A 72,089-nucleotide genomic window follows, 5' to 3' on the forward strand; every position below is an offset into this window, starting at 1 on the left:
GCACAGGTGATTATTCCATTTGTTTTTTAATTGTAAATCTACACACAAGATAATGCCATTTATATTTTTGAGTAGACGTATTGATAATTTTTGGGGTCTATCATAGTAGGGGGTTTGAGATGGTTTTGCTGAATGAGATGTGTTGCATTTTCGTGTGATCTTTATTAAATTTTCATGTGAATTGTCACTTTTGTAATGATGATTCTATGGAGCATGGTTTAAAATGCAGGCACAACTGCTCCCCACCCCCTCCTATGTACACAAGAGGAAATTGGCCCAGATTACTCTTGATAAGTATAACTGGGACAGGAGCAGTTGTAATCAATGCACTTTAAAGGTGGTACTGGGTCAGAATAATTGGGCAAGGTAGACTGTTACATGTATGTCCAAATGCCCTGAAGATGTGCTTGGTACCAGCACTCAATAACGAGAGTGTGAGACAAAGTTCCACCCCCTATTCTATTCTAGGTGGTAGAGGATGCAGGTTTATCATTAACTCCGCAAGGGAGGATGGCAGGGCTAGGTCTACACTCCAGGAAGTGATGGAGTCTGGTGATGGGACGGTGGTCATGTAGATGCCTTATTGATAGGGGAACCTTGAATAGATCAGGTTGTCCCTGGCATACCTTGAATGTCTATCTATGGCCCTGGTATCCATTAGAAGGCCATCCACGTTTATGGCCTCCTTCTCATGTTCTGACAAATCTTCATCAAATGATGAGGGCTGATGATCCTCGCACTCTTCCTGTTGTAACGTGTGTCCACATTGCAGAGCCAGGTTGTGCAGTGCACAGCAGATAACTATTCGTGACACCTTCTGGGATGCATATTGCAGAGCCCCTCCAGACCAGTCAAGGCAGTGGAAGCGCATTTTAAGCAAGCCAATGGTGTGCTCTATGATGGCTCTGGTGGAGGCATGAGCTTGATTGTAGCCCTCTGTTGCATTGCTCTGGGGAAGCCTCACTGCAGCCATCAGCCATGTACACAGCAGATAGCCCTTGTCAGCAAAGATCTATCTGCCAGCCTGGGCTGAGTCTTCAAAAAGCTCTGGAAGCTGTGAATTGTGAACTGCAAGATGTAGGTGTCATGATGGCTCCCTGGGAAAAGAGCACAGACCTGCATTATTTTTCTCCTGTGGTTGCACACCAATTGGATATTCAAAGACTGGAAAGCTTTCACAATCCACAAAAGCAGCTGACTGATCTCAAGAGTGCAGCTGATGACTCCTTGCACTTGAGAAAACTGAGCCATGACACTGAATGTAACTAACCTTGCCACCAGGCTGCCTTCATTGGTGGAGAAGTGGTTAAAGTCATTTGCACAATGGAATAGGGCATTGGTCACCTTCTGCATGCTACTATGTGTGGCAGCCTGTGAGATGCCACATATGTCACCCATCGTGCCCCGGAAGCCAGCGCTGGTATCGAAGTTGAGCGCCACTGTAACCTGAAGATCACGGGCATGGGGTTGCCACCAATCCGCATGACTGCAGGTCTTGATGCACAATCCAACGTATCTTAATTACCATTTCCGGGGACATGTTTAGATGTCTCTGGCAACGCCTCTCTGAAATCTGGAGGCAGTTTGTCCTTGTTCTTTGGATGCATTGATGCGCTAGTGCCCTTCCTCGACAATGCCTTCCCTGGATGTCTGCATCAAGACTAGCCTTCCCCTCTGGTGCTGCCCACTGTTGGCATTGTGGCCTCTATTGTTGGACAGCAAGAGTTCTCTTTCATCACATCCTTTCCTCCTGTTCTCAAGGGTGAATGAGACCTATGCTTATTGCATTAATACACTGTATTAAGAGGGTGGACATGGAAATAAGAATATGCTCATCCATGGATCTTATCCATAAAATTGATGGTCAGGGAGTCCCTTTAATTGACCAACTTTGGGCACCCATAAATTCACCCACCCAAGACAGTCTTCTTTCCACTTCAATTGAAATTCCATTCAGAGAAGCTGCGTTTTGAACAACACCTTAACCATGGTTCATGTTACATTTCAGACCTGCTCCTGCAGCTTCCACCCTCCTCCCATCACCCTCACGATTGCCCCCATCACCCTTGACCCATCAACATAGCCGTTCACCTTTCCTCAGTGATCCTTGAACCTCCCTCCATTAGCATGGACCCTATACCCTGTGACTATTCCCTCTGCCACCCAACACCCACAATTCGACCAACAGGACCCCAACATTAACAGCAGCAGCTCCACCATTTAGGCCCATCTCTGTCTGGAACTGCAGCCCTCTCCCCCATCCTTACAGGATCACCAAATCCAGGATGCTATAAGTTGTTCCCTCCTCTGCACCTCTCTGCACCTGAATGTCACTCTCTCTCCTCCTTTCCTTCCCTCCTCTGCACCTCCCTGCACACAAATATCACTCTCAGTCCTCGCTTCCTTCTCTCCTCTGTATTTCCCTGCAACCACATGCCTACCTTTTCACATCCCCACCCCCACACCGAGCCATAGAGTTCAACAAGGACAACCGCAAACCTAGACATAATTGCCCAAAGCCGAGTGGTGCACATCACCTTCATACGACAGTGAACCGGCTGCCATGCAATTCTTGTGAGCCATTGACTTTATCTTTAATTAGGTTGTGATGTTCTACTATGGGGTCACTTTGCTCGTGAACCAGTTGCAGGCTAACCTGTCGGCAGGTGAGTGGATTACATTATACTGCAGACGTAGAGACCAATATGAAATGAAGCACATGCTATTTATTTACACAAATAACAGAGCACTAACATGATGTGTGCTTCCCCAACCAGACCCCACTCTAGACTAACATTAACATAGTAGCCCACACTACACAGCTATTGGGTCTTACAATCACGTGGTCAATCTGTTCACATCCTCTTAAAGGTGTATTACACTTCAGATTACCACATAGGTCTTAATTTAAAATAGTCTCACACTAATTGTATTCATTGCACGCAAATGTATTACAACTTGGAAACCACCATAAATCCTAATCAGGAAACCAGGACAGCTTGAGGCCTGACATGCCGCAAACACATTGCTGACTTAATCTATACCTCTTAACCCGCCATTGGAAAACTAAAATTTCACTTCTTGCCTAATTTAGTCATCCCATACGCCGCATTTCCTGCTCTTATGGGCCCCATAAACCCTCCCTTCCCATCCCCAAAGTGTTCTGTAAATAGGTGCCAATTCATCTCTGGGGTTTATGCATCCTTATTATATCCTCCAAGAACTTTATCAAGAATCTTTACAAAGTCTCTGGAGAAAACAAATAATGGCTAATAAGCCCCTTACAAAGAAACAAATTATTTAAATCTTTATACTCTCTTCACTTCAATACCAGAAAGTTTTTCAGCACAACATCAAATAGATCAAATTAAGCTCACGTTTGTAAATGAAAATAAAACATAGCAAAAATAGGGAATATCAACAGCTGGATTCTCCTCCACACTCACTCTTAGTAATTTATTCTAAGTTCCATGATTAATGCTATCAAGAATTTAGACAAGATACTTTTTAATGAACTGCTCGATTTACTGAGATTCCAAAGCTCACTTCATTTCCTGTGTGTCTACCAATGTCTGACTGTTGCAAGGTTATTTGCTGATGCTGCATCCATTAAAACTCCTTGTATTGAATTACTTTCACTCAGAAACATTCTTCATAATCAGAGCATTAAATATTGCGATCACATCACTTACACATAGATACAAGTACCAAAAGAACATGAAATATCAGTTATACCCTTGAGGTATTCAGTAGCATTTCCACATCATGTCCTGCAAGTCTCATAAAATCGTACACTTTCAACAAACTGTTGATTTAAAAACTTATAATTTTATGGAGCTTGCAGAATGTGAATTAAGGTTCTTTCTTTTAAGCTGCACAGCCATCCAGAAAACATTATAGTCAGAAGTATCAACTGGGACAGGGAATGTAAATGGAGTGATACCAGATTAGTCACTGTTTATACACCGCCTCTGATTTTCCTTGTCGTTGAGTAAGAGAAAGAAAAATGTACAACATGCGGCCGGTCACATGATGACAGAAGTTGAAAGTTCCACCCTATAGACCATCCAAACTCACTTCACCTGGTAAGCTAACTACCAGAATAGCACAGTATCAGAAAAATGAACATTTTATTTGTTCTCAATTAAAAGGCACTGGGCCTGCACCTATATGCAGATCTCTGTCTTTTCATCTGCTCCACTGTGCTTAGGAATGGAGTGTTTCCGATGCACTACAATGAGGAAAATCGGCCCTTGGAAATCCTAATCAAGCAAACTTCAGCAATGAATTTGGAACGTTTGTGTAAACAGCAGTAGACACAACAGCTGATGGAATTATCTTATTGCATAATCAATTGTGCCACTCCATGCTTGGGTTATAAACCTTGTAAAATAATTTATTAGGAAATTAATGCCTTTGTTTTGTTTTTTCTCCTATTTGGGCCCTTCACCTCCTTCCCTGACAGTGCTTGCTAATATATACCACAACAACTTGTATTTATATAGTGCCTTTAATATAATAAAATGTCCCAAAGCGCTCCACAGGAGCATTATAAAACAAAAGATGACTCCGAGCTAAATAAGGAGATATTAGGTCCGATGACCAAAAGCTTGATCATAGAAGTAGTTTTAAGAAGTATAATGAAGCAGGAAAGTGAGATAAAGAGGTGAAGGGGTGTAGGGAGGGTATTCCAGGGCTTAAGGCCTAGACAACACAAGGTACAACCACCAATGGTGGAACAATTAAAATTGGGATGTGCAAGCAGCCAAAATTAAAGGTGTGCACATATCTCAGAGGGCTGTGAGGTTGGAAGAGAATGTGGAGACATGAAAGGCAAGGCCATGCAGGGATTTGAAAGCAAGGATGAGAATTTTAAAATCAAGACGTTTCTTGATCAGGAACCAATTTAAGTCAGCAAACACAGGGTGATAGGTGAATGGGACTTGGTGTTAGTTAAGACACGGGGAGTAGAGTTTTCGATGACCTCAAGTTTACAGAGAGTAGAATGTGGGAGACCAGCTAGGAGAGCACTGGAATAGTCAAGTCTAGATGTAATAAAGGCATGAATGAGCGTTTTAGCAGCAGATGAGCAATAGAGGTAAAGTCAAGCAATGTTATGGAGGTGGAAATAAACTATCTTAGTGATAATGTGAATATGAGGTCAGAAGCTCATATCAGGGTCAAAAATTACACCAAGTTTGCAAACAGATTGGCTTAAACTGACTGTTGTCAGGGAGAGGGATGGAGTCCGTAGCTAGGAAACGGAGATTGGAGCAAGGACTGAAAACAATGGCTTCTGTGTTCCCATTATTGAATTTGAGGACATTTATGCTTATCCAGGCCTGGATTTCAGATAAACAGTCTGATAATTTAACAACAGAGGAGGGGTTGAGAAAGATGGTGATCAGGCAGAGCTGGGTGTCATCAGTGTACGTGTGAAAACTAACACTATGCTTTTGATGATGTCACCAAAGGGCAGAATGTAGATGAGAAATACAACGGAGCTAAAAACAGATCCTTGGGAGATACCAGAGGTAACAGTGTGGTACAGGAAGAGAAACAGTTGCAAGTGATATACTGGCTCTGATTATATAGATGAGAATGGCACTGGATGAGGGCAGTCCCACCCACCTGGGGAGAGGTATTGGATGAGGATGATGTTGTTATCCATGTCAAAGGTTGCCGACAGCTCACGAAGGACAAGGAGAGAAAATTTACCTCTGTACAATCCCAAAGATGAACACCAGCCTCCAGCATCATTACCAAGTAGCCTTTCTTCATATTTGAACCTAAACAGCAATTGCCAAAAGGCTACTCATATGGAATGTGCATCCTGCAGCATGTAGGAAGTCAAGCAGGCACAAAGTACCCTCGAAGACTACGTCTGCAGGAAATGTCATCAGCTGTAGAAATTTGAGCTCCAGGTTTCAGAACTTGAGTGGCAGCTGGAGTCACTGTGGCACAACTATAAGACTGAGGATTACGTGAATAGCACATTTAGCGAGGTGGTCACACCGGATCTAAGAAGTACACAGGCTGAGAGCGAATGGGTAACTACCAGATTATCTAAGAGAAATAGGCAGGGAGTGCAGGAATCCCCTGAGGCTATCTCACTCTCTAATTGCTTTTCCATTATGGTGATCGAGATGGTACCTCAGATGAATGTAGCAAGAGCCAAGTTCGTGCCACCATGGGTGACTCAGCTGCACAGGAGGGGAGATGGAAGAGTGGAAGTGCTATAGTGGTAGACAATTCCATAGAAAGAGCAGCAGGCATTTCTGTGGCCGTAAATGTGACTCCATGGTGGCATGTTGCCGTCCTGGTGCCATGGTCAAGGATGTGTCAGAGTGGCTGCAAGACATTCTTTTGGAGGAGGGTGAACAGCCAGAGGTCGTGGCCCACATTGAGATCAATGACATAGGCAGGAAAGGGGATGAGATCCTGCAAGCAGATTTTAGTGAGTTAGGAATGAAATTGAAAAGCAGGACCTCAAGAGTAGTAATCTCCAGGTTACTCCCTGTGCCGCGTGCTAGTGAGCATAAGAATAGGAAGATTGAACAGTTTAATGTGCAGCTGGAGAAATGGAATAAGAGGGAGGGCTTTAGATTTCTGAGGCATAGTGGTCAGTTCTGGGGCAGGTGGGACCTGTACAAGAAGAACTGGGACAAATGTTCTTGTGGAGAGGTTTGCTAGTGCTGCTGGGAAGGGATTAAACTAGATTGGCAGGGAGATGGAAGCCTGAGGAGAAATTCAGAGAGGAGAGGAGAAAAATTTGCAGTGGGAAGTACAAAAGTATTAACCGATAAGGATGGATGGTATGGTTGACAAATTTGCTGATGACACAAAGATAGGTAGGAAAGTAACTTGTGAAGAGAACATAAGGTGGCCACATAAAGATATAGATAGATTAAGTAAGTGGGCACAAATTTGGCAAATAAAGTACAGTGCAGGAAAATGTGAGAACATCCATTTTGGCAGGAAGAATAAAATAGAGGCATATTACCTAAGTGGTGAAAGATGGCAGAGCTCTGAGATGCAGAGGGATCTAGGTGTCTTGGTGTATGAACCACAAAAGGTTAGCATACAGTTACAGCAAGTAATTAGGAAAGCTAATAGAAAGTTATCATTTATAGTGAGGGAACTGAATACAAAAGTATGGAGGTTATGCTTCAGTTATACAGAGCACTAGTGAGAACACATCTGGAGTACTGTGTACAGTATTGATCACCTTATTTAAGGAAGGTTTAAATGTGTTGGAAGCAGTTCAGAGAAGGTTTTCCAGACTAATACCTAGAATGGGCAGGTTGTCTTATGAGGAAAGGTTGGACAGACTAGGCTTGTATCTGCTGGAGTCTAGAAGAGTAAGAGGCAACGATTGAAACATATAAGATCCTGAGGGAACATGACAGGGTGAATGTGGAGAGGATGTTTCCTCTTGTGGGAGAATCTAGAAATAGAGTTCACTATTTAAAAATAAGGGATTGCCCACTTAAAACAGGGGTGAGGCAAATTTTTTTCTCTCGAAGGTTCGTGAGTCTTTGGAGCTCTCTTCCTGAAAAAGCGATGGAAGCAGAGTATTTGAATATTTTTAAGGCAGAGATGGATAGATCCTTGGTAAGCAAGGAGATGATAGGTTATCAGGGGTAGGCAGAATGCAGATTTGAGGTTACTATCAGATCAGCCATGATCTTATTATATGGCAGAGCAGGCTCAAAGGGCTGAATGGCCTACTCCTGCTCCTTGTTCGTATATTTGTATGTTTGTATATCAGCGAGTAACATCAAGGTAAATAGAATACTCGAAAAGTTTGATAGAACTAGAGTAGGCTAAGTAAGTCATTAGATGGGGTCAGAACAAGGGGGAAAAGTTAAAAAGCCTAAATCAGGATTGATGTGCATGTATGTGAATGCACAGAGTGTGGTTAATAAGATTTATGAACTACAGGTGCAGGTTGACAAATGGAACTTTGATATTATTGTTATAACAGAGATCTGGCTCAAAGAGAGGCAGGACTGGGCATTAAATATTCCTGTATACAAGGTATTTAGGACAGGAAAGAAAGAAAAGGTTATGGGGGCAGTGGGTGGGGTGGGGTGGGGGGGGGCGGGAGGGGGTGGGGGTTGGTGGTGGTGGTGGTGGCATGTGCATGGGGAGTGGCAGTATTGATTAAGGATGGTATTACATTTTTGGAAAGAGAAGATATTCCAGAGGAGTCAAGGGCGGAATCTCTCTGGCTAGAGGAAGGAATGAAAAAGGCCACGAACTAGCAGAAGGGATGTAGAGACACAAATTTGCAAAGAAATTACAGAGGGGTGCAAGAACTATAGAACAATTATTACAGAATCACAGAATTGTTACAGCGCAGGAGGAGGCCATTCAGCCCATCGTGTCTGCACCAGCTGTCCAAATGAGCATAATGACTTAGCAGCATTCTCCTGCTTTATCCCCATTCCTTTGCACATTGTTTCTATTCAGATAATTATCTATTACCCTCTTGACTACCTCAATTGAACCTGCCTCCACCACACTTCCAGGCTGTGCAATCCAGTCTCAAACCACTCGTTGTGTGAAAAATGTTTTCACACCTCGCATTTGCTCCTTTTGCAAATCAATTTAAATCTGTGCCCTCTCCTCGATCCTTTTATGAGTGGGAACAGCTTCTCCCACAATATAGATGGACCAGTGGGGGAAGCAAAAAAAACAATCAGAAAAGCAAGGAGAGCGAATGAAAAGAGACTAGCAGCTAACAAAAAAAGGGAATCCCAAGGTCTTCTATAAGCATGTAAATAATAAAAGGGTGGTAAAAGAAAGGATAGAGTCATTTCGGGATAAAAGAGGAGACTTGCATGTGGAGTCAGGAGAAGTAGCTAAGCATCTGTCTTTACAAAGGAAGAGGATTCTACCCAGGCCGAGGTGGGAGAGAAGGTAACTGGTACACTTGAGGACTTTACAATTGAGAAGGAGGAGGTATTAGAAAGTCTATCTTTACTTAAAAGTGATAAGGTACCAGGACCAGATGAGATGTATCCGATGGTACTGAGGGAGGTGACAGTGGAAATTTCAGAGGCACTGGTGATAACCTTTCACTCTTCCTTAGAGAATTGTAAATGTTACACCTTGTTCAAAAATAGGTGCAAGGATAATGTCAACAACTGCAGACCAGTCAAGTTTGACTTCAATGGTATGAAAACTTCTGGAAACTATAGTTTGGGACAAAATGAATAGTCACTTAGACAAGTGCAAGATAATTAAGGAAAGCCAGCATGGTTTCATTAAGGGAAAATCATGTTTAACTAACTTGCTAGAGTTTTTTGAGGAGGTAACAGAAAACATTGATAAGGACAATGTTGTTGATGTGGTGTATATGGATTTTCAAAAGGCATTTGATACAGTTCCACATAATAGACTTGTGAGAAAAATTCTAGCTCATGGAAAAAAAGGGAAAGTAGGCACTTGGATAGGAAATTTGCTAAGTGACAGGAAATAGAGTAGTGATAAATGGTTGTTTTTCAGATTGGAGGTCTGTAGTAGAGTTCCCCAGAGGTCATTGTTGCTCTTCTTGATATATATTAATGACCTAGACTGTGGAGTGCAAGGCATGGTTTCAAAATTTGCGGATGATACGAAGACTGGAAGCATTTTCAACTGTGATGAGGATAGTCTTGAACTTCATATTGGTGGATTGGGCAGATGAAGTTCAATGCAGAGAAGTGTGAGGTGATTTACTTTGGCAGGAAGAATGTGAAAAGACAATATAAAATAAAGGCAGAAACTCTTAAGGAGGTGCAGGAAGAAAGGGATCTTGGTGTATATATACATAAGGCATTGAAGGCAGCAGGGCATGTTGAGAGGGCCGTTAATAAAGCATATGGTATCCTAGGTTTTATTAATAGGGTCATTGAGTGCAAGAGTAAGGATGTCATGTTAAACTTATAAAATGTCTTAGTTAGGCCTCATCTGGAGTACTGCATACAGTTCTGGGTGCCATACTTGAGGAAGGATGTGAGGACATTAGAAAGGGTACAGAGGAGATTCACAAGAATGATTCCAGGCATAAACAACGGTAGCTATCAGGATAGATTGGAGAGGTTGGGACTGTTTTCCTTGGAGAAAAGAAAGCTGAGAGGCAACTCGATAGAGGTATTCAAGATCCTAAGGGGTATGGGCAGGGTAAATAGTGAGAAACTTTACTCATCCAAGAGTACATCAGGAACTAAAGGGCACAGATTGAAAATATTGGGCAAAAGGAGTAGAAGTAATGTGAGGAAAAGTTTTTTCGCCCAGAGGGTGGTTGGAATCTGGAACAAACTTCCTGGGAGGGTGGTGGAGGCAGGTTCGATTGAGGTACTCAAAAGGAAATTGGATTGTTATCTGAAAAGCAAGAATGTGCAAGGTTATGGGAATAAGACAGGTGTTGTAGAGTGACCGATTGGTACTTTTAGTGATAGAGTTGATCTGCAGACACTTCTTGGGTAGAAACATTAAGTTGATTTACAACATGCTCAGCAACAACCACACATGTGTTTTTAACTCCAACTCTAACTTTACACTGACTGCTGAGGTAGCCCATGCTACTCTCCTTTTAGTTACTACAGATCATTTGATCTTTCCAAACAAATATTCTTAAAGGTACATTACACACTAAATAAAACCATAATTGCCACATCCCTCTCCCTTTAACTCGGCTCTGCACATTATATTTGCAATTACCTATTTTTCAAGACAACATAATATTTATACTGGGTAAGGAGTTTACAAGTTCAGCCTTTCAGGTGGTTTCCTGCTACTTGTGGAATGTCGCAGCTCCACAACTTCAGATTCTTTGTCAGGAACCTCCTTTTCCAGAGTTGCCGGAGTTGAACATCAGGTGTTTCAGTGAGCACTTGCAGTTCTGTATCCTCAACTCTTATAGGATCATCAGACATGTCAGTCCTGGGTTGAGTATCCTCAACAGGAAAAGCAGACCCAATCATGATCACTGGTGGAACCAAATCTTGGTGATTTGTCTCTCTCTTCCTTAAATAGTCCACATGTTTGTGGATGATCCGGTCTTCCACCTCCACGTGGTAAAATAGAGGTCCAGTCACCTCACTTATTTCACCAAGTAACCACTTTGGTGCTTCCCCAAAGTTCTTTACGTATACCGTCTGTCCCCTGGTAAAGTTCCTTTCGCTACAATGCCAGTCATGTCTAGCTTTCTGACATCCCTGACTCCTTTCCACCTTCCCTCCTAAATCTGGCATTATTAAACTCAATCTCATTCTGAGACGGCGTGTCAATAATAACTCCACAGGTGTGACACCTGTTGTTGTTTGAGGAGCAGTCCTGTAATGAAAAAGAAAGCCTGCTAGCTTGGTTGCCAAGGAATTGCCAATTAGCTTTTTCATGCCTGCCTTGAACGTTTGAACCACCCAGTCCATGATCCATGGAGCACTCTGTTTGAGGAAGGGTGTTATGGTGCAGTTTTCAAGAATGATACCATTGAGGCTGATAAACCGTTGAAACTCAGCACTCATAAATGCCATGCCATTATCGGGAACGACTACTTCTGGTAGTACATGAATGGCAAAACTCTGATGTAGTTTCTCAATTGTAGCGGCCGATGTTAGTGACTTCACCTCATATTTTGAATCTGTCATGAAGCTTTTGATGTATATAATATTATGGGAAAATATTTTTCTTTTTCCTTTTAAAATAGAGGTTTAGTCCGTGGGTGGGTCTTAATTGGATTAAAGCCAGCTAGTGTGGGTGCTTTGATGTGTACTAATTTTGAGATAAAAGAGAGGCAGAATGCATTTGCATTTTTTTAATAGAGCATTCAAGAAGACGAGTGAAATTGGCACCCAGATTGCAGAAACCAAGCAATATGTTTATATTACTAATAAAATTGGTACTATGAAAGGGGTTTTGTTATTAGAAGAGGTAGGTGATACCATGAGTATTTACATTCAATGAGCTGTGCTAGGTATAACTTCAGCAGTTTTCTTATGTGCGGAGCAGAGGCAATGTAAGATCAAAGTAGCTGTAAACATATAGCTGTCTCCACAGGAACCAAAGTGAAATGGACCTCATTTTGAATTCATAGGGTGAAAATGCTTTGCCTGGCATCTGGTTAATTCTATGGGTTGCTGTTGGCCTAATAGAGATTAGTTTGGGAATTTGTTAAAAGTTATGATAGTAGTAATTTGTAGCCATGTGTATATATTTAACTTGTGTAAGTTAATAAAATATTTCATTTACTTTAATATAAAACCTCTCGAGAACTGGTGGTCTGATTCCTGAATTTAGAGTTGCATCTCAAACATATCACTTAAAAAATATAGGTTATGACAGTTGTTTAAAGTTTCCCTCTGGGATTTTTAAATAACTCAGCTTTACTGAAAGGCTGTCTCATAACAAATGGGCATCGGCAACGAGCAGAAACATTGTTCCCAGGAAAGGTCCAAAGTAGTCAATGTGTAACCACACCCAGGGTCTACCTAGCCACTCCAATAGATGTAATAGAGCTGTCACTGGCAACGTTTGCAGTTGCTGACATTGCACACAGTGCTTTACTAAACTCTCTATTTCGTTATTGATCCCAGGCCACCATAGATAGCTGCATGCTATAGTCTTCATTCGGGAAATTTCTGGATGGGCACTGTGTAGTTCAATCAAAAGTGGCTCCTTTCCCTTTGCTCCCCACAATAAAATGCCATCCTGGCTGGCATTTCTGTCTTCTTCATGTCTTCTGTATTTCATGTCTTCTGTTGAAGTACGGTTTAATTTCATCAGATACGGGCTCCTGTGACCAACCATGTAGCACTTGATCTCATACTTGAGGTAGGACTGGGTCCCAACTTGTCCAGTCTCTGATTTGCCGAGCACATATCGGTGAGGAATCTAAGAAATTTAACAGTAAAACAAGTTCTTGTGGAACTGCGACAAGCTCATCATTTTCTTGTAAAGGCAAACGACTTAGTGCATCAGCATTTGTGATTTGATTGTCAGGTCTATGTACAACAGTGTATTCGGATGCTGCCAGAATTAAAGCCCCATTAATATTTCTGTATCTTCTTTCATATCTTCCACATCTGTGCAAATATGAAAAACATTAAGGCCAAATACAGCAGCAAGATTCCTTGAAGCCCACTTTTCTTCTTTTTGTATTGTTGCCTTAACCAGGAATCTACAGAGGAACTTCAGGAGATTGTAGTTAACAGCTGGAAGCTCATCTAAGAAGCATTTCAACTTCCTTCCAAGTTCGCCCTCAATATTGTCATATACCTCTGGATGCTCCAAAATATGCTTTATTATAAATCGAACTCCATTCCCTGGATGATGTTCTTGATGCTGTAGCTCATTAAGAGTAACTCCAAAAATGTTGTTAGTAGTGAAAGAGTTGCTGTTACTCAGTGAAGGAGGAAAGCTCTTCCTCATATCTTCCATCAGCCAAAAAGCAATGCTGTTTTTGTCTTGCTGACAAAACAATGTCAGATTCAGTTATATTCTTTGTTATCGTCAAGTGCTCAGCATTCATCAACATCCTCTCAGATTCTTCAGGAACTTCACTTGGTTCTATTTTATCACCTTCTTCACATGATTCAGTAACCTTAACACAAAATGAATTTGAAATATCTCTGGGCAGGAACTCTTCAGTAGCAAATAAATCACTATAATTCTCCCAAAGTTCAGACATTATGTTGCTAGTTGTTTCTTCTACTTTCTAGCACAGACTTTAACCTTGGCCTTCTTTTTGACTTCACTATTGGCCAGGCTTTTCTCAGATACAAGCTCAACTTGTCTGAGCTCAGTGGCTAAGTCTCCCAAAATTTCATTATCTGTCTGCTTCTTGAAAAATTCTGCAACTTTTGCTTCCAACGCCTCCTTGGCTTCATTTAGCTGATTCTTCAGCTCTGCCACCTCTTCTTTGTATTTGTTTGCTGCCTCCTGGAAAATTGAACATTGTTGTGTCTTCTCTACCAACTCATTCTTCGGTTTGTTCAGAGAGGTGCTGAATTTTTTCTGTTTCTCTTGACACTTTTCAAGAGATACAAACTTTGACCTGAGAGAATCTTATAGTGTGTGAAGGTCTTTCAACAGCTTTTCTTTTTCCCTGCGAAGGTTGCTCACCTCTTCTTGAACTCTGTTATCAAGCAGGGTCTCTTTGAGTTCCTTCTACTATTCTTCCAGGTTTTGGCTTAAGACAGCCTGCATTTCTTCAGGTTGTTGAGTCCTTGCACACTCCTTCTTCAAAACAGGAATGTTTCCAGCTTCCTTTTGGAATCTCAGTGGCCAATCAAGGTTGATTTCCCTTAGCCAACTTTGCCCTCTCAATACCAACACTCGTAGCTTTGCTGATTGGCTTCCATAATGGACAGTTACTCTGCTTATGCTTTATACTTGAATGTCTTCACCTGTATGCGTCTTTAACTTGGCAGCTGTTCATTCCAAACTTAAGTGATGTTCACCATTATTCAAGTATCTGAAGGCATATTCCTCAATTACTGTAGTGGGAGTTCCCTTGTCCACTTCCATTCTAACAAGTTTGCCATTTACTTTCAATGTGACAAATATTGGTTTTGTCTTTACAACTTTCAGATTAAACAAGTAAATGTTTGAATTTGTTGTTTCAGGCTCTTCTACATTGTAGATTTCATTGGGCTTCTTCTTTTGTTTACAAGCCTGCTTGGATCTTTCCTTGCACTGCCTCATTATATATCCATTTCTATGACAATAGTAGCATTCGATTTTTTTAAACTGCCAATCGTTAAAAGACTGATTGCTTCCACCTCAATTAAAATTATTCTTTGATTTTGCTTCTAAGTTATTTTTCTTTATTCTTAGGCTAGTGGGGGCTGTTTCCCGCTTCTTGGCAGAGTCTCACCCAATTTAGAGGATAGCGCCATTTTGGGCACCCTGTATTGCTTTTGAATCTCTTACTGCACTTTTCATGTCCAGCTCTTTCTCTTGAGCCTTCTTGAAATCCAGATGCACTCTGGACAATAATCTGACTTGATGGGCCGACTGGCTGCCGTTTGCACTGTAAACATTCCGTGATTCTATGAATTATCAAAACTTCTGTACATACATACTTATAGAAATCACTGGATGAGTATCAGGAGAGGAAGCCCTGGCTGATTTTTCCCTTTCCTAGTCCAAAACAATCAGGCTGTCAACAACACACAACAATAATCAAACCTGAAACCATGATAAAATTCTTATTAATGAAACAAACATATCCTGTTCTCAAGCCAAATATCTCAGTAAATAGCACATAACATTCAGAATATACACATTACCTACCACACAATTTAATATAACATAAAAATAAGAATACTATAGAATCAGATCAAAGACCAAATGAATCTGTATAAGTTGACTATGCATTAAATATCGTCAACTGTTTTGGCAAAGGAAGACTTTCGAAGTCTATCATTTCACTGAACTTAACAGTTGCAACCTTTGTAAGCAGAACTAGTAGTTATCTAATGGGATGTAGAATTTTATAGCATTACATAAAATTAACAGCACAAAAACCAACCAATCAACCCAGGTGCTTCACAGCATCCTCCTCCTACCCTATTTCATCTCAGCCTATCAGCGTAACCTTTTTTTCCATTCTAACCCTTTAGCTTCTTCCTAAATGCATCTACAATGTTCACCTCAAGTGCTCTTTGTAGTACCCTGTAATGAGTTCCATATTTTAACCACTCCCTAAATAAAGAATTTCCTCCTGAATTCCCTATTGGATTTATTTATGAGAGTCTTATACTTATGGCACATGGTTCTAGTCTCTTCCACAACTGGAAACATTTTCTCTACATCTACCTTCCCAAACACTTTCATAACCTTAAGATCCTTAACAGGTCACACCTCAGTCTTCTCTTTTCTAGAGAAACGAGCCCCAGCTAGTTCATTCTTTTCTGAGAGGTACAGCTTCTCAGTTCTGGTGTCATCCTTATAAATCATCTTTGCAACTATTATAATGTCTCTATATCCTTTATATAACATGGAGACCAGAACTGTGCACTATACTCTGTGTAGTCTAACTATAGTGCATAAAAATGATACCAACATCTCAAGAAAGAAATCCCATGCAGATTTTACTGAAGAATGAGCAGTTGTCTAAAATGTGGTAAAGTCAGAATCTGCAACAGAGGCTTGAAACAATACAGTACATTGTGTAGCTATACAAAGGTCTTTTTTTATCTGACTGTAATAAACAGGTCAAACACCATTCTTGGTTGGTACAAAATTTCATATTAAGGACCAACTAAGATCTCCTCCCTACAGGCCCAGTAAAAACATACTTTACCACTCAGGTAAGCAACATGAGATACACATAGAAATATTATCCAATAGCAACAGAATGCATATTGCCTTTCAATGTATTGCTTAGACAATTACTGCATTGTTTTCCTTTCTCAATTCCTTTTTCCCACTAATATATCCTTGTACAAAACTTTGAGAGATATAGGCCTGAATTTTTGCTCCCGGGTCAGAAGAACAGAGTTGGGGCAATTCCCAGCTCCGCAAACCTAATGCAGGAAAAAGTGCCCCGGAAGTTTGCATTTTGGTCTAGGGCAAGGTGGGACGAGGGACGGGTGAAAATGGAGCTGTGGCAGGCAACCCCAGAAAGAAGTCGTAGGCTGTCGGGTGCAGAGGCTGACTGGGCAAAAGGCTGGCTGTGTTCTGTCACTTTTTCAAAGAATTGAAGAAATGAATAAAACACAAAACAGCCTTCACTCATCCCATTCCCTCACCCTCTATACACGCTCCATGCCTCATCTATACCAACACATGGCACGTCATGCCCCACCACACACCCCCATGGCCCCTCATACTCTCCATGCCAAACTAAGCACTCCCCCACCCCCTTGGCCCTCATACCCTCCCGGCCAACCTATGTCCTCATCCACCCGATGAGTACTTTATACCCCATATATATGCCAACTTAGTGCCAACTCATGTCAACAAACAGGCACCCTACTGCAATGATAGATCGTGAAATCAGTCATGCAACACTAATCCACTAATGGTAATCCTCAGAGCTGGGTCAACAGAGTGAAATAGAAACCACTATATTTTTAAACACTAGTTTTTTTCAAATGTTTAAAGAGCAGGAGATTCAAATCTCTTGAAAGTTGGACAGTTCTCTTGAAATTTTTCAACAGTTCCCTTGACATTTCTCTTGATGGTTCTCTTGACAGCTCTCTTGACAGTTCCAATGAATGTATCCACTTTTTATGCTCATCATGTCTACTTTTAAGAATCCCAAACAGCACCTCACTTTTCCCAAAGGGCACTATACCTCTCTCAAAGGTGTCCCAGGACCATATTCAAAAGGGTACCCTACCTTTCCAAATAACTGTTAACTTTAGACTTTCTCCTGCCAGGTCTAAAGTGCACAAGTTATGTTTTGGACATACCACTTGTCAAAATCAGATCAGCCTGAAGGCAATGCACTTGAACATATGCAGTTGCCTCCATGATTCAGGGTGAGACTTCTGGATCCGGCTTCCACAGCCATTTTTGCAAAGACAGAGAGCCTCTTTGTCTGTATGAAAATTCAGGCTATCATTTCCACAGGATTCTCCCAATCACTGGCCATAACTTTGCACCTGCTAAGGATCTTTCACTGAAGATAGGGCAATCGTCAGAATCCCCAGGGAAATTATAGCATAGCTGCATTTGCATTGTGCAACTGTGTTTGCCATCAGTGTGACATGGTTTCCATTTGTATACTGTAAATCTGGAGTCACCATTCGACAGGATTCTGGAATGAAACTGATTGTAGAAATCACTTTGCATTAATGCTACAGTTTAAGTGGGAAAACACTAACTGTGGCTGGCTACAGATTGTATTTATTAAGAAACTAGTTTTCACTGCTGCCAGCTAATCCATAACTGTAGCAAATAGCAGTAAAACACACTTTTTAAAAAATAAATTCAAAATTTAGAATAAAACAACCAATGATGCCAATTTATAGGCTATAATTCACCAGCTTCTTGTTTGTGGACTATAGAAGCACTTCTATTGTAAATAATTAATCACATTCTAACTTTCTCTACATCTGTTTCCATAGAAATTGGGTCAATGTTTCAACATTACCATGTTCACGTGTAAGGTAAATACTGTTGAACTTGTGAACTAATAAAGTATATGCTAACTACTGTACTATTTTTTGTGGCTTTACAAATTTTTATTCCAATTTTTTAACGGAGCTATTAAGTGAGCTTAGGACTTATAAGAATCAACATTTTACACTGATTCTTGTGACTCATGAAAAAGGGTGTGACTTATTCACAGGTGCAAATACTTTTAACCACTTGACAGACAGCATGAATAGCATGTCTCAAATAATACATTTAAACACCAATTTGGAGACTTTGAATCACTTAAATTAGTAATAAGGGCTCAGTATGACTGGAATGGAGAAGTTTTAGCTGAAAATGCAGTTATTGTTTGGCAAGGATATCAGGCTGGTGTGAAAATGTCATCAGTGTAGCCAATGAAATGGTTTCAGTTCTGGTCAACTTCCCTACAGACTGCTAAATCATTAAGATCACCAGCAACCCTTAAGCTGACAAATCAAATTTTCCGAAGGCAACCCAAACTTTTCTTTGTGAAATTCCATTTTTTGATTATAACACATGCTAAGAAATCTGTTTCCATGTTATCTCCTACATAAAGCCCACTTGTCTAGTCAGTTTATTTAACAGCTGTATCATGACACAGCCTGAGTTGTTCAAATCCCAGAGGGAAACTTGAAACAACTGTCATAACCCAGTTTTACAATTTGTAATTTCAAGATGCAGACTTTGAATTCAGTAGGAATAAGACCACTGAGTCTCGTCGTTTTTATATATAACTAAATTAAACATTTATTAATTCAGCAACGAATTAAACACATACACATGGCTACAAATACTACTATAATAACGTTTTAACAAATCCTACTATAATAACGTTTTAACAAATCCCCAAATTAATCACCCCCAAGTAAATCTCCACTACAGCAACAGTAACCCATAGACTTTAAATAGACACCAGGCAAAGCACATTTGACCTTAAAAATTCTAAATGAGGTTCCTTTGCAAGTTGGTTTGGAGGCATACTGAATGGTTAGGTCTTAAATGCCTCTCCCTTACAAACACAAACTCCTTTCTTTCTATACCTAGCTTTCCCTTTGAATGTAAATTTTCCATTGTATCACTAGGTCTTTTGAACTTCAGATCTTCTAACAATAAAACCCTTTTCATAGCACCACTTTATTGGTAAGCTGAAAAAACAAACACATCGTTTGGCTTCTTCTAGCTAGGTGCAAGATTTTATCTATAGTTTTGAATGGTTTATTCTGCAAATGCAAATGAACATTTTACCTTACTGTTCTCCTTACTGTTCACCCAATTAACATCTCAAGACTATTATACTTCAAAGTGCCCAGGCTAGCTGGCTTTAATCCAATTAAGACATACACTGAGGCATAGACCCCTACTAGAATTCTATTTTAAAAAATCATTTCCAATAACATTGTATACATTAATATCTCTTCATGACACTGCAACTGCATAAAAAGTCTTTGTTCCATTTAAGGAAATGATAATTCTCACAGTATAATCTTCCAAATTATTGTTTTTAGGAGCAATATCCTGCTGTGCATTATTGTGAGAGCACATGGTATGAACAAGCATTTCCTAAAAACTATTTATTAATGCAGGAAGCATAAACCATTAATGACACATAAACCGTGTTGTGTCCTAATAAATCAGTGACTATTCACAGTGAGTAGCTCCTGCAACTGCAAAAGCTAGAAGCAGATTGAGGCATATTCAGTAATGTAGTCATTTTAAGAAACAGTTTGTTTCAATGACTACATTTCTAGTTATTAAACCTGCTGCACTTTGTTGGAAGCAAGAAGAGACTTAAGGCAAGGAGCAAACAGACCTTACCTAATTCTCCTGCATTTTTTTCCTAAGTTTAATCGTACTGAGATTTCTAGACCATCACATGTTTCATGTGCAATGCCGAGGGGTATGCTGCAATACAAGCACGCAACACAGAATTGTTTTAAGAGGGCTTGTTCCAAAATATCAAAAATGAGAGGTGGGTTCATAATTTCCTTTCATGGTATTGTTCTCCTTTCTGTTTAAAATGTATTTGCAGGTGTTGCTTTCAATGCGTCACTTAAGTCAGATAAATATTTAAGTATTTAACCACAATTCCCTTTTTTCTTTCATGGTTAGTAACTAAAATAGTTTACACAGGAAAACATTTTAAAGTATTGTTTTACAGTATTTTCCTCAGCAGGAATCCATGCCAGGAAGCATAACGTTTCCATTTATTTACAGCCCTGATTAAGCTCTTAAATCCTGATTCTTTAGGGTACACATTAGATGAAAAATATTTAAATTGCACAATTCCCAATATTCTGTTGCCAAATTACCTTAAAAATGACTATGATTGAAAATGTGAAAAAAACACATCATCTTTTGTTTAGCCCTAAAAAACAATTATGGGAATGCTCACCACATATTAAATTTATGCAACTCCCACTCCAGTGCACCCCCTAACACCCCCACGTCCTGAAATCTTTGACCAAGACCAAGTCCATGCTCGGTCTTTCATCCATTTGCTCATTTATTCTGTTGACATTCTTAATGATCGTTGATCCTTTCTCAATTGCTACCTCTCACAGTTACGTGCATTCTGTTCTGTGCATCCTTTATCATTAAATCATTAGTTACTCACACCTGTCATTCTACTCCCTTCACAACATGGTTTGCATTTTAATGTCACTCCCTCAGACAAGAATCTTCCACTTCAGGATTCTTCCAAAGCAAATCCATATCCTTTTTTGAAACCTTGTTAAGTTAAATTGCCTTCCAAATTAGACCCACACCTCGCCGCACCCCCCCCCCACCCCACCCACCGCTGCCCACCACCCCCCTCACCCCTCCCCCCGCCACCCCGACAGCTCCATTATTTGCAGCCATGGTTTCATTTAGCATAGCAAACTCCTTTAAAAACTCATCAAAGGAATTATGAAAATTTGTATTTGACTACCCATGAGCAGCTTATGAGTAATCGTCATCCAAGAAATACAAATGGTATTCCTGCTTTTATCATGCGTGTTTGTATCACAAGCTTTTTGTAAATTTGATTTTAAGTGCAATATTTTCTTGATTGTGTTTGTTTTTCAGCATGTCAATGAGTTAGCCTACTTGTGACAAAGGGATTTGCACAAAAGTATCTTGGAATTCAGCCTTCTTTGGAGCAAGGATTTCACTGTCAAAGGGAAAAGTGCCAGCAGCAGAGGAGGGAACAACCTTTTGTCACCGCAACTGTCAGCAAGGAAAAGAAATGAGAAACTGCAACTGAAATTTTGATGGTTACTGACACCAAATATCTAACTGGAATCCTAATCTTGCCAACTTTGCTGAATATTGACATTAATCATCGAACTGGAGATGTGAACCTACGGATTAGCATGCAGGTGATAGTAAGATAAAACTTCACTGGTCTTCAGAATGATGTTTTGTGAAGACTTGAATTACAAGAACTTCAACCTTGAATATTGACTTATCAACATTATAATTACCTCACTGCATTAGTATTGATTTTATTCAATGCAGCATGTTTTTTTTTAATGTTTATGTTCATGGTACAGGGAGGTGAGAAAGTTGATAACTACTACATCCCAGACTAATTTTTCTGGACCAGACAGCCATCAATTCATGGTACATAGACATCTGTAAACTCAAGGAAAAAGGTGAATCCCACATTATCAACAGGAAAGACTTTTCGCATCTTGAGTGCAACAGATACAAGAAAATCAGCTGGGTTCTTTTACATGTGTGCAACCCTCCTCCCATCCCAACTTTCCGATGTGTGTTTCAACCAGGCAATTCAAAAGGCCCATCTACAGTAAAAAGGAAAAGGTGGCCTTTACTTTTTCCCCTACTCCATCCCATCTCCTCTTAGTTCCTTTCATGTTGAATGGTCTGAAAATAGATCACTTTTCCCTTCTCGTTCCAATTGTGGTCATACCACTTGTGTCTGATGCCACGCATAGAACAGAACCATAGAATAATTGCAGCATAGTCAGCCAGTCGTGTCCATGCCAGCTCTCTGCAAGAGCAACAGAACTAATCCCACACACCGCATTTTCTCCATAGCCTTGCAATTTTTTCTCTTTACCCTTTCGAAAGGTACTGCGCTAAATGATGTCTGTCTTGTAAAATTCAACAAAGTTCATAGCAATAAAAGCTGCTTTTGGAGAAAAATTACAGAAAATTACTAAGTGATAAGGAATAGCAATCACAATTACAAGTTGTGGCCATGGACATTCTTTTTAAAATGTTCTTTTGGTTTAAACTGTAGAATTAAAAGGACTGCCATTGTTAATTTCAATTAAACCCTGATCAATGTATATAAATTTGCTTTTTTTTCTCAATATGGTCTTTATTTTGAAAGTTTTGTGTTTAATACTTTTCTCATTCAAAAGCTGTTTGTGTTCATAAATTTGAATAAAATTTCTACTTGCTAATTTGTATGTTGGAGGTGGGTACAGTTTATGAAACAGCTTGATGTGTTACCAGTCACCATTCTTATTTAAAAGAGACAAGTGTGCCATTACTGAAACCTAATGGTTGAATTACTGCTTTGCCTGCAGCCCCTTTGATGGAACAATGAAAATTTTGTTTCTTTCAGTTCAAAGGCACAGATTTTTCTCCTCTCTCACATGTCTAATAAAAAGAAACCACCTCAGACTTTACTAGCTCTACATCTTTGTTCATCTATCAACATTTTTGGCCCTTCTTCTCTGACACATTGAACACCAACATTTTCTCCATTGTTAAAGCTCCAAGGAACACTTAGCTATTAATAACTTTCTATAAAGTCCAAACCAATCCAAGCTTTCAATGCCCTTGTCATATCTGGGAAACTTTTCCTAACACTACTAGACAGGAAACAAGCTTGTCACATGACAGGTGATCTGTCCCTTACTTCTAACTCCCAGCCTCTTGTTCTTTATTACAACATTCCTTGTCTATTTATCCATACTACCATAGTTAATGTTAACTATCCTTCTTTGTCTATTCTAAGCAGTGAATACAGCACCCACATGCTCTTCCTTCTCGCTTTAGGCAAATCAAGACCACCTCACAGTCTCCTACTCCAAATCTGTTTCTTCCCACAATTTTCAAACTATGGAACTAATTACTTACATTTGTCTTTCCTTCCTCTTAAATGCCCATGTTTTCAAAGCCCAAACTTGGTGGCTGAATTGCTACTTTCTGACTTCCCTTTTACTGTTTTCAACCTCGATGGTGTTCTGCACCACAGGCCTTGGCCCTTCACCCTGTTTTCTTTTTAATTAAGAAAATGGAAAATGATTTTTGGTAACTAATTCCACCAGTAGACCGTATAAGGTTTCAATTTGGCAAATCTATTTTTTGATTTGACTGTCAACATCTTCTTTCAGGAAGCTACAGTTTTGCCCTAAAACAAACAACAGGTAGCTCCTCCAATATCACAGTTAAATCAGTGAGTACCTAAGCCATACACTCTAGGAAGATCCCACATGCAATCAGGTTAGCTGGTTTTAATCAGGGTGTGAGAGTCCTAGAATTGACTTCAGTACCCCTGCGTTAATGGTGAAAATCAGCATGGATTCTGGACCATTGTCACCAGTTACACCTGCTAGAAGTGTGTTTGTGTGGATATCAGGTGAGGTCAGGTCTGAGTTCACTGATGATGCACTGTGAGAAAAGAAATCGCTGACTATCACAGTATAGACTCGGGCATGATGGCCAACCAATTTGATTAGGTACTGGAGGGAAATCATTCCTCAGTCAGAAGGCAATGTCTTCCAAAGAGGTGGGGAGAAAAGAAGAAAAACAAACCACAGCGGAAGAAATACTTCAATGGGAAATCCAATTCAGAAGTTCTTAAAACTAACATGCACTGATTAACTAGCCAAGCAACATAGATACCTCACTTATAAATACTTTAAATAATAACCGCCTTAGAATAGTATAACTTAAAAATCAGATAAAGAAAAAAAGGAGTCCTCTGGCCACCTTATCCGATAGTTCAGTGATTAATCCACTATATAATGTGGCATTAAGCCATCAAGACCAAGAAGGTTTCAGGCTTAGGCCCTAGACTTTGTTGAGTCACCTTATTTCCAACAGGTGATAGTTATGCCAATCAGTGCCTCTGGGTAATGAAGGATAAAACAATAATTAACCCACGTTTCACACTCCTGATCATTTATGTAGCGACCCCTCCTGGAAAATGCATGTTGCGGCCTTCAAGTGATAACATATTCAGACTAAGTGTGAATGCCACACTTTAGAACAGCCTGTTGATCATCATTGCCCAAGTTTACACAGGCAGATTGGCCAAGTGGCTGATAACAGCCATGGAAACATGATCCTACAATAATCAACACCTTTTTTAAGGCCAGATACTGAAGCAAGAAAAATCACTGCTGAAATATTTGGCTCAGTTAAAAACACTTAATATGGACATTAAAATAAGCAGCATAATGAATTATAAGATGTAAAAGTCATGAAAAAGCAAAGAATTAGATAAAGTACTAAAGGTCAGGAGAATGCAGAGAATTAGGCTTAACCAGAATAACTGCAGTCAACACACCACCATACTGATTATCAGATAAGGACGTTTACTGACATTTAACACTGGACAGAAATATTTTTGGAGAGTCTGTTGTACTGAACAATATGATACAATGTTTAGACAACCATTGACTATTTATACAAACAAAGCTCATCAATACAAACTCAAGAAGACACACCAAATAGTTCTGAAATGGAACTCATCTACCAATGCTGTCCCAGGATTGGAGCTCCTCTTACACTTAACAGTTTACTGTACCTACACTTCTACCTAGCTTGGAGGCCACAGAGTAGATAGGAATTATTACTTTCACAAAAATACAATAGGTGCTTCTTTTCCTCAATCATTGCCTCCCTCAATAAAATATAGTGAAATAAAAATGAACAGGTATATGGGCTATTTATTCCCTTCGTACACTTGCAAAGATTATCACACTAAGGTTACACAAGGTCTGTATGATGAAAACATCGTCTATTAGTTTGCATTAACAAAGTTTGTCTGTAGCTTATGAGAAGAACACCGATATCAAAGGTCACAAAATCTAAGCATTGAAGTAACAAGAATAAGCAGTTTCTATAAGAATATCTGTTGTCCTCAATGTTTAAAAGATAATATTCATCAATTTATCAAAGAGGGAAGAAGGGGTTCCAGCTTTACAAATTACATCAATAAAACCTGGCACTGGTTTTCTCGCAGAAACACTGTTCAATCACTTGCCACAGTAAACCGGAGATGGTAAACTCAGTTTCATTCCTAAAGTAGGAATCATTTCTGGCTATGTTTGCATTTGTTTCCAGGTGCATTTTTCACCAATATTTGTGATTCTCACAGTGTATGTATTTTTAAAGCTCAGAAACACAAGGAAAACTATTAGAATTTGCAAACTATATTAAAAACCATGTCATGTTTCTTGGTGAACAAAGAAGGTACTTGCCCCCAACTTAATTACAGTTTTATTCATTGCCAGCTTCAGGGCCCGATAGCAGACAAGTGGTTAGGTTTAATAATGCTCTCCCCATGAAGTTATAGCATTGACCTGTAATGCGCCATGTTAAAACTGCTGGACTCACAATAATTTATCAAGTAATTCTGAGTCCCTGCCCAACTATAAATACATGCTTTTTCTTTCTTAAACACAGATAGGAGGAGGAGATTTTTTTTTGTTCTGCAAATTACGCTGAACTGGGATGTATTCCCGAAAGTGTACAAAAGCAGATTCAAAGGGAAGTGTATACTTGAAAAAGGGAAAAAAAACTTGAAGGACAAGGAAGGAGCAGGGGAGTGGGACTTGTTGGATAGTTCTTTCAAAGTGCTGGTATAGACACGATAGGCCAAATGGCCTTTTACTTTGAAGTATGATTCTATGATTCTGCATTGTGAATTCTTCCAGCCTGAGCTCAGTCCCAGTGACATCATACATGGCTCTTGACCTGTTTGATTTGCAGTTTCAAACTCTTAGTCCTCTATGTGGATTCTGTTCCACTTATGTCCTGCCATAAAAGCACTACTAATCAGTCCCATCATCCCAAAGCCTTTACAACAATGTTCAGTGCAGCCCACTCCACTCAGCCTCGAGTGACACTCCGTATACACATCTGTGATTTGGACATAAAGGACCATGCTATAGACAAGCAGATACCAGTTTAGATTGCAAAGTAACTCCCTAATGTTTCCACTGATGATTGTATTCACTGTTTGATTTCAATTTGATTTATTCTAAGCATTCCACTTCCTTAATTGGAGCAAACAATTTAATTGTTTTGTGCTTAATAAGGAATTGAAAATGTTTTTGCTATTGCACAGAATTAGCATCAAGACAAATCATTAACAGTGCAGATTACATACAGAGTAAAGATTCTACAATAATGCTCCCAACAACATGCCTTAAATCTGACCTCAGACAAGCACATAGTTGTAGCTTTACTTAGTAATATGATAAATTAATTTTAAAATATAGGCAATTTTATGCTGTAGACTCACATCTATTTGGAATGAACTGAAACTGGACAAATCCATTTCACTTGGAACTCTTACAGCTGGTAAGAGTTTGGGCTAGATTCAGACCTAGATCTTGGAAATGAGAGGGCAAAATTGATACTCAGTGTGCTATTCAATCCAATGTTAAGCAGTGGCATACTGAAATCCAAGAATACTCAAGATCCTGCTTCAGGTGTCAAATTTTAATAACTTGGAACTAAATCAACAATCTATGACTTGGCTCCTGAAACCAATATGAATTTCACTGAAGCCAAAATTGGCTTGATGACTCTAGTTAGTCCAGCTGAGCAGTCATAAAATTCTTAACCTCAAACCTCTCTGTTTTGCAATCATGATCTTCCAGTTGTACATTGGTGTTAAAGTAAGTCACACAAACAATGACTGTAACAGAAACAAATGTTCTGGGAAATTACAAATAATTAGGGTGCCTCATGTTAGATTAATTAACAAAATGTAAAACATATATCAATAAAATCTGGGTATTACCTTATTAAAATGGAACATCATTCAGCATAAAATACAGAGTTTGTTTTAGAGCCTTAAAGTTACGCAAGTAAATTTATTAAATTTCATTTGCCTGATCCATATGCTAGATACTGTTAAAATTTTAGAGTTTCCTCTTTAATTCCAATTAATTAACTATGAAATCTAGCTTGAATCAAAGTTTATAAAACATGGCTGTAACTAAAAAAAATTTTATGTAACTGGATGCATAATTGAATGAGACTCAAAAATTAAGCTCAGATATTTGTCTCAATATGATGGGAGTTTGTTTCATATATTTTTATGCAAAAAGGCACAAACCATTTCAAGGAAGAAAGTCTATTTTTTCCTAAATCATCTGCAATTCAACTAATTGCAAGTAATCTAATAAGTAGCTTTCATTATTACAAAAGCAATATAAAGTCTTTAATCCTAATGGACTTTAATTATATACACAGCACCAAAGGCCTAAAAACCCACCATTAGGGTCATACTTAGATATTTCTACTGCAGACAGGCTGTACACTATTTGCCTAATATGTTGATATGGAAGAGATCTTAAATTCATTTTTATCAGATAAATGAGTACATAAATACATTTACACAATGTGTGTCCTGTCAGACTGATGCACTGTGCCATACACAAGGGGCATCAATTTGTCGTGCTATGGAAATTATTTCTCCAAGTGGAGAATAAATGGTTGCCATTTATAAACAGTGCAATAACCTGTGTAGCTGAATTTTAAATGGAAATCTCATGAAACTTCACAAACAAAAAGTGCTACTCTATTGTGGATTTAGCTCCTATTTGAAAACATATTTTTGCTCTAAAGTAAGAATTGTTTTTATATATTGTAATATAAATGCATTGATTTCATGCAGAAATTGTAGTGTTACAGTAAAAGACCTGCAAATTGGCCTCCTGCCTAATTTTAAAATTAACAATTTGTAGGTATGACAATACCACGAGAGATAGGTATGATGCACAAGCAAACAAACATGCATCAGTAAGTTTCATGTCATTATTGAGCACATGCGTTATTGCTGCATGTGGTCAGACAACGCATTCTAATAATGCACTGAAATCTATGCATTAGACCCAAAGGTAATTCAGATATTGTGGCTATGTGCTTGTAGTCTCTGCAAAAACACCTGTGGTTTCAGTAGGTCAACCAACCCACCATTCATCCCATTGTACACACTTCTGTGATGAGGCGAAAGCTCGTCTGCTGCTGCTGCCGATGGTCTCCGCAGAGTTCCTTCCCTGCTGCTGCTGCCGCTGCTGCTGCCGCCCAGGTGTTTAAGATGCTCCGGACTGCCACCGTAGTGTTGCTTAAGGCGCTCGGGGCTGCCACCTCTGTGCTGCTGCAGATGCTCCGGAGTCGGAGTGCCAATCATCATGTGCTTTGGGTGCTCGGGGCTGGAGCTGACCATGTGCTTTGGCAGAAGCTCGGGGCTCCCGGTGCTCAGGATGTGCTTCTGGTGCTCGGGGCTGCCGCCTCGGGGCTTTTGGAGGTGCTCGGGGCTGCCCCCGCTCGCAGCCCGGTGTTTCTGGAGGTGCTCGGGGCTACCTCCCGCTAACTGTTTGTGGTGGTCAGGGCTGTCTGTGCTCCCTGTGCTCGAGGTGCTGCTCCCGTCCCCAACGTCCCTCAAACCACTTGTGGCGTTCAGGTGGAGCAGGCTCGACTGACTGTCTATGGAGCTGCGACTGCCGGCGCCGGCGCTCTTGTCCTCGTCCAGCATCAGGCACATCTCCTTCAGCTCCAAATTCTCCTTCACCACCTCGTCCTGCCTCACCTCCAGCTCCTTCATTTTCTGCAAGTACAGGGCAACTTCTTTGCGCATCACTCCCGCAGTGTACCTGCCCAGCCGCTGCCATTCCCGGGACACCTTCTTGCCTTTCTGCCTGTCATCGTCCAGGAAGCAGCAGAGGTCCCGGAGCTCCTGGTTGTCCTCCTGCAGTTTCTGGTTGACCTCTTTGAGCCCTCGGATCTCGGTCAGATGGACCTGCAGCCGCCGGTTCACCTCTTTGATCAGGTTACTGTGATCGATCATCACCGTCATCTTCTCGGCATCCGATCTTCGGAGTCTCCTCACCAGCTCCTCCTTGCTCCACTTCATCAGCTCTTCGTCCGCGATTTTAGACAGCTCCTCCCTCGAGCCTTCCGCGTTTTTAGTCATTTTTTTTAAATAAATAAAATTAAACAATACTTTCTCTTTAAACGAAACAAAATTGCAAATTATTCCTTCCTACTGCGGAGCATCGTTCAGGTTTTTCTTGATTATTCTGAGCAGCAGCAGCACTCATTTGTCCATTTGATGTGCTGTCCGCTAACAGCAGCCTCTCTCTCTCTCTCTCTCTGCGGAGCGGATCAGCCTCTCCCGCAGCCTCTCCGCAGCCGCAGCTCCGCCGCCAATACCCGCGCTCCGCCTGAAGGGTGCCTGCCGAACTCGCTGCGCATGCTCGCCAGTGCCGCCCACAAGGCAGTCTGGTCGTTGTAGTCTTTCAATCCGATTATTCCCCCGCCCCCCGTTGTAATGATTGTCCTCCGCCTGTTCTCTGAAAGCTACAACCCATTTTAATTTATCAGTCTTAAACGGTTATGAAATCCTGCCCACCCCCAACTCCCCATTGCTGCATCAAATTGTTTCTCAAATGATGCCAGAGTTTTCACTTCCACCACTCATGAAAATCCATTTGAAGTATTGATCACTTTCTGATTGAAGAAGAACCTCTGATATCAGTCCTAAAATTATCTTTTAATGTTTTATACCCATATCTCTTGTCCTACTCCTACTGTTGAAACTTGTACTCTGAATTCACGTTTTCCAGGCCATTTCATATCTTCTATACCTTTGTGTCATTGCCTCAGATCCCTGTATTCTAGACTAATTATCCTAAGTTTCTCCAGTCTTTCCTCATAACTCAAATCCCTAATAGTAATAACAGTGGTATGGCTCTTCTCTGCAGTACATCCAGTGTGTTTCTTAGTGACCAAAGCTGAACACAAGAACATGGAGACAACTAAGAATTCCAACTCTTGTTCAACTTCATCTCTAGCTATTTCAACACCATTCATCCATTCATGAAGATTGCACGTTGGCCATTTTTTCCTATAAATTTTCTGTACTTTACACATGCCTGCTTTAAATTGCCTGTCATTGATTGGCCTTTCACAACTTTTCATTAGTTCTTCTCTGGATTATGAAGGCCATGCACCAATTAGCATTGGGTCAAGCAGATTAGAGGATTAAACATGTGGCTCAAAGAGTGGTGTGAGAAGATGGGGTTTCAATACATGGGGCACTGGCATCAGTACTCAGGAAAGAGTGAGCTATTCCTTTGGGATGGGCTCCACTTAAACCAGGATGGAACCAGTGTCCTGGCAAGTCGTGTAACTAGGACTGTGGACAGGGCTTTAAGCTATAAGAAGGGGAAAGGATTCAGGTGAAGGGAGATTCAGAAATCCAAAGAGAAAGTTCGAGGCAATGGAACAATGTAGCAATGTGGGTAAAGACAAGCCGAAAGGGACAGAGATTTAGCATGAATTGTGCACCAGTGAATAAGGTCATTGCAGGGAATAGAATTAAATAAATTAAATTAAAGGTTCTTTATCTGAATGCACAAAGCATCTGTAATAAGGTAGATGAACTAATGGCACAATTAAATTTGAATAGATTTATTCACCATTACAGAGACATGTTTGCAAGATGATCAAGGTTGGGAAATGAATATTACAAGTTACACAATAATTCCGAAAGACAGACAGAATGACAAAGGAGGAGGGGTGGCCCTGATCGTATAGAATTACATAACAATACTAGTGAGAAAGTAAAAACAAAAATAGCTGGAAAACCTCAGCAGGTCTGACAGCATCTGTGGAGAGGAAGACAGAGTTAATGTTTCGAGTCTGTATGATGCTTCATCAGAACCGTTCTCATGAAGGGTCATACAGACTCGAAACGTTAACTCTGTTTTCCTCTCCACAGATGCTGTCAGACCTGCTGAGTTTTTCTAGCTATTTGTGTTTTTGTTTCAGATTTCCAGGCATTCGTAGTATTTTGCTTTTATCCTAGTGAGAAAGGGCCTGGCCTCAGAAGATCATGAAGCGGAATCAGTAGGGGTGGAAATTAGGACTAGCAAGAGTCAGAAGACACAGGTGGGAGTAATTTATAGACCCCCTAAGAGTAGTTATACCATTGAACAGAGCATTAAACAAGAACTTATTGGAGCTTGTAACAAAGCCAATGTAATAATTGTGGGGGACTATAATATTTAAATTGGGACAGTCAAATTGGCAAGAGTGGTCTAAAAGATGAGTTTGTAGGATGTTTTTGTAACAGTTTCCTGGATCAATACATTGCGGAGCCCAACTAGGAATGAAGATGCCTTAGATCTAGTATTGTGTAATGAGGCAGAACTTTAGCAATATCATAGTAAAAAAATCCACTGGGGAATAATAATCATAATACCATTGAATTCAATGTTAAGTTTGAAAGTGACATATTCCAAACACAAACAAGAATCTTAAATTTAACCAAAGGTAATTACATTGGTATGAGGGGAGAACTGGCTAAGATTGGTTGGGTAAATAGACTGAAAGGTATGGTGGAACAGTGGGAAACATTGAAATAAACAATTCACAATATTCAGCAAAAATATATTCCAATGGAAAACAAAAACTCGGCAAGAAAACTCATCCGTAGCTCAATCCAGAGTTTAAGATAGTATCAGGTTAAAAGAAGAGATTTATAATGTTGCAAAGAACAGGAGCAAGTCTGAGGATTGGGCATGTTTTGTAAACCAGCAAAGGGTAACTGAAAGTTGATTTTTAAAAAAGGAAAATATAGAATGAGAGTAAACTAGCCAGGAGCACAAAAAACAGACTGTAAGAGCTTCTTTAAGTACCTAAAATGGAAGAGAGCAGCTAAAGTAAACATTGTTCTCTTAGAAGCAGAGACAAAGAAATTATCATGAGGAATGAGGAAATGGCAGAAACATTGAACACATATTTTATGTCTGTCTTCACAGTAGAAGATACAAGTTGCATGCCAGAAATAGAGGGTAACCTAGGAGCTAAAAAGAGTGAAGAGGATAACTAATATCAGAGAGAGAAAAAAGTATTGGAGAAACTTAAAGGGCTAAATTCTGTCAAATCCCCTCCACATAACTGCTGATACCATAGAGTTCTGAAACAGATAGCTGCAGCTATAATGGATGCACTCACTATGATTTTCCAAAATTCCTTAGATGCAGGGATGGTCCCATCAGGTTAGAAGTTGACAAATGTAACACCACTTTTCATAAAAGGAAGGAGAAAGAAAACAGGGAACTACAGGCTAGTTAGCCTAACATCAGTCACTGTGAAAATGCGGGAACCTGTTATTAAAGAAGTCTTAACAGTGCACTTAGAAAAGTACAGTATGATTAGAATAAGTCAACAAGGTTTTACAAGAGGGAAATAATGTTTGACAAACTTAGTGAAGTTTTTTGTAGCTAATAGGGTAGATAAAGGGGAACTAGCAGATGTAGTATATCTGGATTTCCAAAAGGCATTCAATAAGGTGCCACACAAAAGGTTAAAAGGCAAGCTAAGGGTTCATGGAGTTGAGGGTAATATATTTGCATGAGTAGAGAGTTGGTCATAGGACAGGAAGCAGAGAGTGGTCAGAAATGGGGCATTTTCAAGTTCGACGGCTTTGAATAGTGGAGTGCTGCAAAGATCAGTGTTGGGGCCTCAGCTATTTACAATCTATATTAGTAGCTTAGCTGAATTATCAGAATATAATGTATCTAGGTTTGCTGATGATACAAAGCTGGGTGGAAAGGTAATCTGTGGGGAGGACACAGAGGCTGCAAAAAGATATAAACAGGTTAAGCGAGTGAGCAACAAGATAGTAGATGGAGTATAATGTGGGGAAGTGTGAAGTTATTCACTTTTTTCATGAGAATAGAAAAACAGAATATTTTTTTAAAAGATGTGAAACTTGTAAATGTTGATGTCCAAAGAGACATGGGTGTGCTCATACAAGGAACACAGCAAGTTGGCATGCAGGTACAGAGAGAAATTGGAAGGACAAATGGCATTTTGGCCTTTATTGTGAAAGGATTGGAGTACACGAATATCAAAGTCTTGCGACAATTGTATGGTCTTTTGGTGAGACTACATCTGAAATACTGTGTGTAGTTTTTACCTCCATTTGATCTAATATCGGAGTTGGTACAGTGAGGGTTCACTAAATTGGTCCCTGGAATGAGGGGGTTGTACTCTGATGAGAGGCTGAGTAAATTAGGCCTATATTCTTTGGAGTTTAGAAGAATGAAAGGCGATCTCATTTAAATATACAAGATTCTGAAGGGGCTTGATAGGGTAGATGCTGAAAGATTGTTTTTGCTCATTGGGGAAACTAAAAACATGGGGGCACAGTCTCAAGATAAAGGGGCCAATCATTTGAGACTGAGATGAGGAGAAATTACTTCACTCAAAGGGTTGTGAATCTTAGGAGTTCTCTCACCCAGAGGGTTGTGGATACTCCATTGCTGAATACACCTAAGGCTGGGATAGACAGATATTTGGTCTCTCAGGGAATCAAGGGATATGAGGAGTGGGTGGGAAAGTTGAGTGAAGCCTAAGATCAACCATGATCTTACTGAATGGCACAGCAGGCTCACTGGGCTATATGGTCTACTCCTGCTCCTATTTTTGTGTTCTAATGTCCTTGTTATTTTTGAGATCTCAATGTTCTCAATTCTTTGTATTGCCAAGATCCAAGTTAGTCTACCTTCTCCATTCCACTCTCCATACCTTAACTGTGATTTTCCAGGGTATTCTGATTTAGAGTGTCTTTGTAGTCTCTTCCATTGGCATCACTGGACTGTTTTCTGTCTTTAGCTGTGAGTATACACAGTTCTGGCAATAAATTAGAGGCTATTATCATTAAGTGCCTTGATGAATCCAATGTGTACCCTTAACAACATAGCCTCAGTTCTGCCCTGAACAAGGTGTTACAGAATCTTGTCCTAATATCTGAAATTAAAATGCATCAGATATGGAACTTCTGTATCATCTGATGTACTTACAAAGCAGCATTCAAGTTTCACCACTCTCAGGGAGGGAGATCAGCATTGCAATTCAGGTATTTAAGTTTTAAAACAATTCTATTTGTAGTGGCAATATTGATAGTGCTATGGTAGCTAATAATGATGTCAGCCCAACAGAATTATAGCGTGCATGGAGGGCTATTGAGATTGCGTTCATATATGTATATCTGGGTGCTTATTTGTCATAAGACATGATGTAGTCTTCAGCAATTATGCCACAGAAAATGACTGCTTTTTTCAGGCATGACTCATGATAAATATACAAACAACTATATAATATATTCTTGACACGAAGAGGGTACAATTCAACTTTGGCCCAGGTCTAAGACAGCCATTATACATCCTGCCCCAGTCACTGGGAAAAAAATGAGTTGGGTATATATCAGGTAACCAATCCATAACCATTTATTTTTCACCCCCGCTTAAGTTGAATTTTCCTCTCTAAATTCCTCTGTAGCATCATGACAAAGAAAATCAGTAATATTGCATGTATTGTATGTGACAGTTTGCAATCTTGGTGCCATATTTGATCCCAAGGTGAGCTGCCTCACATATCTGCACCATCTCTAAGACTAACTATTTCCACCTTTGCCTTTGGGGAGGCAGCGTCACAGTGGTATTGTTACTGGACTGGTGACCCAGGGAAATACTCTGGGGACCCAGATTTGAATCCCATCATGGCAGATGGTAGAATTTGAATTCAATAAGAAAAAACCTGGAATTGAAAATCTGATGATGACGATGAAATCACCGTTGATTTTTGTAAAAACCCATCGGGTTCATAATCCCCTTTAGGGAAGGAAATCAGCCATCCTTACTTGGTTTGGCCTACATGTGATTCTTAAAATGTCCTCTGAACAAGGACAATTAGGGATAGGCAGTAAATGCTGGTCTAGCCAGAGACGCCCACATCCATGAATGAATGGAAAAAAAAACATCGTCTGACTCTGACCTTGCCTCAACTCACTTACTGTAACACCCTCAAACATGGCTTTGCTACCTCTTAACTTGGCTATTTCAATGCACTCCTGGCTGGCCACCCACAAATTTATCTTGGGTAAACTTGTGGCCATCCAAAACTCTGCTGCATGAGTCCTAACTCACTAGGTCCCTGTACTTGCTGATCTACATTGGCTCCTGGTTAAGCAATGCCTCAATGTAAAATTCTCATCCTTTTTGCCTCTCCTCATTTCTGTAACCTATCCAGCCCCACAATGCTCAAAGATATCTATGCCCTCTAATTCTAGCCTCTGGAGCATCCCCCATTTTAATCATTCCATCATTGATAGCAATGCCTTTAGCTGCCAAGGCCCTTAAGATCTGAAACTCCCTCTCTAAAATTCTCCGCCATTCTACCTCACTTTCCTCCTTTCTGACACTCCTTCACTTTAGCTCTTTGACCAAACTTCTGGACACTTACCCTAATATCTCCTTATGTGGCTCAATGTCAAATTTGTTTCATAATGTTTCTGTAGAGCTCCTTGGAACCACACTAAAGGCACTCCATAAATACAAGTTTTTGTTGTTTGTTGTTGTGTTCAAATGCAGCATAGGCTCTTGCATTATAAAATTAGTTCCTTTTATCTCAGATTTTACAAAATTCACATTTTTGAATTGTTTCCCTAAACAAATTGGCTTCTCTTTTGGAGGGGTGCTGGGGACTCTACCTTCTGTGTACAGGCATTGTATGGTTATGGAGTGGACTTGTTGGGGCTAGATGCTGAGAAGACCGGTTTATGAGGTCCCCCTGATGAAAGGCTTTAACGTGCCTCGCAGATTTGTTTTTGGATTTGCATTAGCCTTGAAATGAGCAGTGCAGATGTCCGTCTTGCACCAATATAGATTTCCCCTTGCTTTTTCAGCATTATTGCACTATTATTGTATCCTTTTGTTCTTGTAATATGTTCCCATTGTCTTGCTGAGATTATATCAATACATCATCCACCAGTTTTTATCCCACCAGTTTTTTCCAAAAATCTGTTTCCTCTCTGCGACAGGAATTAACATTGCTGATTTACAATGTCTTCTTGTTGTTCTCTTCCCTATGTCCCATTTATTTTGATCAGTTCCACTTTAGGGACTTGCTTGTCTTCCAGTTTCCAGTATTAGCATATGGTCTACACCCATAACATATGATATCTGTCCTTTCACTAAACAGTTGCTGATTGATCTCCTAAGTATTTCCAACATTTTCTGGTTTTGATATAAAATTGTTTGTGTTCCATGCCTTGTGCCACTTTCTGCTACTTTTATGTTACAATGATGAAAAGTCACCACAGCATAAAAATATTATTGTTTAGATATCGATTTCAAGTTATTTAAGATAATCCAATTTCAGGGTTTAAATAATGTACAAAACTGTTCCATCTTCATTCTCTTGTGTTATAACCATCTCTGGTTTTGATTAGATTATTGTTTTATAAAACATTAGAAATAAACTTCAACATAAGAAATTGTAATAGGATCTGGAAAAGGTTGAGAATTGAGATAAGATAGCATTAGCACAATGGCCTCATGTATCATCATTTATTTGATTCTATTGTGACCCATTATTCTCTAAAGAGCAGCACTTCTCATTTTTTTGATTTATCCATTTTTTGGTTATAGTTAGATTTCAGCATGATCAAAATGAGACATTCTCAGTTGTAGCTTTCATCCCTAATTTGCCAGGGTTAGATAGCATAGTACATGAAAAGTACACTTGTACTGCCTAGGAAACAGTGTCAGTTTGTAATAGGGGCAGGTATGCACTGTTACAGTGTCCTCAGGTGGCCCAATTGAAAATGGCCATCTTTGCTGAGAGTTAGCAGCACTCATCAGTTTCCCATGGTTGTTTTATAAAGATTGGAGATAGGTTTTTTTAAAAAATTATGTTTTGTAGGTTACTACTGGTGTAATCAAAATATTACACACTCTTACATAAACAACTTGCATCTATATAACTTTCTCAATATCAGAAAGACATCATAGAGTTCTCCACAGGTCAGAAAGAAAAACAGACACAAGCAAGGGGAAAAATCATAAAGTCCCATAGATAGGGGTATCATGTTTGAAACAGCAGCCACCGATGGTAGGACAAAGGTGACAGGAAATAAAGTGTTACAATTATGAGGTTTATAAGAATTATGTTTTCGGACTGTATCTTTATTTTAAGGTAAAATGAAGTGGTTCATGTGACCTGTTCTGAAATCTGACTGACAGCAGGGCAGAGTGGTTTTATTGTTAGAAGTTAAGTGAAGCTCATATTGTTTTACTGGGAAGAAGGTACAAAGTGTTTACATTTGGAGACAATGGCAGCAGCCTGTGTGCTTACAGCGGTTAGACTCTGAGCCTCCAAAGTCCCAGAAAAGTGTTGAGAATGTTGAACTGTAAACAGTTGTGCTATAAACTGTCCATTGAATTCTCAAATAAAAGGGAGCTGCACTATCAAAGATAGCTAATCAGCATTTCTACTAGGGTACAAGGCCCATGTGATTCATGTTGTCATGGAGATGGGCTTTGAGAGGGGAAAGATCTAAGATATCCCTGAAAATTCACATTTAGGCTTAGTCTGCCAGGACTCAGGAAAGGGAGAGCAACAAAAGTCAGCAAGATGCTATCATTCAACACATAGGAACACATGTGGGAGCTTATGCTCAGATTGAAAAGAACACATTTAGGAGGAGTTAAAATGAGGCTGAAAGATTAACCTAGCTTGCACCAGAGGAAGAATCTCCAGGGGAAAAAACTTCACAAAGATAGTTCTGAGATTAAAAGTTCCCAGGCTGAGAAAGGAAGAGAACTGAAGTCAAGCCCCGAGAGCTAAGAATCCCTTTAGATTAGTTCCGGGAGAATTGAATGTCTACTTAAAGGATAGTGTAAAGTATATCTGAGAAGTATGTTATCAGTTGTGCTAAAAGAAAAAGGGGAATGTTCAGCATTGTTGCCTACAAAGACACTGTTTAATCATTAGTGTTTTTATCTTTTGTTACTGTAGAAATTTTAAAACATGAAATCTTGTTATGTCACCCTTTCAGCTATTAACTGGATAGATTTTGAACAGATCAAGCAACACAAGACTGGGCATCCATGCTGTGGGCCATCAGCAGCAACAGAATTGTACTCAACCACAATCAGTAACATCATGGCCCAGCATATCCCCCACTCTACCACTATCATCAAGCCAGGGTATCAACCATGGTCCAATGAAGAATGCAGGAGGACATGCTAGGAGCAGCACCAAGCACACCTAAAAATGAAGTGTCAACCTGGTGAAGCTACAACACAGGGCTACCTGCGTATCAAACAGCTTAAGCAGTAAGTGATAGAGCTAAGCAATTCCACAACGAACAGATTGCATCTAAGCTCTGAAATCCTGTCACATCCAGTTGTGAATGGTGGTGGACAATTAAACAACTCACTGGAAGAGGAGGCTCCACGAATATCCCCATCCTCAATGATGGGGGAGCCTAGCACATTAATGCACAAGATAATAGGCTGGAGCATTTGCAATAATCTTCAGCCAGAAGCGCCAAGTGGATGATCCATCTCGGCCTACTCCAGAGGTCCCCAGCATCACTGGTGCCAGTTGTCAGCCAATTGGAATCACTCCAAGTGACATCAGAAAACGGATGAAGGCACTGGATATGGCAAAGGCTATGAGCACTGACAATATTCTGACAATATGTGCTTCAGAACATGCTGCACCCCTAGCCAACCTCTTCCAGTACAGGTGCATCACTGGCCTCTACCCAGAAAAATGGAAAATTGCCCAGGTATGTCTTGTACACAAGGAGCAGAACAAATCTAACCCAGGCAATTACTGCTCCATCAGTGTACTCTCAATCATCAGTAAAGTGATGGAAAGGGTCATCAACATTGCTATAAAGTGGTACTTGCTTAGCAATAACCTGTTCACTGAGATTCAGTTTGGGTTCTGCCAGGGTCACTCAGCTCCTGACCACATTATAACATTGGTTCAATTATGCACTAAAGAGCTGAACTCCCAAAGTGAGGTGAGAGTGACATCAAGGCAGCATTTGACAGAGTGTAGCATCATGGAGCTGTAGCAAAACAGGAGTCAATGGGAATCAGAGGGAAAACGCTCTGCTAGTCGGAGTCACACTTAGCACAAAGGAAGATGGTTCTGGGTGTTGGAGGTCAATCATTTCAATTCCAGAACATCACTGCAGGAGTTCCTCAAGGTAGTGCCTTAGGCATAATCATCTTCAACTGTTCATCAATGACATCCCTTCCATCATAGATCAGAAGTGGGGATGTTTGCTGATGATTGCCTAATGTTGAACACCATTCATGACTCCTCAGACACTGAAACAATCCATGTCCAAGTGCAGCAAGACCTGAACAATATCTAGGCTTGGGCTGACTAGTGGCAAGTGACATTTGTGCCACAAAAATACCAGGCAATGACCATCTCCAACAAGAGAGAATCTAACCATCGCCCCTTGACATTCAATGGCATTATCATCACTAAATCCCCAACTATCAGCATACTGGGTTTACCATTGTCCAGAAACTGAACTGGAGTAATGATATGAATACTGTGGCTACCAGAAGCAAGCTATAGGCTAGGAATCCTATGGTGAGTAACTCACCTCCTGATTCCCCAAAGCCTGTGTGCCATCTACAAGGCACAAGTCAGGAGTGTGATGGAATACTTTCCACTTGCCTGGATGAGTGCAGCTCCAACAACACTCAAGAAGCTTGACACATTCCAGGACAAAGCAGCCTGCTTGATTGGCACCCCATCCACAAACACTCACTCCCTCCACCACCGAAACACAGCGGCAACAGTGTGTACCATCTACTAGATGCATTGAAGGAACTCACCAAGGCTCCTTCGACAGCACCTTCCAAATGCACGACCACTACCATCTAGAAGGACAAGGGTAGTAGATAGATGGGAACACCACCACCTGGAAGATCCCCTCCAAGACACTCACCATCCTGACTTGGAAATATATCACCATTCCTTGACTGTTGCTGGGACCAAATCCTGGAACTCCCTCCCTAGCTGCACTGTGGGTGTACCTACACCACATGGACAGCAGCAGTTCAAGAGGCAGCTCACCACCACCTTCTCAAGAGTAATTATGGATAGGCAATAAATACTGGCTTAGCCAGCGATGCCCACATCTCATGACTGAATTTTTAAAAATCAAGTTTAATTTTAAAAACTGTCTCTGCAAAATAAAAGTCTCTACAGAGATCATAACAAAAGAGTACAGTATGCCATTGTCAGAAGGGCGAGAGGTGGAGCATGGGGGTCAAGAAGGTTATTGGGTTAATGTGGGGGCATTTGAATATCATGCTAAGAGTCTTGAACTTGATTTATGTAGTGGATTCCATCAAGCATTTAGGTAATGGTACTGTAGGTTTCTGAATGGGTAAGGGTATATCATTCTGAAGAAGTTACAGTTTGTGAAATGCAAGCTAGCTATGAAATAATGAGAGAAATTTAGTTTAGAGGTAATAAAGGATTGAACCTCAGTAGCAAAGGGAGGACATAAGGCATTGATGAGAAATCTTGTTCTAATGGGGGCAAGTGAACTGGGAGAAAGGAAGAAAAGTCAATTCTGAGAAACTGCTCCTTCAAAGCCTGCTTTAAGAATGATGACATGATCTAAATGTGATCAAGTCTAATAAAGTCTTCACTTAAGGACATAATGTGGAAATGGTGTTTTGAATGGAGTTATGAAGAACAGATTGATTATTGTATGTGTTCAAACCTTTACCTGTTGTAAGCTCGTCTTAATGAGTATAATCATGTACTTGTACCCTGCACACAGTTATGTGAAGTCTTCCATGATCATTAACACTCAGTAAGAACTGGTGTATTGCATTTAGGAAGTCAAGACCAAGTGTTGTCTTTAGCTTAAGGGGGGAGTTGAGGCTGGGGGATAAGTGGACCACATATTCATACATAATTCAGTACTCATTTTAAAAATTCTTTTTAGAAAAATGGCTGATCTCACATCATGCTGCTCATGGAATCAAGCCAAAATGCAATCTGCAGGTGAAGTAAGATTTGAGGTAAATGATAATAGATAGGGCATGCATGTATTGCTTCAGTATCCAATTTAAAGGACTACATTCTGTCTGTATTTTTATATATTGTGATTACAGACATATATATTTGGATTTAGAATGGCAATTGCCTATGTAAACTTAGCATCTTGTCATTATACCTGCCTGTTGGTAATGGCATTGCAGTGCACCCAATAGGGAGAGGGCATCTTTACAGCATGTCAGGTTTATATGGTCAATTTCTATTTTAAATATGGACATTGGAATATAATCTACAAAATAAGTTGACATGGGTGGAGGTTCTGCTTTGGGCAATCACCCAAAATTGTGCTAGTTTTCAGGAATTTATTTTCCACCAACTTTCCAATCAAACTCATGTGTATATTGTTTGCAGTGGTTTGGAACATAGTTTTAAAATTTGCTTTATGGTTATATTCCTTAGTATATTTAAGAGTGGTAACTTGGTGAAGTTTGAGTATGTAGTTGAAAATGAATTTATTACAAAAATAAGTATTTTACCAATGTGTCAATCCACTATCTGTGAGTAACCCAGTTGTAAATAACTGAAAGTGGCATTATTTATTGTTGCAGCCACGTGAGGAGGGGTAAAAATGATTCCCCTGTCCTACCGCTCTAAGGCTGACCATAACAGGGTTTTTTTGTGCACTTGTAAGGATGAAGATATTTACTTAGTGGCCGGGATTTCTCCCCTCCACCCTGCAGTGGATTTCCCCATGGCGAGGCCAGCAAGCCATGGATATCTCTGCTCACATCGATGGGACCAGAAGATCCCGCTAGAGAGAATGGCTAGAAAATTCCAATCAATGTTTGTGTTGAACTATTTACATGCTGATTGTAAGGAAACTAGTGTAGCAGGTTTTCTTGAGTTTAAAACAAAAAGAGGTTAAAAGCCCATCCAGGTAAAGATATAAAAATGTTTAAAAAGATAGACCTGTGTCCAAGCTGCAACACGTACATTTGGAAGTTGTCTTCTTAGCTAAATTAAAATTCAATGCTAAAAGGTAAAAAAAAGAGAGAAAGTTCACTGTTATGAGTCTTTTACTAGTGTCTGTGGCTGTAGCAGATTTTTCTCCATGGTGATTTTTAGTTTCAGGAGTGGAAGCCCATGTATAACTATGATTGCTGGAGACAAATTCTTTTTAAAAACATGATCTGTATTTTCCAGATATCAATGATTTTTGCACCTAAGATTCCTTTCAATGGCAATTCACTATCTCTGTGCTGGACTTTTAACTGGAATAGAGATAGGGCCTTAACTTGGGATAGGAGAGAAGGGAGCTCTTTACTGCTTCATTGGCAGATTTTCTAGACTCCTATTTTAGCAGCTTACATGATGTATTCAAACAGGATTTCAAAATTGGTTATACCAGTCACATAAATTTTCTTTCCATAATGATTTCAGAAGGTATTTGCTTAGCTGATGTCTGAACTGACTGTGGCTATTGTCCCATGACCTAGCATGTCACAGATATTAGCTCCTGAATGATTTATTATCCATATTGATGAGATAGGAAAAACATCTTTCCATGTAGCAATTGGCCTGGTAGACTTTCTGTCGCCACTTCAGAGGTAGCCTTATAGGAGTGCAAGTTTGAAATCTAGTACAGTTTCAGTAAATCTTTTGAAGCAGTTCTTGACATCAGCAGGTGTGAAATTCCATAGAAGGATGATGTGGCATGTCTGAATTGTAATTCACATTGGAACTTTACAGAAACTGGTCAACTTGCAATACCAATGTCAGGTGATTTGTAGCAGCTTAAGTCAGTCCTTTTTAAACAGTTTGATCAGCCCAATGAAGTTACAGAATGATATCACTCATGCACAAGTCACAACTTTGTGACATTGTAAAGTGTCAGATAATGCACTGTTTTATGGCAGTAAGGGTGTTTATGCTGTGTGGAGGATAATGGTCCAGCCACTGAGTTACAATAGCTGAATAAGTCAAATTCTACTTTTATTTAAATGTATTCCAAGACTTCATGTACTTAGGGTATTGAATTTCACATCTTTGTCTGGAATCTATGAAAATTGTAGATTAGCGGTCTTTAATTTATTTCTCTTACAAGCCAAGTTTCTGAGGTAGTGTGCATTAAAGCACAAACTGGAAAGAGTTATCTGCAGTACAGATGAAAAGAAGAAATGAGGTTTAGGGCACTTGGGGTAGTCCTTTACTTTTGCAGATGTTACAATGCTTTGGTAGCACCGAGAAATAATGCTAGGGTTTAAAGGAACTGGAATAGGATTCTAGAACCTGATAGTACTGCAGTATAGCTGGAGTTTGGCAGCTTCAGGCGTCCATGGTTTGGTGGAACTATTTAAAATTGATCCGATGTATTCCAGTCTGGGAGTGGAGCATGAGGTTTTGCTGTCAGAAGGATTCTTTGGGGAGAATTTTATCTGATCACTGCACTGATTAAACTAGAAAATGGAGCAGTAGGGAAGCAGAAGTTTTAAAAGAACAACTTCTCCCCATTGAATGGCCAAGGTTCATGTGACTTAATTTTTGAATGGCCCCAGAAATGGGTGGCCAGTGCTTTAGCCTTATTTATCGATTTAAACAGAGTTTTATGGTCATTGCTACAACATTTTATGAGGCCAGATAGAAAGAAATGAAATAATTTGTATTTATAGCATCTATTATGATCTCAGGATGTCCTAAAAGCCTTTATGGCTAATGCAGCACTAAGTATCAACACTGCTGTAATGTATGAACTGTGGGAGCCAATTTGCACACAACTATGTCCAAGAAATAGCAAAGAAATAATGACCAGGTAATTTGTTTTACATGTTGGTTGAGAGATAAATTTTAGCCAGAACGTCCCTGCTCTTTGTCAAATAGTATGGTGTCTTTCACCTTCACCTGAGGGCAGATAGGGCCTCAGTTTAAAGTTTCATCCAAAAAATGGCACCACTGGCAATGCAGTACCCCTTAGTGACTTGACATGCACATGCAAAGGAGGACCTGCCAGCTATTGGCGGGCTTGTTAAAATTCAGAATGATGGGTTTTTGGTGGTTTTCCAGTCAGTAAGTAACCTGGGCAATTTTTACTGCCTGCCCACCCAGTTTCTACTGGCCAGGTAGAGTTAGAATACCTCTTGCATTTTTGCCTGTCTATTTCTCTTACAATATAGGAAAATGTAAACCATCTAATCACTAAATGTGAATAAAACACAGGTAGTAATTAGAGACTTGATTTTCAAATTAGGGTCGAGAACCTTGCGACCGGATAATTTCCAGGCCTTGAGACCGCTCCACATCTCAGTCGCTCATGCAACACAATCTTCAAATGTTAATTCCTCAATTGGACATTAGGCAAGCCCACCGCCCAATTAGGCACTCACATCTCTGTCTTTGGCCTGCTACAATGTTCCAGTGAAGTTGGAGGAACATCCACTCATCTTCTGATTAATCACTTTACAGCCTTCTAGACTCAACATTGAGTTCAGCAACTTCAGACCATAAACTCTGTCCTCCATTTTGAATTTTTCCCCCAAGTGCCTGTCTATATCTTGTTCTCATGTTTTTGTTTTCAGACAGTGCTGACCCATATTCTGCTATCCACACCTACTCTAGACCAAAGCTTTAGCCTTTAATATTATCATTATTCCTCCCTTTGTCTTGTGTTTCTGTCATTTAATCTCCCTGCCCTCTAACCATCTATTTTCTCCACCTGCCCCTCCCCACCTTTTGAACAGCATAAAACCGATCACATTTCTAGTTCTCTCCAGTTCCAAAGAAGAGTCATATTGGACTCAAAACATTAACGCATTTGGTTTCTTTCGAAAAACAATTGACGTAAGGAAAGATGTTCTGCTTATCGCACCCTGAGTCCGATAGTTGTTAACCTTTAGGATATTTACCTTTTCTCACTGTGAACATATCAGGTGATAATCAGATGATATAGAGATAGTTCACTTTGATTTTCAGCCTTATGTTTGAGAAAAGGTCTCAATTATAATGCTAATTGATGCCTTTTTATCTCAGCGTAACACAATTTCTGATGTTTATAGAACACAATAGAAAAGCTAAAATAGTTTTTCTCACATTCCTGTATACAAATGTGCATATTGACACACACACACATAAAAACACATTCAGCCTTGCTGCTGAATAAAACTATCAATATAAATTTTATCTGACTGAAGATTTTGAAATTTGTCTTCAACCTTTTCTTCAATTACTTAAAAAGTATGAGGAAAATGTGCAAAAGGCTAAAGAAAAAGTCCACGATGGTACAGATGATTCTGATATTAATGAATCATGGGAAATCAGATCCAATGAGGGGGAGGGAGATTCAGGGATCCGTTTACAAGGATTGTTAAAGCTAGCAGGCATGTACAAAAAAAAGACTGAGATGGTTAAATGAAATGATGGCCTTTATCTCAGGAGAGCTAGAATACAACAGGGTGAAAGTTATGTTATTGTTATATAAAGCTATAGTTAGACCCTATTTGGAATATTGTGTTCAGTTCTGGGCACCACACCTCAGGAAAAGTACATTGGCTTTAGGGGGCAGGGATTCACCAGAATGATAGTGAACTAGAAGGGTTAAATTATGGGAACAGGTCCCATAGACTAGGCTTACATTTCCTTGACTATAGAAAATTAAAGGGTAAATTAAATAAAAACAGAATTACCTGGAAAAACTCAGCAGGTCTGGCAGCATCGGCGGAGAAGAAAAGAGTTGACGTTTCGAGTCCTCATGACCCTTCGACAGAACTTGAGTTCGAGTCCAAGAAAGAGTTGAAATATAAGCTGGTTTAAGGTGTGTGTGTGGGGGCGCGGAGAGATAGAGAGAGAGAGAGGTGGAGGGGGGGGTGTGGTTGTAGGGACAAACAAGCAGTGATAAATTAAATGTTGAGTTTAAGATGAGTAAAGCATTTGACAGGGTAGGTAGAGAAAAACTAATTTCTCTAATGGGAGAATATAAAACAAGATTACCTTAAAGTTAGAGCGAGGCTCTTCAAGGGTGGTATCAGGAAGCACTTCTTCACATGAAGTGCAGTGAAAATCTGAAACTCTCCAAATAGCTGTTAGAACTAGGTAAATTGAAAATTTAAAATCTGTGATTGCTAGGCTTTTGTTAGGCAAGGGAATTAAGGGTTACAGAACCAAAGCAGGTAGATGGATTTAAGATACAGATCAACCACGATCTGATTGAATGACAGAATGGGCTCTAGGGCCTGAATGGTCTACTCCTGTTCCAGTATGCTCTGGCTGCATAATTCTAATTCAACTCACAAAGTCATAGCTCTGGGACAAACGATCAAGTCAAAGCTCAGTCTTATGGGATATGCTGAGAGTAAAAATTTAAATAATGGCATGAAAGATAGCAAAGACAATTCAATGAATATGTTTAATCTAATTACTGTGAAATTTGCATGTTTTTCTTTAAAGCATTATTTTGGAATTTGGAAGTTAAAATTATTGCAAAAATAAAATGGCAATTTTTAAAAAAAGTTCAGAAGACATTTTGAGTGATTTGTTGAATCAGTGGTCAGATGGCACCAGAGTGGTGAAGTTGCATAGGCAAAACCCATTATAAACGTAAAGGTAGAAATTTGTATTAGGGAAAAAGGTAGACATGAAATGTTTAACAAGAAATGTAACAACAGGAAGTTGGGTTGTGCAGACAGGTAGAGAACTATTGTTACCTGCCAGTGTGTAATAAGCTAAGTTCAGTTTCTGAATAGTTAAGAACAGCCTCATCCAGAAAGCCTACCCTCAAATCACAGGATTATAGCATGCATTGTTAAAATACATTGCCTAGTATTTTGATTTTGTTAATATTAAAATAAAAGTTAGAACAATTAAATGATAGCACCAAATGAATTCACTGCATAATCAAATGTATTGTTACCTTTGAACATAGTAAACTGTGTAGCAGGACACTATCATGACAACAGTGCCCTTCTGATGAGCTTAATGCTTTAATTCAATTGCTGTCCTTTGCCTTAGAGTCCAATGTATACAAGATATTGCATTAATTATGCTTAAATTACTCTTTTCTGAATGTGAAGTTCCGATATATACTAATGAGTCTTTTCATAATGTAAGGGCACTACATCAACAGTCCAATGTTCTGTATAACCCATTGTCACAGAGCTAAGACCTCACACTATATATATATATATATATATGTATATATATATATATAGATATCTTAACATGGCTACTTCCTAAAATTTTTAAAACTGGACAAAGACTTTAAAAAGGCTGAAGCTATGTCTGCCTGTTACCCTGAGCAAAAAGAACTTCCTGGCAACATCCGAGAAGCTGACACTTCATTTTCCCTGAAGGTATGATAATGACCCCTTGTGGCTGAAGGTATCAAATTCAAACGGAATTATACAAAGGCCACCTACATTTTCTAAGCCAGTGTAGACAATGGGCAGAATTTAGCCCATGTCAGGCTGGCTCAGCGGGGGCGGTCGGGAAGCTGGCCACCATCTGTGATCAGAGCCAGCCCGCAAAGTCACACTGGTGGGCCAATTAAGGCCCTGAGCTGCCTCAGGGAGATGAAACATTTTTAAAAATAAAAATAAAGATCTGAAAAATGTAATCAAATATGTCCCCTCATGTGACTGTCCCAAGAGCAGGGGCATGTTATTAATTAAATTTTAAAACTTTTATTTGTATTTGCTTCTGGAAACATCATCCTGCCCATGGATGAGGTTTCCAAAAAAATGCAAAGGCCGCTTGGCCTTTTTGCCTGCCCACCAACCATATGGTTGGACGGGCAGTGAAAAATTAAAGTTAATTGATTATTTAACAGGCCTTTTAATTACCAGCAGGTGTGCTGCCAACTCCGGCGTGGGCCCGCTGACCGAACTATCTGCACAGTCGACCGATGTCAATGCACGTCATTTCACGCTTGAGCCAGTTAGGTGCGTGCCTGCCCGCCAAACTAAAAATTTTACCCTATCAATCTGCTAGGAAAGAGGACCCTGCAACCTCCTTTGAAATTCTTAATGGCTGGGACATTAACAATCTTAAGAATCCAGACAAAGGAATATACATTCTTTGTCAAAGCCAAAGTGGACCGGTGGGAGTCATGTGACATGACCAGCTAGCTGGAGGAACCTGTAACACTGTCTTGCTGTACTGCCAATCAGTCTGCCATTTTCCATCTAGCAAGCAGCAGCTCAGAAAAAGGGCTATGTCCAGATTTGAATATCTACCCCCCTCCTCCACAACCCACCCCCCATCTACACTGTTTCTATTGGAACCCCTGAACTTCTGTACCAGCACCTACAAGACTAATTCATCTCTTCATGCCTATCTCATCGTGGAAGCCATCTCTCCTGGAAAAGTGAATTATCTAGCATCAGTCTTCAGCCAGTTGACCTCTGTGATGGAATACACCATTGAATTTTGATTCTGGACTCTGGACTCAGGTGAAACAATAATTCCTTATTCTGTGGTCTTTACCCTGTAAATCTTTCTTTCCTTATCCCCCCCCCCACCCCCTTTTAATGCATGAGTTGAAAAGGAGGCTATGTGGCAACCTTCCTTTCGAGTTTGAGTGTGTATGAATTAATTACCCCTCTGAGATTACCCTGTCTCGAGATTGCCATGGATTTATTAATAGAAATTGGATCACACCAAAACTGAGGGCTTGGGAAATATGCTACCACTTATAAAGGGGGAAATCAAAATCAAAACACCTTTCTGTTTATGGATGTGTGGTGAGTGGAGAAGTCAGGGCTGCTTAAATTAAGCCCCCTCCTGTCCCTAACACCATGGAGACATTTGTATTCTTTCATAAACATTCTAGAATATGGCATGCAGATATGACTTGAGAGTAACAATTCAGGTTAATTACCAACTTTAATTTTACTGCAGTGAATTGCCACATCACTGGGCAAAGAAATCACTCATAATAACCACAGAATAGTTTAAATTAGTTCAAACAAATAAGAAGAAAGTTACAATATAGAACATTGGTTCAATATTCATGCCTGACCATTTCAAATCACATGGAACACTTTCTATGAATGTTCAAGCTTCAAAAATATCTGTCACAAAGCATTTGTTTTTGACAAAGGATGGTTTCATAATGGAGACGCATAACTTCTGGCCATGGAGAAGCATATGTAATCTCTAATATGTTTGCTTCATTAAGCGAGAACTCTGGAATCTATTGATAAGATGTTCTGTTTTAATTTGGAGTATTTCTAGCGATCCTAGATGACTTTAAAATTCCTCAATTATTAAATATACAGAATTCCATGCGTGCTTGAAAAACCTATGGCTATTATTGCTTCTTTTGAATTATTAATTACCGTACAGAACAGCAGCTTTTCAACAGGATATTGGAGAATTTTCTCCCATTTTCATTCATGAAGATAAATACTGTGGCTACAAAAGCAGTTTAGGAGTTAGACATTCTTCAGCCAGTGACTCATCTCCTGACTTCCCAAGCCTGTCCACCAACCACAAGGCACAAATCAGGAGTGTGATGGAATGCTCTTCACTTGCCTGGATGGGTTCAACTCTAACAACACTCAAGAGACTCAGCACCATCCAGGAAAAAGCTGGCCACTTGATTGACACTCCATCCACCATCTTAAATGTTCTCTCCCTCCACCACTGGCACACAGTGACTGCAGTGTGTGTCACCTACAAGATGCACTGTGGCATTTTGCTGAATCTCCTCCAACAGCCCCTTTTAAACCTGTGACATTTACAAATTAAGAGGACAAGGATGCTAGGCACAATGTTGTTGGGAAGGGTTTAAACTAGATTGGCAGGGGATGGGAACCTGAGGGCAGATTCATATAGGACAAATGCAGATCCGGGGTGAGAGACAGAAAATTAGCGAGTTAGTCCATAAGACAGAAGATGCAAAGGTTAAAACATGTACAGCACACGGATTTGGCAGTGTTAAAAGGTATATATCTTGTCCTGACCACAGATCTTATCCCCAAATTACTTATGGACATATTGAACTTTTAAGTATAACGTGTTTTTTTTAAAAAAGGACATATAAGCAAAAGCTGACGAAGACGATAAGCTAACCATTTGCTGGAAAATTCCTATCTGGATTACTTAACCAACTAGTTCAGTGAGAACTGAACATCACACCTTAAAGGTGTGACATAGCCTACTTCAGACAGCAGCACTTCAAAGGAAAATATACATTGTAAACTAAACTATACTCCCGTGTCGTTGTGGAGATAATGGAAAATGATTACCATCTCAGCTGAAACCACCTCTTGTTGAGCTATATTCCAGCCTGCGAGTATGAACTGAGTTGAAAAGAAATCAGATCTGTGTGAAAACATGCTTGTTTTTTTCCCTTCCAGGAATACACAAGGAAGGGGGTTTTTAAAAAGCCAACTGCAACCCTAGTTCTGTGTGCTAGTCTGGTGCTCCATTCTGGTGTATGTGTGTGCTATGAAGGTCACAGCTGAAGAACACCAGCTTGGTATCCCTGCTTTTGCAGGTAAGAATAAAATCTTTCACTTTGATTGCTGGAAGCAAGTCACACGTCAGCAAAGCCACAGTCAAAAAGGAAACAGGATAACTCCTTTCAGCTAACTTGCAAAACCAAAAATCTCCAACCCAACTGCTCAAATGCCAAAGCCAGCGCTACTGGAATCTCCCCAACTTAACGGCTGCAACCTTTCACCATCTACTCCTCACGGACAAGCCAAAGGATTGATTCATATATCTTTTTTCAACTTCTATTTGTGGACCCAATTTCTCATTTCTAATCTGTTTGTACATGTGTTTTTTTTTTTCTCACGTTTAGTAACTAATAAACTCACTCTTTCTTTGATTCAAGAAAGCTTGGTTAAATTGGCTCCTTTTAAAACATAAATACATTTGGACTGGGAAAAGGTATCCACGTGGGCAGGGATCCTTTTTAAAACAACCTTGTTGTGACCAACTGAAGGGGTTTGAATAAAGAAGGAGAGTCAGTTCATCCCTCCTCACTCGGGAGCACAAGAATTTGAGGTATCTTGGCCGGGATCATAACAAATTGGGGGAACCTTGCCTGTGGACTGTTTGTAACAATCTAAATGCAAGGAGTACAGCAAACAACGCCGATGAGCTGAGGGCACAGAAACACACATAGCAGCATGATCTCATTGCTATTATGGAAACTTGGCTTAAGGATGGACAAAAATGGCAGCTCAACATCACTGGTTATAGAGTTTTCAGGTAGGATGAAGAGGAAATTAAAAAAGATGGGGGTGTAGCATTATTGGTTAAAGAATCAATTACAGTTGTGAGCAGGGATGATATACTAAAATGAGATTATATGGGTTGAGCTCATAAATAAAACTGGGGCAGCCACACTACAGGATAGTGAGAGGGAGGTAGAAGAACAAATATGTAGACAAACTTCTGGTGCAAAAACAATGCGGCAGTAATAGTTGGGGGCTTCAAGTACCCCAATATCAACTGGGATAAGAACATTGTGAAGGGCACTGAGGGCAGAAAATTCTTGAACTGCATTCAAGAGAACTTTTTTAGTCAGCAGGTACAAGTCCAATGAGAGGGAGTGCAATTCTAGATTTTGGACGGAATCATCCCAGATTTGTACTAAATGCGGAATGGGAAGGAAAAAGAATATTTTATCCGTTGGTCACAATGGCGAATTTTCACGCAGTAGTGTCCCAAACCAGTCTCATTAATCATGCATTCCCAGGAAACATGCCATGTTGATGGCAGGTGGGCTCTCATTGCTGTGCCATCACCTCGCCGCTTCCTCACGACGGGCATCATAGTTAATGTGCAACCGTGCGCACACCTCTCAGTGCTTCCAGCCCAGGACTGCTGCACAGAAGGCATGGCCTCAAAAAGCAAGAAGGCTGCAGCTCCCTAATTCAGTGACAGAGCCCTGGAACACCTTTTGCATGACGTGGAGGCACACGTGATGTCCACTACCCCTGCTCTGGCCACAGGAAGGGCAGCAATATCACCAATCTGGCTTGGGAGGCAGTGGCAACAGTGGTCAGTGTCAATGCCCTGAAAAAGAGGACAACCACCCAGTGCCAAAAGAGGAAGAATGATCGCTTCTATTCCGCCAGGATAAGTCACTCTTCTCATCACTCGCAACTCACACATCCACAACTCCATCATACATCACACATCCACAGGGATCTCACTCATTGCCAGTTCAAGGAATATCAACATTCACTCTCTCACACTCACCTTCATGGTCCTCATCACATCCATGGCACCACTCATCCCTCACACATGCCAGGGATACTTATCATCTGGCCTAGCAGGCATCCTAATTACACTCTTTCCATCTGTCTTCATGCAGGACAAGCTGGCACACAACAAAAGGGAGATATCGCAGACTGGTGGAGGAATGCCTGAAATGAAGGTCCTCACAGACTTTGAAAATTGAGTCATCCAGCTGGCCGGTGAATATCTGGACCATTTCTGTGCTGATGGTGAGGTCGGTGGTGCTAAACCAGGTGAGGATTCAGCAGTGCAACATGCATCAGACAACCATGCTGTGAGTGATGTGTCCTGTTTCACAGACCACTGCCATGCACTGATTACCTCTCCTTGCTTTCGCAGGCACATCTGGGATACAGTTGAGGGAATCCATGGCCCCGAAGATACCTTAGAAGATGAATCTGCTGAAACGCCCATCCACACTATCCACTAGCACAGAGGCACACACCTCATTAGGACCTCGTTCTAGAGTAGCCTCAGGGTCACAATGATGACACTGTCTGATCCACAGCAGGCAGCGGGAGGGATTTCCCAGGCTTCTAGCAATCAGAGGACTGCTAGAAGGCAGAAATTTGCTGAGTCCAAGTCAGTTGATGAGCCCTGGACTCGGTCATACCTCAGTTGAAGGAGCTGCAAAGGCAAGCTCAGGAACATCATGAAGGAATATCCACTGCACTCCTCAGGTTGCAAGGCACAATCGAGGAGTCTGTCCATCTTCAGTCTGAGATGATAGCGCTGGCATGCCCACGCATTGCGGTTAACACCGGTTGAATGACAGCCGCCATGGAAAACTTGGTCCAGAACATCAACCCTGCAGCACTGTGCGGGCTGAATTCCATCACTGACGCCACAGTTGGCCTCCAACAGTGTCAATACAAGAGGGGTGCTGGGCAGCTCAATCTCACTTTAGCTTCCACTTCACCTCAAAGAGTCAGCCAGGGGCTCTTGGGCACCCATAAGGCGGAGGATCCACAGGCACACACCCCAGGCCATCCATCCAAGCAACTCTGGGAGTGTCCAGCCCAGCTGAATCCCCTCTTCCTGTGACCCCAGCACCTCCAGCTCCACAGGCCGAGGAGGGTGCCACTGCCAACACAGCAGGACCCCATAAGCTGGCCGGGGTTCTCCAGGTCTTGGCCCTCCTGAGGACATCTGTCAAGGTCATAACGGACAGGGTGTTGTTGTCAGCAGGCTGCCTTCACCTCCACTGTGGATGTCGGGGGAGCAGCAAGACATAGCAGCAGGGTTAGGAAGGTTAAGAAGACGGAATTGCACAGCCTAGGCACAGGTGTTAATCACATGTACACAATTTTCATTATTGTAAATAAGCTCCCAAGAATGTCTCCTTGTCCAAGGCTCCTTGTTATAATGAGCAGTGTTCATGTCAGTTAGAGGTGAAACCTTGGTTTCTGCACAAGATAAAGGCAGGTGCCTTAGTCCAGGGCCTCTTCCCTGTGCACTCTGTAACCTTCAGACCAAAGTGATAGTCTGACTTCACACTCACTGGACACATCAGTGATGCCTGCACCTCAGAGTGGTGCTGGTCATTATAGCCAGAATGTCATGGGCAGGCGTCACAGAGTTCCATCATTCTCTCTGTGTGCTCTCAGCACCTTTAAGGTGGGGCTGGCCTCCCATCTCTTCAGCAACTGTGACCAGAACGCTGTGCTCCTGAAGGGGTCAGGCGCTGAAGGCAGACAAAGGATCAGGTGCATTTAAAGTTTCATGGCTGCGTCTCCATGATATGACCCTGATCACAGAGTGCAGTTGAGATTCCCTCATCCAGACAGGAGTCAGACATTCACAGAGGCTATGTGAAGCTCTATGGAATGTCCTCACTGCATGTTGTCATCATCATTCTCCACAAATCTAGCAACTAGTAGGGCCTTCGCTGCCTTTCCATGACAGGAGCATTATCACAGAGGGTATATGCGCTGTCATCAGCCAGGCTGGAATCAAACGTCACAGATGCAATGTGAGGATCTATGGTGTCTCGACACTGCATGTCATCATCATCCTCCATGAATTTAACAGCAATGAGGGCTGCCCCAGCTCGCCTGCCTCACCTGGCCACTGTGATGGCCTTGTCGCCATCATCCTCACCTCCGGTGACCTCCTCGCCTTTATCCCCGTCAATGACATCCCGATTGGAGGAGACATCCAGTTCCTCTGTCTCCTCCTCAGCCAGCTCCTCTCCCCATTGCAGTGCTAGGTTGTAAATGGCACAGCAGGCGATGACGATATGTGACACCTTCTGGGGACTATATTGCAGGGCTCCACAAGATCGATCCAGGCACGGAACCTCATTTTCAACATTCCAATGTCTTGCTCCACCAGTTGAGAGTTGCAGCGAGAGCCTCATTGTAACCTCTCTCTGCTGCAATCTGAGGCTGCCACACAGGCGTCATCAACCACGTCCTTTGCAGGTAGCCATTGTCCCTGAGGAGCCAACTCTGCAGCCTCTGTGGACGCAGAAAGATCTCAGGGGTCTGAGACCTGCTAAAGATGTAGGCATCATGGACAGTCCCTGGGAACCATGCGCAGGCCTGCAGGATGTATTTGTGGTGATTACACACCAGTTGAACATCCAGAAATTGGATGTCTTTGCAGTTGACACTGTTGACCGCTTGTTGCAACAGAGATCTGAGCACCATGTGAGTGCAGCATATGGCATCCTGCACCTGTGGGAAACCTGGGATCTGGGCAAATCCCAGCATTCTTGCATCCTGGCTTTCCTGACTTTGGGGTAAATGCACAAAGTTGTGTGCCTTCGCGAAGATGGCATCCGTGACCTCATGGATGCATTTGTTAATGGAGACTTGCGATTTCCCATATAGTCACCTGTGGAGCCCTGAAAGGAATCACTGCTGTACATTTGAGCACCGTGGTCACTTTCACAGCCACTGGCAGTGGATGTCCCCCATGTCCCTGTAGCACCAAATCCTCCAGCAGGTGGCAGGTATGACCGACCAGTTCCCTAGATAGGCACAGCCTTCGGCGACACTGGTTCTCAGTCATCTGCAGGAAAGAAAGGCAGTGTCTATATGCTCTAGGTCTAGCTAGGCACCAATCAGTGACGGCTTACTGCGGCCTTTCAGTGTTGTGAGTGGGAACCCAGCCGCCCTTACTTCCTGAGGGTGCTGCTCCTTCCTCTGTCCAGCCAGGTGCCTCCCTTGTTCTCTTCTCCATCGTCTCTGCTCTCTGTAAGCCATGAGGCATACAGCTAGGTCAGCAGGAGCCATGATTTTGATGTACCCCTCATTCAGGATGAAAGACAGAGACATGTAGGGTGTACTAAGAACCTCTCTTGGTTAAATCTGAAGGCCACTTACCGCATCCCAGAACGTGCTTGTCACCATTTAGATGGCCAGAGATTAGTGCGCTACATTGCTGCCTGAAACCCCACCCACCTCCATCCCCCTCCACCTGACCGATTGGAGGCAGCTTTGCCCATTGGACTGCATGCTGTGCTCTCAGCTCAGGCACAGGCATTCTCCTAATTTGCACTGCAAGGCTGCACTGTTAGCTTGCACCATGGAGGAGACTGGTCCAAACCTGAATGATGACATTGCAAAGGCTGTGATCACTACCACTAGTGACTGCTCCAAGGCCAGCTTTTGCAAAGAGATTGCACAACATGCGCAGTCACCTGATTGTTCTGCAGTCCACTAAAACACTCATTATTTTGCAGTCTGTGCCAGGGGGGTGAAGAGCTCTGGAGCATCTGGTGGCACTTTCAGGCCTCTGCATTGCTTGAGTGGGCAGATCAGCTCGAGGCCCAACTCCAATGTGGATGCACCTGAACTGTCTCAGCTGTGGAGGAATAGTCACTTTATACAAGGTTTCCCTAATGCGTGGCCACTTCCCTCCCCCACAACTCCCTGCACATGTTTGTACACCACCATCAACCGCAGTGCAGCCCTTGCCCTGACACAGCATTGTCAGTCAGCTGGAAAATGCGACTTGGCTGTGCCCTCACCTGAAAGCATGGTGCCTCAACCTTGAAGTTCAACAGGCGACCCTCGCAAGCATTGCCCAATGTGACTGTGCACTCACCTCTGAGTTCCCCTCGAAGTTCAGCTCACCAGCTGCATGCCTTATAAATGCTGTTGTGAAACACATCAGTGCGCAATCACACCGACGTGCTCAGATAACCCAGTGTTGGGCACTGAGCTGGGCTTATAATGATGTGCAGGTGTATTACAACAAAGTTCCCAACATTTGGTAGCAGGAAACGCGTCCCGCCATTGATGGGAGGATCGGATGGTTGCAAATGTGTTTCACGATGGCATGAATCCAATCACGCCATATTGTCTACTCATGCCACCGAACACGCCCGAAGCCAGCAGCCATGGAAAATTCTGGCCTCGGCCTTCCCACCATGTAGTCCACTTACGCCCGCCATGACATCTGACGCCAGAGATCACGGAAAATTCCGCCCTTAGTCTGAGGAAATGAAGCTGGGCAAGTGGATGAAGTAGCAGTGGGTGACCATTTTGGAGATAGTGACCATAATACAGTTAGGTTTAGCATAACTATGGAAAAAGATAAAGATAAAATAGGAGTAGGAGCTCTAAATTAGGGAAAGACAAATTTTCCGAAGCTGAGAGGTGATCTGGCGAAAGTGGACTGGTTACAGCTACTTGAAAGGAAATCATTGACAGACTAGTGGGAGGCTTTCAAAAGTGAGATTCCAAAGTTACCGTGTGTACACGTCCACACAAAGCAAAAGGGTAGCACTGCAAAATCTAGAGCCCCCTGGTTATCTAGAAGCATACAGGGTAAGATAAAGCAGAAAAAGAAGACTTATGACAGTCACAAAAAAATTAATATTTTGAAAAGCTTAGACGAGTATAGAAAATTCAAGGGCGAAGGAGAAAAGGAAATCAGGAAAACAAAGAGATGATATGAATAAACATTGTCAGGTAAAATCAAGGAAAACCCAAAGATATTTTGTCAGCGTATTAAGAGCAAAAAGATAACTAAGGAAAGGGTAAGGCCTATCAGAGATGTACATGGCAACTTATGCATTGATGCAGAAGATGTGGGCAGGGTTCTCAATGGATACTTTATCTCTCTTCACCAAGGAGAGGGATGAAGCAGATATTCTAGTTAATGAGGAGGAGTGTGAAATATTAGATACAATAAGCATAGTGAGAGAGGGTGTATTGGAGGGACTGACATACTGGAAAATTGGTAAATAACCAGGGCTGGATTGAATGTATTCCAGGCTGTTAAAGGAAGCCAGGGAGGAAATAACAGATACTCTGAGGATAATTTTTCAATCCTCACTAGGTACAGGCGAGGTACAAGAGGATTGGAGGTCTGCAAAGGTTATACCATCTTTTGAAAAGGGTACGAGGGGTAAGCCAAATAATTATAGGCCGGTCAGCCTGACTCCAGTGGTGGACAAATTATTAGAATCAATTCTGAGGGCCAGGCTGAACTGCCACTTAGAAAGGAACGGATTAATCAGGAATAGTCAGCATGGCTTTGTTAAGGGAAAGTCACGTCTTACTAAATTAATTGTAACATTAACAAATGTTGAGAAAGTAACATGGAGGATTGATAAGGGTAGTACAATGGATGTAGCCTACATGAATAAGGATTTGACAAGGTCCCATATAGCAGACTGGTCAGAAAAGTAAAAGCTCATGGAATACAGGGGAATGTGGTGAGTTGGATCCAAAATTGGCTCATTGACAGGAGACAACAGGTAACGATTGACAGATGTTTTTGCTAATGGAAAGCGGTTTCCAGTGGTGTTCCGCAGAGCTCAGTGCCCAACCCTTGCTGCTTGTGATATATATTAATGATTTGGACATAAATGTGGCAAGCATGATTGAGAAATCTGCAGATGACTCAAAAGCCGGCCGTGTAGTTGACAGTGAAGAGGATAGCTGTGGACTCCAGAATGGTATCAATGGATGGGTTGAGTGTGCAGATAAATGGCAAATGGAATTCAATCCAGAGAAGTGTGAGGTAATGCATTTTGGGAGGGCAGGCAAAGCAAGGGAATACATAATAAATGAGAGGATATTGTGAGGGGTAGAGGAAGAGACTTTGGAGTGCATGTCCACAGGTCCATGGAGGTGGCAGGACAGGTAGATAAGGTGGTGAAGAAGGCATATGGAATGCTTTCCTTTATTGGATTAGGTATAGAATGCAAATGCAGGGATGTATAACAATATGGAACTGTATAAAATGCTGGTTAGGCAACAGCTGGAATTTTGTGTACAGTCCTGGTCACCACATTACAGGAAGGATATAACTGTTCTGGAGATAGAACAGAGGAGATTTACAAGAATACTGGCAGGACTTGAAAATTACAGCTATGAGGAAAGATTTAGTAGGCTGGGGTTGTTTTCCTTAGAACAGAGGAGTTTGAGGGGTGACTTGGTTGAGGAGTACAAAATTATGAGGGACCTAGATAGAGTAGACAGGAAAGACTTGTTTTCCCTAGTGGAGAGGTCAATTACCGGGGGCACAGATTTAAGGTGATTGGCAGAAGGATTAGAGGAGATATTAAGAAAATGTTTTTGACCCAGAGGGTGGTAGGTGCCTGGAATTCGCTGCTGGATAGGTGGTTGAGGCAGGAACTCTCAACTCATTTAAAAGAGGGGAGACGGTAGCATGGTCATTGGACTGGTAATCCAGAGATCCAGGTTAATGCTCAATGGGCCCAAGTTCAAATTCCATGGCAGATGATGGACTTTGAATTCAATAGGTATCTGGAATTATAAGTCTAATGATTGCACATGAAATGTGTCAATGTGATTGACTTATTAAAAATTCCCTCTGAACAAGGACAATTATGGATGAACAATAAATGCTGACCTTGTCAGCAATGCCCATGAACGGATGAAAAAAAGATATCTGGATCTGCACCTGAAGTGCTATGACCTGCAAGGCTACAGCCTGGGTGCTGCAAAGTGGGATTAGAATGGGCAGCTAATTTCTTCAGCCAGTGCAGGCACAATGGCCTGAATGGCCTCTTTCTCTGCTGTAATTTTTCTCTATGGTTCCAATGGAGCATCACCACCTGCAAGTTCCCCTCCAAGTCACACACCATCCTGACTTGGAAATGTCTCTCTGTTCCTGCATCTTTGCTGGGTCAAAATCCTGGAAATTCCTACTTGTGAGCATATGTGAGTACCTTTGCCACATGGGTTACAGCAGTTCAAGAGGACAGCTAAGGACCAAGTTCTCAAGGGCAATTAGGGATGGGCAGTAATGCTCACATCCTAAGATTTTATAAAAATTCACTTATGGGATGTGGATATCAATGGCTGAGCCGACATCTATTGCCCATCACTAATTATCCTTGGGAAGATGGTGGTCAGCTGCCTTCTTGAACTGCTGCAGTCCATGTGGTGTAGGTACACATCCACAGCTAAGGAGGGAGTTCTAGGATTTTGATCCAGCGACACTGAAGAAACAGTGATATATTTCCAAGTCAGGATGGTGAGTGTCTTGGAGAAGAACTTCCACATGTGTGTGCTGCCTTTGTCCTTCTAGATGGTAGCAGTTGTGGGTTTGGAAGGCACTGTCTAAGGGCCCTTTGTGAGTTTCTGCAGTGCATCTTGTAGATGGTACACACTGCTGCTACTGTGTGTCAGTGGTGGAGGGAGTGAATGTTTGTGGATGGGGTGCCAATCAAGCAGCCTGCTTTCTCCTGGATGGTGTCAAGCTTCTTGAGTGTTGTTGGAGCTGTACTCATCCAGGCAAGTGGAGAGTATTCCATCACACTCCTGACTCGTGCCTTGTAGATGATGGACAGGCTTTGGGGAGTCAGGAGGTGAATTACTCACCGCAGGATTCCTAGCCTCAGACCTGAGCGAATAAAAATAAATTCCTCTGTGCACACTTTGTTACAAAAATTGTAATTTTTAATTGAAAAACTGTGGACTTAAATTATAAACTTGTTCTTCATAAATTAGTTAGGATTCTGTTAAATGTGGCATAGAGAGAAACCTTTACTAGAATTATCACAAAAAGAATTTTCTGGAAAACTCTGGCACAGTTTGTTGAAGAGAAGAATTACAAAGCAACACAGAAAAAAATGCACCAAACATTGGAAATTAACTAATAAAAACATATATATTGTTGCTGCATACAAGGAAGTGCATGGTCACATTTACAGCTTATCCATTTTTAAAATTCTCAATATTCGTTTAGCCAGAATCGAATGTTCAATTTTAGTTCAAGTAATACAACCTTAAGGGGTTGGCTAGATTATGATGCAGAATAATGCTAACAGTGCAGATTCAGTCCCTATGCCAGCTGAGGTCATTCTTGGCACCTACCTCCTCACCTTACCCCAGGGTGAGATCATAGCATAAGTCATGATTAGCAATTCCAAGACAACAAGGATGATGCATGAAGAGAGACTACAACTTTCGATAGTGATAGGGAACATATTTGATAGGAACAGGAGATGGTCGTTTAGCCCTTTGAGCCTGCTTCACCATTCCATGAGATCTTATCTAATCCATGACATAACTCACTGGACAGAATTTTCTGCCTGTCAGGCGGGCCAATTAAGGCCTGCCCAGCATGAAGACCGGAGGAAAGCGCTGTGCGCTTCCTGTGTGGGCAGGGGGGATTCCCCGAAAGTGAGAGTGTGCTTTTTTGCGCATGCGCACGAAAGAGCACACATCTCCCTGAGGCTAAGTGCTGCCTCAGGGAGATCACTTCCACATTGAAATATATTAAAAATAGAAAAAAAAAATTCCCTAACATGTGAGGGACAAGTTCATAATTTACATACTAACTTTATTAAAAATTTTATAACCCTGCATGAAACCTCATCCTGCCCGTGGATGAGGTTTCATGTTTTATCTATTTGCTGCTGGGGCTCTTGGCCTGCCCACCTACCTTAAGGTTGGATGAGCAGGACCTTTAGTTGTATAAATAATCCTGTCAATGGCCTCAATTGGCCATTGACAGGTCGGCGGCACCGCAGCTGATTTTGCTGTGGGCCTGCCTTCCTGAAAATTTGAATGGGCGGGATGACATCGGGGGTTCCGCCCGACATCACCCCGCATCATTTTATGCGTCAGCAAGTGGGCCCCGGCCCCTGCTCACTGACAGCAAAATTCTGCCCCATATACCTGTCATTGCCCCATATCCCTTGATACCTTTGGATACCAAAAACCTATCAAGCTCAGATTTAAAATTAACAATTCAGCTAGCATCAATTGCTGTTTGTGGAAGAGCTTTCCAAACCTATATCACATTTTGCATGTAGAAGTGTTCCTAACTTCACTCCTGAAAGATCTGGATCTAATATTTAGAACATGCTTACTAGTTTTAGACTCCTCAACCAGCAGAAATCTCAACCTACTCTGGCTAATATATTGAAAACTTCATTCAAATCATCTCTCAATCTTTTAAATTCCAGGAAATACAACCCCAGAGTGTAATCCCTCTTCATAATTTAACCTTCGGGGAGTCCAAGTATCATTTTAGTAAATCTATGTCATACCTCCTCCATTGCCAGTATCTTTCCAGAGCTGTAGTGCCCAGAACTGCTCACAGCACTGCAGGTGATGTCCAAACAGAGATGTTTTAATCTTGATGGCCAGTTGGTGAAGGAAGAAAGCAGAGCCAGTCTTCACTTGGAATTGATTCATTCACAGAATAAAATATTATAGGTATAACCACATCTTGTGTCAGTGAGTGTGTCTTTAGATGTGCTCAGGTAACCATCCAATCAATGCCCTCCACCTCTATATGCTTAACCTCAACTGATGCAATGAACAAAAGCTTTGTATAACTGTATCTTAACTTCTGCTCCTTTGAATTAATTAGATATCCTCTAGATATAAATATTCCTTTTTAGTTTTTTTGACAATTTTCTGTACCTATTCATAGGATTTAAAGATCTATGAACACAAACCCACAAATCTCTTTGGACCTCCACTGTTTCAAACCTTTTACCATTTAGAAAGTTCTAGGCATATTAGATCCAAGAGTGGATGACCTCACATTTGCCTACATTGAAATCTGTTTTCCACAGTTCTGCTCATTCAGTGTCTGAAGAAGGCCAGGTCTAAGGCAGGAGTTTCCATAAAGTTCTATTGGTTATTCCAGCACAAATCCAAACATAAAAAGATCAAGGAATTTTAAATGGAAATTATATCCAATGTAAATCAAGTTTCCACTAATTTTTGCATTGGTTTAAAAAAGCATTGCATCGGAATCTAGCCCTGCCCACAAAACTGGTCATGTCAAGAGTTCAAATTCACCACATGATGAGTGTCCACTAATTGTTCCTGTTTGTGGGTTTTCGAGGAGGATCTTAAATTTTAGTTAGTTCTATTGGGCACAAGGAAACTAAAATATGCATCCTAGAAACTTTTAAACCTTGATTTACTTGGAAACTTACTACTATACACCAATATAACTAGAAAATGGTTCTATATAATTTTTAAAGTTATTTCAATAATTTAAAGCCAGGTTAATCACTGCCATTGGACTAGAAACACAGATTGTAAGTGCTTTTTTTGTGATAAACCCATTTTCAGCTGTATCAATACAACTGCACTAAGATACCACTCTTCAATATACCAAGGAATATTTTAAAGGAATATTGTCACAATGGTGTGACTTGTGCACGTGTGATATTAATCTTTTATTTCACCGGCTGACCAAACATATGCTTAACTATTTATAAAGGACTTTTTAAACAGAAGAACAGACAATGACAAGAGATGGCTGTCACAAGTCACCTGATGTCTGTATTGCCAGTGACTAGTTTCTGGAAAGAACTACTTCAAAAAGATTTACTGAAAAAATGTACTGGACCTACATTTACATTTCTATAACACCACCTCTCCGGCAGAGACAGAAAGCCTGCTGGAACAATAACTATAAGAAATATGTTTTCCTATCTAATCATGACTCTTTCAGGGGGTTATTAGCTGGGGATTACAGAATCTATTCACCCTCCCCCCTTACCAGCCATGAAACAAAAGCGGTTCAGATGTCAGCTAAACAAACCCCTTATGAAATAATTTTGTGGAGATAGAGGTCATGTGACTGAAGTAGCCATTTAAAAACATTTTTAACACAAGTTGCTAATGGCAGAAGCAGTGGGTAGTGTGGAAAAGCTGCCAATGAAGAAGTAAGGAGCTCCTTTCTCTCCTCTCCAATGTTAAGCCCTATCTCTTACAGTTTAAACAATTCGGCACAGAGATAGTGAATTTTCCATTGGAAGGAACTCAGGTGTAAAGCTTAGTGACTCCTGGAAAGGATGGATTACAGATTTTTTTTTTAAATTGTCTCTGGCAATTGCAGTAAAATGGGCTTCAACATAACTCCTTGGGCAGAATTTTCTGCCTGTCAGGCGGGTGGGCCCGAATCTCCAGCGGGCGGGGAGCCGATCCCCAGCGGAGAAGTGGGCCCCACTGCCATTTTAAGTGGGCAGGCCAATTGAGGCCCGCCCAGCATGACGCCCGTCAGGAAGCGTTATGCGCTACCTGTGCGGGTGGGGGGTTTCCCCAAAAGCAATTGCGCTCTTTCATGCATGCGCACAAAAGAGCGCACATCTCCCTGAGGCTAAGAGATGGGACATGTTAATAAATTTCACTGAAACTTTAATAAACTTTTTTAAACACTACATGAAACCTCATCCCGCCGGTGGATGAGGTTTCATGTTTTTTCAGAAGCCCGCTGGGGCTCCTGGCCTGCCCACCAACCTTAAGGTTGGATGGGCAGGTCCTTTAATTGTTTTCATTATCCTGTCCATGGCCTCAGCTGGCCATTGACAGGTTGGCGGGCGGACAGCTGATCTCACTGTGCCCTTGCCTTCCTGAAAATTTAAATGGGGTAGGAAGACATCGGTTCCTCCCGATGTCATCCCACGTCATTTTCGCGTTGGCGAGCAGTCCCCGCCCCCTGCTAGCCAATGGAAAAATTAAGCCCCTGGAATCTAAAGGAACTTGGGAATTTTTTTGCTGCAACCACAGTGACGAGCCAAGGATTCGTAATCAGTGAACTCTTGCATGCATTCTTTAAGCATTCAACTTTAACTTAGCTAAGGAAGTAACTACTATAGTATATCACGTACATTTTGCATACTTGTGTATACATGAATGTGGGTGACAAAAGTTCGAGGAGCACAGGTTTAAAATATTTTGCTATCTTTACCTGGGTGGGTTTTAAACTTTTTGTCATAAAACTCCTGAAAGTCTGTCAAACGAATTTCTTTGCAGTCAGTGCATAAATGGTTAAACATGTGCATTGAGAAAATTCTTTCATCCTTCTAAATCCTTCAAGAAATCTGTTACGGTCAAAATTGGTTATCCAATAGGGGAGTCATATTTTACCTCTCCTCATGTGGCCATAACAATGTTATAAAAAAATACATTCTAAAATGTTACCCAGTTGTAATGGATCATAACAGATTTTCCAACAGTAAATTCCCGCTCATGAGTATGAAAATCATGAGTTGCTCTTTGGTTCCCTTGACTTTCCTCCACCTTCCCTTCCAAATTGGGAAGTATTAGGCTTAGTCTTGTATGAAGCTGGAGCCTCATCAGTAATTCTGCAGGTGTTGCTCCTGCCGTAGTGTGGGGGGTCATTCTGTAGTGAAATAGAAAACAAATAAGTTTGGTCTCCAACAAATCACCTGTTAACTTTTTCATTCCCACCTTAAAAGTTTGTACAGCCCTTTCTGCCAGTCTGTTTGATGACAGATGGTACGGTGCAGTCTTCACATGGTTGATATCGTTGAGGCTGATAAATCGTTGCAACTCAGCGCTCGTAAATGCAGTACTATTATCTGAGACGAGTAACTCTGGCAATCCATGGAAGGCGAAGCTTTGGCGTAGTTTTTCTATAGTAGCACCTGATGTTGACAATTTTACTTCATAAATGTCTAACTACTTGGAACGGGCATCTATAATCAGCATAAACATGGTTCCAAGCAAAGGACCAAATCGCACCCAGGGTCTACCTGGCCACTCCCATGGGTGTAATGGGGCTGCCACTGGCAAATTTTATAGCTGTTGACATGAAACACAGTGTTTTAGCACATTTTCAATATCACAGTCTATCTTTGTCCACCAAAGATAATCCTGCACTATCGTCTTCATTCGGAAGATCCTTAGATGGGCACTGTGTAGCTCTACCAAAGTGGTTCCCTCCCTTGTGCAAGAACTGCTGCCCATGTACCCCATAATAGGACACCATCTTGACTGCTCACTTCGGGTCTCCGATTGAAAAGTAGCTTCAATTCAGCAGAGGTTGGTTCCTGGGACCAACCATGTGACACTTGGTCTCTCATTCGAGACAGTACTGGATCAAGGTTTATCCCATTTCTTATCTGCCTGGTACAGACTGGTGAGGAATCTGGAAAATTCATCACTAACACAAGCTCCTGTGGGAATCCAGCATCACTCTCTTGCAAAGGAAGGCGACTCAGGGCATCGGCATTTGCTATATGAATCCCTGGTCTATGTACAAAAGTGTATTCTTATGCTGCCAAAATTGGGGTCCATCTTTGTATTCATGCAGAAGCTTTGGGACTTATAACCTTTTCCTTGCTAAACAGACCCAAAAGTGGTTTGTGGCCTGATACTATCGTGAAATGTCACCCGTGCACATATTGGTGGATTTTTTTTATACCAAAAATAATCGACAGACCTTGCTTTTCGATCTGAGAATACCCTTTTTCAGCTGTGGTAAGTGTTCTGGATACATAGCCTATTGGCCCCTTTCTGCCGTCGTCAATTTTGTGAGATGTACCGCTTCTACTCCACAGTGGGACGAAGCTCAGGTTAGCACCAATTCCTTCATTCCCTGGTCATAGTGCGGTAACAAATTTGAAGAATGTAAGAGCTATTTTACTTTCATAAAGGCTTCTTTTTGGGGTGCCTCCCTAAACCAACATTTTTTTTTCTTAGCAGTGAATGCAGAGGGGCCAGAACTGTTGATAAGTTTGGTGGAAATTGCCCATAATAATTTATCATCCCTAAAAATGATTTAAGTTCAGAGGTGTTCTTGGGTGGAGATGCCTCTCTTATTGCTTTAACCTTCTCTTCAACCAAGTGTAAACCTTGGGCATCTACCTTTGGCTTAAATAAATGACTTTGTTTACTTGACATGCACATTTTACCTTCTTTAGGTGCACTCGCGCTTCTAAAAATTGTTTCAGGATTTCTTCTAGGTTAGCCAAGCGTTCCTTTTCTGTGAATCCAGTTATCAGTACATCATCCCGGTAGACCACAACCTGAAGCAGTCCCTGCAGTAAGCTTTCCGTTATCCTCTGAGAATTGGCACAAGCTGAGGAAACACCGAAGGGCAGGTGTGTATATTGGTATAACCCATTGTGGGTATTTATGGTTACAAATTCCTGGGAGGTGTCATCCAGCTCCAGTTGCTGATATGTGTGACTCATGTCAAGCTTTGTATGCATTGCCCCTCCTGCTTCTTTGGCAAATAGGTCTTCAATCTTGGGAATAGGGTCGTCCAGTTGTCCAGTTTGGTTGCTCTGTTGACCGTTAGTTTATAGTCCCCATGGTTTCGGACAGTCTGGTCTAGTTTAAGGACAAGGGCTATGGGTGCTGCCCACTCTGAGAACTGAACTGTTTTTATGACGCCCAGTCTCTCAGTGTCAACCTCCCGGTTCAACTCAGCATCAACCTTCTCTCTCAGGGCGTTTGGCGCTGGTCTTGCTTTCAAGAAGCAAGGGGTTGCTTCTGGGTCCATATAAATCTTGGACTGTTGGCCTTGGATTTTTCCCAGTTCATCCTTGGAGGCAGTGTCATTTTTTTTTAGCAGCTCTGATAGTGCATCTGCTTGCAACTGGGAGATTTCAGACCAATTTAATTTTATCTCCTTCAACCAATTATGCCCTAGAAGGCTTGGTCCTTCACCTCCTGCCACCATTACTGGTAGCTGTGCCAATTGGTGTCTATGATGAACAGTTGCTCTGGTGATAGCTTTTACTTGAATTTCTTCATCTGCATACATTTTCAACTTGGCGGATGTTTATTCCAAATGTAATTGTTGATCACCATTATTTAAATACCTGAAAGTGTGTTCCACTATTACAGTGGTAGAAGCACCCGTGTCTACTTCCATTTTTAATGTTTTACCATTGACTTGCAGTGTCAAATATTGGTTCTGTCTTCCCAACTTTCATGTTGAATAACGAATAAATATCAGAATTGGTAGTTTCTGGCTTCTACACTATAGGCTTCATTGGACATCATTTGTTGTTTGGAGGCCTGTTTAAATCTCGCTTTGCGCTGTCTCATTATGTGTCCACTTCTGTGACAAAAATAACATTCTGCTTTTTAAAATTGCCAATCATTAAAAGATTGATTATTTCCACGTTGATGAAAGTTATTTTTCGATTTAGTTACCAAGTTGTTTCTTCTCATTTTTCGGTTAGCGGTGTCTATTTCCCACTTCGTGGTGGGGTCCCGGCTTTTTGCGTCACCTTCGGCTGACCTTTCCCGCCTGACTAGGAGGATAGCACCATTTTGTGCCCCTTGAATTGCATGTGAATTCCCTTACAGTGCTTTCCATCACCAGCACTATTTTTAACACTTTCTTAAAATAAAGATTCAATTTAGCTAGCAATCTTCTCTGAGTAGTGTCTTCCTACATGCCTCATGCTAAACGATCTCTGAGCATGTCATTTAGGGTTTCACCAAAATCACAATATTCTGTTAGTTGTTTTATTTTCACCACATAGGTAGCAATTGTCTCCCCGGGACTCTATTCCTTGAATTGAACCTGAACCTCTGCATTGTGACTGAGGGCTTGGGTTGATAATGCCCCTTAACGAGGTCTACTAATTCACTGAAAGTCTTGAATCTCAGGTGCTGGGGGCCCTCAAGCTTCAAATTAAACTTTTTGTCTTGCTCCCACAAATACTCAGGAGAATTTCTCTCCTCTTTTCCTCCCCCATGATTTTGTTCACTTGAAAGAAGAATGCAAGATGTCATATATATTGAGACCAATCACCTGTGGGTGGCTCAAAGAGATCAATTCTGCCCAACTGTGGCATTTCCGATGAGTATATCTTCATTAATTTTTAATGAACTTAGTTACTCACAATCGCCAGTTTGTTATAGAGTTGATCTTCAGACAACTTTTCTTAGCGGAAACATTGAACTTTATTTACAAGACAGTGGCAGTGCCTACACCTCTGCCTCAAACTCCATAACTAAAGAAGAACTCACTTGTAGAGGTTCCTCATGCTGTTAACACATTGGTTTACACAGATCTTGTGATCTTACAACACGGTTACTCTTAAAGCTACAGTCCTACATTTCCCAAAACTGTAATTACTACAGAGGGGCTACGCAATTGCTGGTTTAAGAGGCTGGCCTATTCCTCCCATCTGTAGGGAGAAATCCTTCACTTCAGTCCCTCAGATCTGACAGCAGAACCTCCAAGTAAGAGTCTGGGACCTGAGCTGCAACCTATCCATGGCAGATTCCTTCCATCCTCCTTCTTTCTTCTGTCTTCAGCAGCAATGTTTCTTGCAGCCATTCTGATCCCTGATGGGGTCCCTTGAGTGGAAGTTGTCATCATACCCATGCTCTGTCATTGGTCAGGGAATCTGCAAGAAGGGTACTAATGCCATAGCTGAGTTGGAGTCACATAAGCCAGCTGATAAAGCAAATAGATTCCTGACCCTCTTTTCCACACTACCGTACCCCACCCCCACACCCCCATAACATCTCCCCCGCAACTGTGAATGGGCCTTTTTCTGTACAATTCAGTCCTGAATGTCAACAGCTAATTCGCTTCCAAATCCAATCCTGTTCTTATCAATATCCATTTATGTACTTTCCAACCGGAATCACTACGCTACAATCAGCCGCTCTAAAACCTGTGAATGATGGTTTTAGTGTTCCAATTGGTATTTGTCATGAAGGTATTAATGTATATAATGTTATTGGAAATTATTTTAAATTGAACTTGTAGTAGGTCTGTGTCTGTATGTGTGGGTATCGTAATTGAATTAAAGCCAGCTAGTCTGGGTGCCTGATGTATAGTAGTTTAAACAGTTAAGGTAAAGAGTACATTCAAAGACTGGGGTGAAATCTTGTACCGAGCTAAGAGACACCAAGCAATACATTTATATTACTAATAAAATTGGTGCTATGAAAGGAGTTTTATTGTTAGAAGAGGTGAAGTTCAAAGGGCCTGGTGATACAATGAGAATTTGCATTTTCAAAAGGAAGGCTAGGTATATACAGCAGAGTTTTGTGTACAGAAGTCAAAGGCATGTGAGGTCTAAGCAGCCTGTAAACCTACAACTGTGTCTGCGAAGTAACAAATTGAAAGGGACCTCATTTTTGAATTCATAAGATAAAATGTGCTTTGCCTGGTGTCTGTTTAAGTCTATGGGTTATTGTTGCCTTGGGAAAGATTACCTTGGGGTGATCAATTTGTGGATTTCTTTAATAGTTAGTATGGTAGTAATTTGTAGATGTGTATGTGTTTAATTTCTTATTAAAATTAATAAATGTTTAATTTCATTTATATAAAAAACATTTGGAGGCTTGGTGGTTTCATTTTGGAATTCAGAATTGTATCCCAAGCATATCATGAAAATATAGGTTATGACAGTTGTTTTAAGTTTCCTTCTGAGATTTTAAATAACAGCCTTTACCAACTGTTGTGTCATAATAGTACTCCAGGTGAGAATATCTAATTCAATATTGGCTGTGAATCAAAACTGGGATCTTCTGATGCTTTGACGTTAGTGCAGGTACACATGGGCCATTGGAATAGCATTAACTATATATTTTTTAAAAAGTTTCTACTACCTAATACACTTTGGGCAGAATTTTCAACAATTACTCCCTGCTGAAAAGGCATTAGCTGTTCAGGAACCTGTTCTGATCTTCAATGGCCTTCATTGTGGCCCTTGAACTGAGCCACAGCATTAGTGCCCCACTCCCAAGTTCCTCAAGCAATCAGAGTTGGTGGGTGGGATCAAAAGCCAAACATGTCACAGGAAGAATTTCTATTTAAAGGGTCTCAGCAGGATTCAGAAAGGCTCGACTACACATGTATTTTTGAGACTGCTGTAACCACAGGAATGGAGAGGAGACTGGGGAAGTTAGCTGCCCTGGCCTTTCACTCTTATCTGGAGGTCATGCTGTTGGATCGGTGAGAGAAAGAGAGCAGCTTCTCCAACCAAACAGGCATAGATGAATGTGGCTTAAGGAAGTCAACAGCATAAGTGTGCAACCGGGAGACATTGCAGCAAAAGGACCCCGGACTTCAGAAGAGAAGGAAAGGTAAGTGGCAAAACACTTTCAGATGCCAAGCCCTGCAATCTTTCCCAGCATTCTCCTGTGCAGCACAGCACAGGCCAACACGCCTTGCAGCTCCACTCATTCCTCCTTCTGCAGGTAGCTCACATTCCCATCTGAACAGCCACCATTCACATTCACCTTCATACTATCGGGCTTTCACATCCATATCTCACAGGGACCTGCCACAAGTGTTGTCCTTTCTTCCTATCCAATCCAGCCATTTCTAAAGTTCATAACTATTTGCCTTCCCTGAATACAGGGATGTCACCACCTACTCACACCACAACATAAGTGGAGCAACTACTGTATCAATGGTGTCACATTTCACAAATTTTAAGGAGATTTGTCTTCTCTACAAGAAATTGGGTAAAAACTGATCAATGTTATTTCTTGAGAGAGGACATTCTGGCGAACCTAAAGTGAAAGAACAATGGCACAAAATTTTCTTGGAGTTTTCAGTGTAACAAGAGCTGCCTCATGCTAGTTTTTCCAAGGGATTTACTTGCAAGCTTTATCTGAACCTTGTTATTTGTGACTTTCCTCGAACATTTCGGCTACCCCTGAGCTATGTCCACTGAAAGCCCACGTAGCTCATCAACATAGCTCCTCTTCCCATGCAAAAGACCAGAGAATGTGACTTTCCCACAGGTATACAGGTCCTGGACAGGTATGAATGTCTGGCCAAAATTGAGGTGCTGCAGAATTCAGTCACTGCTGTTTTGCAATTATTTTTTTGAGTGATTTTGGGATTTTTTCTTCTCTTTGAGATGTTCACTTAATTTTCTATAAATGCATTTAACAGGATCAGAATCTGTTATTTTCTTAAACATGCACTGATACTGTGGATAAATGATAGTTTAATGGTTTCAAACTTTAGTTTTTATGATATTAATAAAATAAAGATGGCCTTAAGGAAGGAACATGGTGTCTGCTCCATATTTCCCAAGATTGTTCACTGAGTTCTGTTTGTTTTCCACTACTCTTTACATTCTGGCGTGTGCTTATGAATTTCAGTAAATTTTGACAAAAATTCCCTTTGCCAAGCCTGGCACAGAAACTGATGCAAATCACGGTGTCATTTTGACTAAATCAGATAAGGAAATTCAGCTTAATCTGTTAACCCAATCTCCACCCAGTTATATTCTATACTGTCCCTGTTAAAGAAATAATATTCTTTTTGTTACCCTATATATCATAAGACTTAATTCATATACTTATCCTAAATGTATTCCTACCACACTGTAATCACATCCCTTTTGCGCTTTCTTTGAGATTACAAAATGGCAAAGCCAATTCCTACACACGTTCCTACATCCCTTGTAGCCACATTTT

General features: G+C 41.0%; 1 protein-coding gene across 1 annotated transcript; it reads right to left on the reverse strand.

Moving 5' to 3' along the window:
• Positions 1-28,222: 28,222 nt before the first annotated feature.
• Positions 28,223-29,293, reverse strand: ccdc85a (coiled-coil domain containing 85A). Its single transcript, XM_041207046.1, has one exon. It carries the CDS (start codon positions 29,291-29,293, stop codon positions 28,223-28,225), a length of 1,071 nt encoding a protein of 356 aa, XP_041062980.1.
• Positions 29,294-72,089: the final 42,796 nt, after the last annotated feature.

The sequence above is a fragment of the Carcharodon carcharias genome, chromosome 2 (genome assembly GCF_017639515.1).
Source record: "Carcharodon carcharias isolate sCarCar2 chromosome 2, sCarCar2.pri, whole genome shotgun sequence".
NCBI lineage: Eukaryota > Metazoa > Chordata > Chondrichthyes > Lamniformes > Lamnidae > Carcharodon > Carcharodon carcharias.

Bases quoted from the DNA above. Each gene is read 5' to 3' on its own strand.
- ccdc85a (XM_041207046.1), bottom strand. From the start codon at position 29,293: ATGACTAAAAACGCGGAAGGCTCGAGGGAGGAGCTGTCTAAAATCGCG.